The 72,089-nt window shown below is 42.0% G+C and overlaps 4 protein-coding genes across 6 annotated transcripts; 2 read left to right on the plus strand and 2 right to left on the minus strand.

Annotated features, from left to right (window-relative positions):
- Nucleotides 1–16,594: 16,594 nt before the first annotated feature.
- Nucleotides 16,595–17,563, minus strand: OR52B2 (olfactory receptor family 52 subfamily B member 2; the record flags this gene model as incomplete). The annotated part of the gene is made up of 1 exon (XM_080702015.1): nt 16,595–17,563. The coding sequence occupies one exon, from the start codon at nt 17,561–17,563 to the stop codon at nt 16,595–16,597; it is 969 nt and encodes a 322-aa protein (XP_080558141.1).
- Nucleotides 17,564–34,562: 16,999 nt separating this feature from the next.
- OR52W1 (olfactory receptor family 52 subfamily W member 1) lies at nt 34,563–35,528 on the plus strand (the record flags this gene model as incomplete). Its single annotated transcript, XM_080689899.1, has 1 exon — nt 34,563–35,528. Exon 1 carries the CDS (start codon nt 34,566–34,568, stop codon nt 35,526–35,528), a length of 963 nt encoding a protein of 320 aa, XP_080546025.1. The 5' UTR covers nt 34,563–34,565.
- A 5,941-nt stretch (nt 35,529–41,469) lies between these two features.
- Nucleotides 41,470–46,210, plus strand: LOC308267412 (uncharacterized protein C11orf42; the record flags this gene model as incomplete). The annotated part of the gene is made up of 3 exons (XM_080702096.1): nt 41,470–41,541; nt 45,052–45,847; nt 46,080–46,210. The coding sequence occupies 3 exons, from the start codon at nt 41,470–41,472 to the stop codon at nt 46,208–46,210; spliced, it is 999 nt and encodes a 332-aa protein (XP_080558222.1).
- A 492-nt stretch (nt 46,211–46,702) lies between these two features.
- On the minus strand, nt 46,703–59,896 carry FHIP1B (FHF complex subunit HOOK interacting protein 1B; the record flags this gene model as incomplete). 3 transcript variants are annotated; one of them, XM_080701813.1, is made up of 11 exons in its annotated part: nt 46,703–47,046; nt 49,476–49,638; nt 49,797–49,975; nt 52,386–53,177; nt 53,622–53,785; nt 53,982–54,061; nt 57,832–57,999; nt 58,204–58,290; nt 58,483–58,641; nt 58,988–59,626; nt 59,759–59,896. In XM_080701813.1, the coding sequence occupies 11 exons, from the start codon at nt 59,894–59,896 to the stop codon at nt 46,703–46,705; spliced, it is 2,913 nt and encodes a 970-aa protein (XP_080557939.1). The 3 variants fall into 3 exon arrangements, with proteins under 3 accessions (XP_080557939.1, XP_080557940.1, XP_080557938.1); XM_080701814.1 differs by having other exon boundaries at nt 52,980–53,177; nt 53,577–53,785; XM_080701812.1 differs by having other exon boundaries at nt 53,577–53,785.
- Nucleotides 59,897–72,089: the final 12,193 nt, after the last annotated feature.

The raw sequence follows: 72,089 nt of genomic DNA on the forward strand, positions 1-72,089 counted from the left end.
ACAAAAAAGAAGATTCCAAGACATTAGAAAAACAAGCCTAAGAACCCTGAAAATATGAAAACTAGGAACAGTGAGGAAATAAGGGAAATCACGAATACTGACCTTCAAGAAATGCATGAAGGAGAATTCTGAATCCTGATCTTCAATATGATTAAAGGCCTTACAACAAGTGTACAGGAAATGAAAGAGGAAAAGAAAACATTAAGAAAGAAGTCTGAAATGAAATAAAATTCTGGAAGATTAGATAAAATGGAAAATAGAATGTCACTGTTAGAAGACAGTTCATTCAAAACTGAAAGCACATGCAACAGCATACAGAAGTCATTACAGCAACAAAACCTAAACATACAACAACTATCGGACAACATGAAACGTCCTAACTTATGGATAAAAGGCATTGAAGAAGGGATAGAGGTACAGACCAATGGTATGCGTAATCTCTTCAGAGAAGTGATTTCAGAGAATTTTCCAAACATGGATAAAGACTTGGACATACACACACAGGAGACATACAGAACACCATTAAGACAAGATCAAACAAGGACTTCCCCACACCATGTAATAATCATAATGACCAACATAGAGGCTAAGGAAAGAATCTTAAAAGCAGTGAGAACAAAAGAATGAGTGATATACAGGGACAAAACAATAAAAATCAACCCAGACTATAGAACCCAAGTCATGAATGCCAGGAGAGACATATGATGTAATTCAGACCCTGAAAGAAAACAACTTCCAACCAAAACTGCTATATCCAGCGAGGTTATTATTCAAAATTGGTGGAAAAACAAAAGTGTTTCAAGCAGAATCTCAAAAAAAAAATCATGAATACAAAGCCAACACTAGAGAAAATACTTAGAAATAAACCATAGAGCTGGGCATGGTGGTGCACACTTGTAATCCCTGTGCTTGGGAGGCTGAGACAAGAGGATAACATAGGTTCGAAGTCAGCCTCAGCTACTTAGTGAGACTCTCAGAAACTTAGTGAGACCCTGTTTCCAAGTAAAATATAAAATAGGTCTAGGAGTATAGCCTAAAGGTAGAAAGTCCCTGGGTTCCACCCCCAGTACCACCAAAATAAATAAATAAATCATAAAGAATAAAAAAGAAGCAAATTTCAAAACCTGATAAGAGATCAAGTTGATCAGTGGGGCTACTAAGCAAAGAAGAAATAACAATATAACAAACAGAAGATAGAATGCAAAATGGCAGGAACAAAAATTGTATTTCAATAATAACCCTGAATATCAAAGGACTTAACTCATCAATTAAAAGACATAGACTGGAAATATGAATGAAAAAAAAAATCCAAATATATGCTGCTTGCAAGAAACTCACCTTACAGCCAAAACATTAATAAGCTGAAAGTGAAAGGATGGAAAAATATATATCATGCAAATGGAGACCAAATACGGGCAGGGGTAGCAATGCTGATATCCAACAAAACAGACTTTAAGCTAAAACACATCTAAAGATACAAAGTAGGGAACTTCATCTTATTAAAATGAATAATTCATCAAAAAGATATAATGATAGTAAACGTTTATGCCCCAAATGTGGGTGCACCCACATTTGTAAAACAAACTCCCCAGGACATCAGATTCCAAATAAACCCAAAAACAATAATATTGAGAGACTTCAACACACTATCCCTGCCACTAGATCAATCTTCAAGGCAAAATATGAGTAAAGACTCTTCAGAACTAAAGAAAACTATAAAGCAATGGACTTAATAGACATATACAGAATATTTCAACCAGGAACAGAATACACATTCCTCTCAGCAGCCCATGGAACTTTCTCCAAAATAGATCACATCCTGGGCCACAAAGAAAGCACCAGCAAATTCAAAAGATGTAATATAATTCCCTGCATCTTTTCAGATAATCATATAATGAAAGTAGAAATAAACTAAAGGAAGACCAAAAGAAACTATTTAAATACATGGAGATTGAATGATACACTATTGAATGATGAGTGGGTAAGATCGGAAATAAGGGGAAAAAATAAAGAAATTCCTGAAATTAAATAAAAATAGACACACAACATACCAAAATTTATGGGACACCTTGAAGGCAGTGTTAAGAGGAAAGTTTATCTTTTTTATTTTTTATTTATTTATTTATTTATTTATTTATTTATTTATTTATTGGTGGTACTGGGGTTCCTGAAAGCCCTTCTACCTCCAGGCTACACTCCCAGACCTATTTTTACATTTTTATCTGGAAACAGGGTCTCCTAAGCCAGCGCTCATGGCTGGCTTTGAACCTGCGCAATCCTCCTGTCTCTGCCTCCCTAGTGCGGGGATTACAAGCATGTGCCACCACGCCCAGCCTAAGAGGAAAGTTTATAGCATTGAGTGCCCACATAAGAAAAACAGAGAGTTGCCAAGTAAACAACGTAATGACACTTCACAAGGACCTAGAAAGACTGCCACAGTCTAATCCCAAGGCCAGCAGAAGACAGGGAATTATTAAAATCAGAGCAGAAATAGAGAATAAAAAAATTCAAAGAATCAACAAAACAAAAAGCTGGTTCTTTGAAAAGATTGACAAACCCCTGGTCAACCTAAACAAAAGAAAGAAAGAATCATCTCAAATCATTAAAATCAGAAATGAAAAATGAGACATCACCACGGACAGTGGGGAAATTCAAAGGATTATCAGAAACTATTTTGAAAATTTATACTCCAATAGACTGGAAAATGTGGAAGAAATCGATAGATTTCGAAGAACATATAACCTACCTAAATTGAACCAAGAGGACATAGCAAGGCTAAACCAACCAATAGCAAGCAAAGAAGTAGAAACAGCAATAAAAATTCTGCCATCAAAGAAAATCCCAGGCCCTGATGGGTTTCCAGCTGAATTCTACAAAATCTTCAGTGAGAAATGAATCCCAATACTTCACAACTTGTTCTGGGAAATCAAAAGAGATGGAATTTCTCCCAAACTCCTTCTACAAGGCCAGCATCATATTAATCCCAAAACCAAATAAAGATATCTCCAAAAAAGAAAATTACAGACTAATATCCTTGATGAACATAGATGCAAAAATTCTAAACAAAATACTAGTTATATGCATTCAAAACCATATCAACAGAATTGTACACCACAACCAAGTTGGTTTCATTCCAGAAAATCAAGACTGGTTCACATATGCAAATTAATACATGTTGTTCACCACATAAATAGAACTGAGAACAAAAACCACATGATCATATCAATAGATGCTGAAAAAGCATTTGATAAAATCCAACACCCATGCCAGGCGTGGTGGCTCATGCTTGTAATCCCTGTGCTTGGGAGGCTGAGACAGGAGGATTGTGCAGGTTCGAATCCAGCCTCAGCTACTTAGGCTCTCAGCAACTTAGTGAGACCCTGTTTCCAAATAAAATATAAAATAGGTCTGGGAGTGTAGCCTGGAGGTAGAAGGCCCCTGGGTTCCATCCCCAGTACCACACATACAAAAAAAAAAAAAAAATCCAACACCCATTCATTTTAAAAACACTGCAGAAACCGGGCGTGGTGGCACACACTTGTAATCCCCGCGCTTCAGAGGCTGAGACAGGAGGATCGTGCAGGTTTGAAGCTAGCCTTGGCTGGTTTAAGAGACCCTATTTCCAAATAAAATATAAAATAGGTCTGGGAGTGTAGCCCAGAGGTAGAAGGCCCCTGGGTTCCATCCCCAGTACCACCAAAAAAAAAAAAAAACACTGCAGAAAATTGAAATAGAAGAAACATATTTCAACATCATTAGGGCAATATACAATAAATCCAAAGCCAATTACAAGAATTTCCTCTAAAATCAGGAACAAGATAAGGATGACCACTGTCACCACTTATTTTCAGTATAGTCAAGACTCTTGCCACAGCAATAAGAAAAGAGAAGGATATCAAAGGAATTCAAATAGAAAAAGAGGAATTAAAATTATCCTTGTTTTCAGATTACATGATCCTTTATCTAGAAGACCCAAAGAACTCAACAAAAAGACAACTGGAGCTTATTAACCAATTCAGCAAAGTTGCAGGATACAAAATCAACCTAAAGAAATCAGTTACTTTTCTATATGCCAACAATGAATCCTCAATGAAAGAAATGAAGAAAACAAATCCATTCTCAATAACCTCAAAACCAATAAAACACCTAGAAATAACCTAACCAAAGATGCAAAAGACGTCTACAATGAAAACTATAAAACATTAAAGAAAGAAATTGAAAAAGACCTTGAAAGACAGAAAGATCTCCCTTGCTCATGGATACGCAGAATAAATATCATCAAAACAGCCATTCTGCCAAAAGTGATCTACAGATTCAAAGCAATTCCTATCAAGCTACCAAGGACATTATTCATAGACCTAGAAAAATCAGTCATGAATTGTATATGGAGAAAGAAAAGACCCAGAATATCCAAAGCAATTCTCAGCAATAAGAACCATGCAGGAGGCATCACAATTCCTGACTTCAAACTATACTACAGAGCAATATTAGTAAAAATAGCATGGTATTGGCACACAGACATACATACCAAACAGGCATACAGACCAATGGAACAGAATAGAAAATACAGAAACAAACCCACACACCTATAGTCAATTGATCTTTGACAAAGGGTCATATTCATATGCTGGAGAAAAGACAGCTTTTCTAACAAATGGTGCTTGGAGAACTGGCTATCCATTTGTAGAGAGATGAAACTAAATACTTACCTGTCACCATGCATAAGAATCAACTCAAGATGGATTAAAGACTTGGAAATTGGACCAGAGATGGTGAAGCTATTAGAGGAGTGTACAAGCTCAACACTCCAACATATAGACACAGGCAGCAACTTTCTCAACAAGACCTCCAAAGCACAAGAAATTAAAACAAGAATAAACAAGTGGGATGGCATCAAACTAAAAAGTTTCTCCTTATCAAAGGAAACCATCAAGAACCTAAAGAGAAAGCTTACAGAATGGAAGAATATCTTTACCAGCCACCACTCTGATAGAGGGCTAATATTCAGATATACAAAGAGCTCAAAAGACTCTACACTAGCAGAACAAACAACCCAATTAAGAAATGGGCAACTGAACTGAATAGACACTTCACAAAAGAAAAGATACAAATAGCCAATAGATACAGGAAAAGATGTTCAACATCATTAGCCATTAGGGAGATGCAAATCAAAACTACACTGAGATTCCATCTAACCCCAATCAGAGTGGCAAGCATAAAGAAGTCAAATAACAACAAATGCTGGTGAGGATGTGGGGAAAGAGGAACTCTTTTACACTATTGGTGGGAATGCAAACTAGTTCAGCCACTATGGAGATCAGTGTGGAGATTCCTTAGAAAACTGGGAATGAATCCACTATGTGATCCGGCTATACCACTCCTGAAATCAGAGAACTACAGTAACATATGCATACCCATGTTCATAGCAGCACAATTCATAATAGCTAATATATGGAACCAACCTAGATCTCCATCAATAGATGAATGAATTGCAAAATTATGTAAAATATACACAATGGAATTCTACTCAGCTATAAAAAAGAACAAAATCGTGTCATTTGCAAGAAGATGGAAAAACCTGGATAATATCATGTTAAATGAGGTCAGCCAAGCACAGAAAGAGAAGGGACATATGTTTTCTCTAATATGCCCAAACTAGGGAGTATTAGGGATACCAAAGAAACTCCAGATAATGGAGTTAATGGAGTTAGAAAGGAGAGGTAGGAGAGGAAGAAGGCCGAGTTTGATAATGGAGGAGCTACGTCCGAATATGTGTAAAGGTATAAATAAAGCATGATTAACCTGGACACTCATTGTCAGGAGGGGGAGGAGAGGGGAAACGGTGGAGGAGGGCACCAAGCACTGTGTGAATGTATGCCATTTTCAATATGATCCACATAAAAATAAAATAAAAAATAAATAAAATAAAATTTTCTTTAGCCTTCATAAATTCATAGTTGAAGCAGAGATCCATAACAAAAGATAGAGAAACAAGAGAAAAATCAACAAATTTATTAGCTCATGCCGTGCTTATCATGTCAGAAAAAGGCATCCCTCTCAAGAAAGTAACTCTTTCAAACAGTGGCTTGGAACTCTTTAATAGTATTCTAACAAACAATAAATCTTAGAGAAATGACAAGACAAAGGAAAGAGAAGTTCTAATTGATCAAAGATGGGAAAACTGAGGAAAGGTAAATTTGTGGGAGAAAGTCTGCTAGCAGATCCTTCTCTGGCACACTATCTCTGAGTTGATAAAAAAAAGTATTATAAAGATGGATTTCCATTCTCTATTTAGAAGGGGAAGGAGGAAAGAAAGATGTTTTGTCTGTCCTGCTATTTAGGCAAGCAGAGGAGAAAGGCAGAATGCCTCCTGTGTTTTAACTATCTTTATAACTGTCTGTAACACAACAACTCCCAATATTTTAGGGAGAAGTATTTTGGTTTCGTTCACACTTCACAATAACCCACAAGCTGCAATTCTTCCACCCACTTCCACAAGCAAATTTTATGTCTTTTTCAAGATTAACTGCCATATTTATTGTAGTGTGTGTTTTTTGTAACCACTGAACATGCATAAAACTGTTACTGTTTTTATTCCATTTCTATCATGTTTTATATGTCACAGAAGAAGTTTTAAGTGCTCCATTTCTCATAAGCCTTGTAGTTTTCCCTATGCAATTTTGCAAGCATGATGATTTTTAGGAATGTATGTATTGTATTACAATAGAATTGACTACATTTGCTAGAGTGAGTGAAGAGGAAGCCCACCTTATACATAAGGGAGAATGCACCTTCTTCCAAAAATTATACCAGGCAGAGCTGTTCATCCACTTGGCCTGCACTCTGGGATTTAGTCTAAGTGGGACTGCTCTAGAAATGACCAAGATAAACTTCCAAATTTGCAATAAGATCTTTCCTCCTGAAGTAAAACAAGTGACCTGACCTGGAAGATGATACTGAGGGATGTCACAGGAGGATCAGACCTGAATCAAGCCATGTTAGTGGTATAATTCATAACCAAATCTCCAAAACTGGTAAGGAGAGAGAGAGAGAGATACTCTGGAAAACAAGACTAAGCACAGGCAGCAATGGCCAGGAGAGGAGAAGGAAACACCAACCTCAGAGGATCTTCATAGCCTCATCTGCAGCAGTAAGTAAATGAGCTGATGACTTGGTTACTGGGAAGAAAATCGGAAGAAACAGTCCACTTAAGGCAGGAGGGTCTCAAGTTCAAGGCCAGCCTGGGCAATTTGGAAATACCTTGTCTCAAAATAATGTTTGCTTTTTTTTTTTTTTAATTTAGCCAAGCATGGTGGTTCATCTGTAATCCCAGTACTTGTGAGGCTGAAACAGGAGGACTACAGGTTCAAGGCCAGCCCTAACAATTTAATGAGGCTCTCAACAACTTATGGAGACCCTATTTATTTTTCTATTATTTATTGGTTCATTGTAGTCATACATCTTAATGTAGTACAGGATGGTGGAGACATACATACACACATCACCCAATTAGCCCCTATCCAATTCCCGCCTTATTACTGCCCCCTCCCTCCTTCTCATGTTTGGCTTAGTGATTGACTTTGATATGTTTATAGACCCTGTTTCATAATATAATGAATAAATAAAATTGGTCTGGGGGTGTAGCTCAGACATAGAATGCCCTTGAATTCAATATTCAGTACCATAATGTTCTGGACCATGAACTGAAGGAAGCCTTCAGGAAACATGGATAAATCCACATTTGTTCAGTTGTCTGGGAGAGAGAACCCGGATGTGGAGCAGTGATAAGGTCCACAATGCCATCAGAATTAAGTGGTTTAATGCAGAGCAGGACATGGAGATCAGAAACCCACAGCAGAGCTACAAGTAACCATCTCTGAAACTAGGGTGGATAAACTTGAGAACTGTGTTCAGAGAGCTGTGAGGAAAGAAGCTATATTCTTTTTCCAACAAGTCATCCTGCTATGCCCACCAATTTCAGACTCCAAAGAATAAGATGGTGAGGGGGGCATTAAAGATGTTTTCATTAACCCAAGAACTTCTATGTTTCCACCTGGAAGAGGCACAAAAGTAACAGTAATATCCTATGCAGAGTACTTGGCAATTTAAAATTAACCCCATACATGTTTTCATTGAGTCTTTATAAAATCCTGTTAGTTAAATATGTTTCCTGTAGCTCAAGAATCATTTCAAGACCAAGTCAATTTGCAATCACTGTGCCTCTCCCTTCTCTGTCCCTCACTTGGTGACTCTGAAAAGAAAAACACCATATATATGATAATCTCATAAAATAAAGGAATCCAAAATTCCTGACCCACTAGATGAAGAATGGGTCCTATTGACACACACTACTTTTAAATGAAAAAGGAATGAATTCTGTTTTGCCATTTCACTAAAATTTTATGGTTTATTTCTGTAGCATAGCCTACACTATTCTTTGTAATAAAGATGTCTATGAGATATACAACTAGGGATTTTAAGAAATAATAGAATATGTTAATGTTAATCTCAAAGGAATAGACTAACCTAGAGATATTAATTTGAAAGTTATTCTAATTTACAAAACTTAAAGCCATACAACTGACTGATTAGGGGAAAATATTATACATAGAGAAGAAGACTTAAAATCATGGAATATTAGTTTGTTTCATGTTTTTGACATCTGAATATTTTTTTCTTTCTTTCTTTCTTTTTTTTTTTTTTTTTTTTTTTTTGCAGTACTGGGAGTTGAACCAGGGACATTCTACCTTCGAGCTACACCCCCAGCCCTGTTTTTTATTCTTTATTTTAAAACAGGGTAGGGTCTCACCAAGTTGCAGAGAGCCTCACTAAGTAGCCAAGGCTGGCCATGAACCTGTCTCAGCCTCCCAAGTAATGGGATTACAAGTATGTGCCACCATGCCTGGTTCATTTTTCTATTATTAGTGTGACCCAATAACTTGTTCTTGTTCATGTGGTCAGTCCCAGTTTTCTGTGGATAGTGTCTGTGTCTGTGTCATTTAGCCCATTGACTAGATGGGCAAGGTTTGATTGCTTGTTTGTTGTTTGTTTGTTTTAACATGTAAAAATTGTTAAAGTTTCTTACATATAAAAGGCAATCAATATCTTAATCTTTTTCAACAGCTTAGTGCTTTGTTTTGTTTTGTTTTTAAGTGCTCTTTTAAACTGGGCATGGTGGTACATGCCTGTAATCCCAGTACTTGAGAACCTGAGACAGGAAGATCACATGTTCAAGTAAGCAATTTAGGGAGACCCAGTTTCAAAGTAAAAAAGTTAAAAGGGTAGGAAGTATAGCCCAGAAGTAGGATATCTCTGGGTTCAACCTTCAGTGTCAAAGAAAAAGCATTCTTTTATATTTATTGCCTTTGACTTGTACAATAGACTTGCTGCAATTACAACAATGATGTTGGAGATGATGGTGCTCATGATAGTCTTGAAAGGTTAAACAAGAGAAGGCAGACAAGCCTCTGGAAATATTGGAAACCTCATGAACATCCACTCTAAGACATCTTCAGGCAACAAACTTCTTAGAATTATAACTAGAGATTGCATGTAATGCTGGACAATGTGTCAATTAGTTTACATATTTAATTTAATCCTCACAAAGAAAATCTTAGAATATAGGCATGAGAGGTTCTATTTTCCAGGTTAGGACTCAATTTCTAAAAATGGGACTCTCCTCATGGTCAAAAATCAGAAAATAAGTGAGCAAAGCTTTGAATCCAGATATACTTTATTCCAAAGCCCATGTACTTTCTGCTACAATGTACCACAGTATAGAAACTAGGGAATTTATTGACAAGTCCTCTTTGTTCTTGCTGATAAGAGAAAAAGACTGAAGGGACAATAAGATGTCTCAAGGTTTTGGCACAATAGATAACATATGAGACATATTGCCCCAGATTTACTTGGTCTTAACTCCATAGATAACAATGCCAAGCATGGGAGGAATTAACACGTAGAGATTGGCCAGAAGTATATAGACGTAGTGGAAGATGTTCTTGCCAAAATAGTGGGTAAGGAACATTGAAAAATGATAGGATGAAGAAGAGAAAAACTCCAATGTGAAAACCACAGGTATAAGGTATCTTTTGCTAGACATTCTAGGAAGAAAATCTAAGCACAGCTGGAGGATTAAAGTATAGGAAACACCAATCAGCTCAAAAGCTACCCAAACTGATGCCATTGGCCATACCAGATATTGACAGGTATGTCAGCACAGGCCACTGGGCCATCCCATGTGCTCACAGAATGAGGGGGGATGATATTGGTCCAATGGTATGACATACTCTTCACCAAAAATATGATAGGGAAAATAGTTACCAATGTTCCATCCCCAAAGAATTAATGTCTTTTTCCAGTTTTCATGGGAGTTAAGATGGCTGTGTATCTCTAAGGAATACAATGGCTACATAGTGGTCAACTACTATAACCAGCAGAATTCTTGACTTTACCACAAAGGCAACATGGATGAAAAATAGCTGAGTAATGCAGTCATCAAAGGCTATCTCCCCAGCATGAAATCAGGAGATAGCAACCTGGGCACAGCGGTGGTGGACAGAAGTATGTCAGTGCCAGCCAGTGTGAATGGGCAGATATGGCTGGGTTCATAGAAGGTGGATTCATAGGACAACAAGAATGAGGGCTCCATTCCCCAAGAATGCAGTGATGAACAGGAGTTAGAAGGGAGAAAACCAATGTGATACTGCTCCAGTCCAAGGATGCCCAACAGGATGATCATCGAGTGGGTTGGAAGATGATGAGGTGCCTGATTTTGAAGTCTGTCTATGAAGACTGAGGATGTGAGTCAGCAGACAGAGCCAGCTGTCAGCTCCACTAGAAGTTAAACATCGGATCATGGACTCAGTCACTAATGTCTTAACTTAGAGTAGATGCTGTTATGCTTTCATTCCCCACATGATCACCACAAACATAAACAAAAGTTCATGATCTCCCCTTAGCAATGTCTAGAATCCACACACACCTCCATGTTCTCACCTAGTTTCCTAAACAATAATCAGATTGGTTTCTTAAGACCTTTAAATAATGATTTGTTGGCCTAAAGATAAAAACTAAACTTCTCAAGAATGCTTGGAGGTAGAATGCCCCTGAGTTTAATCTGCAATACCAGGAGGAGAGAAGGAGAAGGAGGAGGAAAAGGAAGAGGAGGAGGAGGAGGAGGAGGAGGAGGAGGAGGAGGAGGAGGAGGAGGAGGAGGAGGAGGAGAAGGAAGAAGAGGAGGAGGAGAAGTCATCCTACAGGTGTGGTACTGCATGCTTGTAATTCCAGTACTTGGGAGGCTGAGATAGGAGGATTACAAGTTCAAGGCCAGTTTCAGCAATTTAGAAGATCCTCAGCAATTTAGAGAAAATTTTTTTCAAAATAAAAAGTAAAATTGGGCTGGGGGTGTGGCTCAGAAGTAGAATGTGTCTGGATTCAATGATTCAATTTCATGTACAAAAAAAAAAAAAGAAAGAAAGGAAAAGAAAAGAAAAAAAAGCCTTCCTCAGATGAATGTTTTTGTTTCTGTAACTGGAAAAACCAGGTTTATCTAAGATTCAAAACATCATCAGGGCTTCATTTCTTTGTGACTTAAACCTCCAGGTCCTGTTCTCCTAGAGCCAACATTAAACTGAGATAAGTGAAGCACTTACATCAGGTACAAAATATAAGTGGGTGCCAGAAAGTTTAACAAACAAGAAAAATAACACTTAACATGTTTTTAATAAAAATGAATGCAAAAATCCATGATGAATAAAATATCAAAATTTTCATAATCATATGATACTGAGCTTGAGATGAAAATGGGAACCTCTATAAATATGTCTTATAAATGTTAATGGCTAAATTTTCTATAACTTTATTTTTAAATAGTATTAGTTTTTTTCCATTAAAGACAATAAAATCATATTAAATTCTAATTTTTGATCAGGGTGTATGCCTGTAATCTCAGTATTTAGAAGGCTGGGACAGGAGTATCATAGATTTGAAGAAAGCTTCAGCAATGTATCAAGACTCTCAGCAACAAAGCAAGACTCTATTTCAAAGTAAAATAATAATAACAACAATAAAATTATTTTTATTATATTATTTAGGGCATAGGTCAGAGGTAGAATGCCCCTGGGTTCAATCCCCAGTATCACAAAAACAATAATAAAATAGGGCTTGGGGTTGAGTTCAGAGGTAGACTGTTTCTGGGTTTGATTTCTAGTACAACAAAAATAAAAATAAATAGGGCTAAGAATGTAGCTCAGAGGTAGAGCTAATTTTTCTGTAAATAAAATATTTAAACTAATGTTATAAGTTTGAGTATACCTACTTTTCAATATTTCAGTATTTTTATGCTTTTACTGGTACATTATAGTCTTACAGTTTCATACCATAATATAGTAAGTAGTAATAGTGACATGCATACACACAGCAGTTGGTGAGATTTTTCCCCTTAACCTGAGTTCTAGACCTCTAAAACAGAAATGTCTACAGCAGTTCAAGATGTCTAAATGTGTGCTTATGTGACAATAAACTATCCAGAGAACATGACAATATTTTGCCTATATCAACAGTTTATTGAGTTTCTGTGAAAACCTAAAAATCCTAGGAAACAAACAGTTCTTCCCTTCCCTGGTATCTGTCCTTTGTGAAAAGAAAGTTCTTTCCCAACATGTAAACCTCCAAAGTGAAAGGGGACAATATTTGAACCTCATCCTAAGAATCCCTTGGGTCCAGAGAGGATTTCTTCCACATTTTCTTTAGGAAGTTTCTAGTTAAATTATACAAAATAGAGCCCAGCAGGACCAGTCTTGAGAAATCACTGATTCAGGAACCAGAGAGCAGGGCGTCTTTATCCTCTTGTGTATTCTGTACATACTACATCTGCAAACACCTCCATAGCTCTGAGTAGCATTGGACACAGTGGATTTAAGTTGCTCCTTGTCAATATAGATATTATTAAACCTATGCCTACGAGACCACAATGCAAATAGAAACCTGTGAAGAACTGGCAGAAATATAGATCAGAAGGTGCTAAAATGTGTGGGTGGAGTACAAATTATTTCCAGTCATAAAGTTAGATAATATTTAACAATTAAAGGTTCAGAGGTCAAAAATTTCACCAACATCTCAATCCATAAGTACACATATTTAACTCTGCTAAATACTGAAAAGATAACGATTAGTAAGATATTCTCCACCTTCATAAACTTCAAGTTCTATTGGCTTTATAAATAGTAATTAATACTCAATTAAGGCCATCAGTATTATTGTTAGGGAGACACAAAGGATAAAATGACTGTCTTGGCTTGGGGGAATTTGTTCAGAGAGGAATGGACAGCAGTAATCTATGTCAATGAGAAATGGACAGCAGTAATCTACCACTTACCGGATGTGCAGTCTCAATTACTTATCCTCTCTGAGCTTCAGGCACCCTGTATCTTAACAGAGGTAATAGCAGCACTCTCTATTGAGGTTGTATGAGGATTAAATGAGATGATGCAGCATAGTACTTAATATAGATCCCAGCATAGAGTGATCTCTTAATAAACATTAATTGCTATTGTAATTACTAGTGTCATTAATCTTAGCCCATCATTAATCTTAACTAGTGTATTGTTACATGATGGTATGTTTTGAAATAGAGGTAAAAGAATAAATCAAGATCAAATTATTTAACTAATGCTTCTTTTATAACTTACTCTGTAGTCCCATAATCTCCAAGCTCTGACCTCACTATATTGTATAGTTACAATGCACTGATATATTTTTTAAAATATATAAATTTGGATACTATCAACAAAAATTATATAAATGTGGAAACATCTATGGTGACAAGTGTGAGAAACACCGCAAACTTTTATCTTAGTCACGTGTGCATGACTTAGATATCATCAGCATTTTCTCTACTTATTTGACTATAGAACTATTTTTATAAAACATACATTGATATATCTACCTCCATAGAATATTCTGTGGAAAACACTGTTAGTGATGAAAAATCCTTCAAAATATTGGATTTAATCTGTTCTGCCTTCTACAATGTTTAACTTAGGGTCACTTTATAGTTTAGATTAAAATGTAAAAGATCGAGCTGGGTGTGGTGGCTCACACTTGTAATCCCCGAGCTTGGGAGGCTGAGACAGGAGGATCGCGCAGGTTCGAAGCCAGCCTCAGCTACTTAGTGAGGCTCTCAGCAACTTAGTGAGACCCTGTTTCCAAATAAAATATAAAATGAGTCTGGGAGTATAGCCCGGAGGTAGAAAGCCTCTAGGTTCCACCCCCAGTACCACCAAAAGACTTTTTAAAAATGTAAAAGATCAAAAATATTGATATCAGTAAGATACTAACGCAATATTTGAGATGAACTATGACTAAGATCATAAGTAATTGGTAGAGACAGTGCTAAAAGTAACAATACCAATGATTTAGTACTAATATTTCTTGCATACTATAAGCTAAGGATTATGTTAAGTGAGACTTATGTGTGATTCATTTCATTTAACCTTCTCAAAACCATAGTAAGGTACCTTTAAATGTACCTTATGAGAACTAAAATGTTAAGTGAATTTCACAAGTTTGCATGGGGGACAAGACTTGAATCTTCATATCATTCCAAATATTCCACATAACTATTTATTGGTGCCATCAATAGCCATACCAACCAATAACTTGTTAAGAAACAGGCCTGAAATAAAGAGGCTGAGAAAAACTTCAGGGTTCCTAGCTCAGAGAAATTAATGAGATCATAATCTGGCTCCCAAGAAAAGAAACAAATGTAGGAAGAAAAGTTGGCTTGTGTGGGAGTTCTATATCCTGGAGGATTCTAAAACCCAGAAGAGAGTTCTAGACTACAGAGCTAGATCTGGGACTCCTTAGTATAGGCGGTAGCTAAAGAAATGAGTGTGCAAGACTTTTCCTTTTCCTAGAAAACCATAAAATAATGAGAGCCAAGATAGCACCAAGAAAGTACTCCGCTTTTGCCTTCCTGGGCAGAAATATTGTGCCATAATCCCTAATACTGAAGCTAGTCAAAGGCAAGGTAAAAGAGAGAGTCAGGAGTACCGTTTCCTCCTGCTTTGTCTATTTCCTGGTCTCTGAATTAGAGCCGTGATATGAGAAGTAAACACTGCAGGTCAACAGCTGTCTTGCCTGTGATAGACTGCCCTCATGAGAACCTGCTTTATTAATCACTGGTTTTGTGGACTAACCTAGCTGATCATTTCAGTGCATGATAGAGATGCGTGTTCTGAGTTCAGACATTGGAGTTTAGGGCGGTAATTTTCAATCACTTTTCAGACATTTGTTATGTGCCAAGCATTTCCAGTGTTTTATTTTATTTATTTTATTATTTATTTATTTATTTATTTATTTATTTATTTATTTATTTATTTATTTGTGGTACTGGGGTTCCTGGAAACCCTTCTACCTCCAGGCAACACTCCCAGACCCATTTTATATTTTTTTATTTGGAAACAGGGTCTCTTTTTTTTTTTTTGAAAGTCAATAAATACAGTTTATTCATAATTTTTTTTTTTTCGGTACTGGGTATTGAACCCAGGGACATTCTACCTCAAAACAGGGTCTCTTAAGCCAGTGAGGCTGGCTTGGAACCAGCGCGATCCTCCTGTCTCCGCCTCCCAAGGGTGGGGATTACAAGCCTGCGCCACCACACCCGGCAGCATTTCCAGTGTTTTAAAAGGATAAAAACATGAATGATACACAGCCTTCCAATTTCAAGGAGTTTATAGTCACTTATGGGTACAAATAAATGAATAATTATTATAATTTACCATACACATTTAGAGACTTGTACAAGATGCACTAAATATGCAAAGCTAGAAACCTTAGCTTTCCCAGACAAATTAGGAAAGACTTCACAGGTAAAGCAATTCTTGAACTGAAATTTGAAGAATTAGATGAAGTTTTCCATATGGCTGAAGGATATGCTGTTTTTAAAAGCACCTGACTTTATAGAAGTGGGTATAGGGCTACTTCATTCTGTATAAAGAAAACAGTGCAACTAGGCATGATGGAGCACTTTTGTAATCGCAGTACTTGCAAGGCTGAGACAGGAGGATAGCAGATTCAAGGCCTGTCTCAGAAACTCAGAAAGACTCTGTTTCAAATTTTAATAAAATAAAAAGGTCTGGTGGTTTAGCTTGGAAGTAGAATATCATACCCCTGGGTTCAATTTCTAGTTCTAAAAAGAAGAAGAATCAGTGCACAGTTTGGAGTTAAAAGTATTAGAACCCTTTCAGATAGTAAATACAAAATTATGTTTATTCATTTGTTTGTAACTTAACTTTGTATGATGTTCAGTTGACTGTGTTTCTGAAGAGTGTCTAGTGTACTGAAAATATAAAGTGCTAGTACTAGAAGCATGTCCACTTATTATTTCTGCATTGTAGGGGAAAATATATAAAGCAGGATAAAAAAACAGAAATAGGAGAAAGAAGTAAAGAAGAGAAGAGAATAAAAAAAATAGTAATAGAGAAGAAGGATGAAATAGAAGGAGAAAGAACAGAGTCCTCTTGGTCCAAGAAATCTCTATTTCACATCTAGCTTTCTTGAGATTGTTGGGCATAAGATTGATGGGAATCCATCATCCCAGAGGGGAGGTACAGCACCAAGCTTTGATGTTGAAAAACCAGTGTGCTACACCCTCCCGGATCTGCTTAGTCTTCACACCATAAACAATGGGGTTGAGCATTGGGGGCACCACCACATAAAGATTAGCCAGCAGGATATGGACATGTCTGGGAATGTTACGCCCAAAGCGGTGGGTCAGTAAGGTAAAGAAGGATGGGACATAAAACATGAGGATAACACAGAGGTGAGACCCACAAGTGCTGAGGGCCTTGTGCCGAGCATCCTGGGAAGGCAAACGAAACACAGCTTGGAGGATCAGCGAGTAAGATACAGCGATGAGAATCACATCCAAGATGACCATGACAATGGGCACTGAGAAGCCATACCAGATGTTGACAGTGATGTCAGCACAGGCTAAGCGGGCCACTCCAATGTGCTCACAGTACGAATGGGGGATGATGTTGGTTTGACAAAAAGGCAGCCTCTTCAGCAAGAAGATCACTGGGAAGATGATGCAGAAGCTTCGGGTAACAATGGCCAGGGCGATCCTTCCCACGACAGGCCATGTTAGCACTGTTGTATATCTCAGGGGGGCACAGATGGCCACAAAGCGGTCAAAGGCCATAGCTAACAGGATGGCCGACTCCCCCACAAACATTGTATGGACAAAGAAGACCTGGGTGACACAGGCATCAAAGGCAATGTCATGAGCATGCAGCCAAAAGATGGCAAGAGCTTTGGGCACAGTAGTGGTAGACAGCAGGATGTCTGTGACAGCCAGCATGGAGAGGAAGAAATACATGGGCTCATGTAGGTTATGTTCAGTGATGATGACCACTATCAGAATGCTGTTCCCCAGGATGGCCGTGATATACATGAGGCAAAGGGGTATTGACAACCAAATGTGATAAGCCTCCAGCCCGGGGATGCCGAGTAGGACAAACACTACTGGATGGAAGATGGTATGGTTGGTGTGAGGCATGCTGCACAGTTAAAGTTCTTCTATAATGGCTTGGAAGCTGATGCATCAGCTGAAAGGGATAGAAAGAGAAAATATCCATGAGAATGTGCAGAGATCACAAAAGACAGAATGGTTTCCTAGCTTGCTGGACTCTTCAAGGGAAAGTTCTGCTAAGGAAGGTTCATTGGGTACAGGAATGGCTTCTGGCCCCTGGTGCTCTGTTTGCATATGGAGCTTCTGTAGCAAATGTTTTAAGAATCAGTAGAGGCAACACCTGCCTCCAATCACCCTGCCCCCAGAATTTGACCCCACCCTACCTTTCTACTATTTCTATGTAAGTTTCATTTGCCCCCTACCCATGTAGTACTTGTTCCTTCCCCCAAGGTTTTACTCTGTTTACCTGAATTCCTCTCCCTTCCCAGTTATTTGCCCACATTTTAAAGTTAAAATACCTTAAGATATACAGTACTTTGTAATGTGTTCATAACAATTTCTCTTCTTCCTGAAGCCATATTAACTAAACTATATTTTAACTTAATTATATTTAGTCATATTAAGTTTATCTAGCTATTATCTTAGACTTCTGGCTCCCTGTGCATAGAAATAGAAATCCAGAAGGAGCTGGGGATGTATTTATCTGTCCTGACCCAGATTTACATTTTCCCTAAGGGCAGCAAGCAGTGCTTTAGCCAATAAAATCAAGAGGGGCAATTTCCATAACCCTCCTCAGAAACTTCTCAGGCTCTCTCCCAGACAATACAGGTAGACCTTGGTCATATCTAGACCTCCTTATCCATAGAATACCTAAACACTTCACACCTGGAAAACTATTCTGAGTAAAGGGGATACACTTTACATTCTGCGCCCGTCCTCAACTGGCTCCACTAATACAGTCCTCTTCCCATTCTACCTCTTCCCTAGCCCTCAAAACAATCAGGTTTCCCTCCTGCTGAAAAGCGTTATAGAGCCTTCTTGTCTTAGCTTTAAAATCATGTAATATATAATATATATATATATAATCTTCTAAAGGTAACTATCAGCTATTATGGATAAAGATAACTTATTAAAAATCTAGAAGGAGCTAGGCATGGTAGAGCATGCCTATACTCCCAGTCCTTGGGGGGTTGAGACAGGAGCATTTTACATTCGAGGCCAGCCTACACAACTTAGCAAGACCCTAAGCAACTTAGAGAGACCCTGTCCCAAAATAAAAAAGGAATGAGAGTGTAATTGAGAGGTAGGTAGCACCTGGGTTCAATCTCCAGTAACACACACACACACACACACACACACACACACACACACACACCTAGAAAAGAACATGAAGAAAAGAGAACGTGGAGGATTAAGAAGAGAATCAGGAATATAAAGGTATCCGATAAATACCAGCTAGATCTTCTGACAGAGAGGAGTGTTATTCTCTGTTTGTGAGTCCATCCCCCTGGTTCTGTACAAATGCACAGAGGGAGCCACTGCACTCCAGATGGGTCAAAGAAGGAAACAGGAACCGATTCCAACATCAAAGGCCCCACTCCAGCTAATAATTTGATATCCTCCAAGCCAGTGTATTTTAAATATGTGTTCAACTCCTATTCAGGGAGTAGGCTGAGCTTCACTAGGATAAACACAGAGGAGAAGGGCCACTGGTGCCTCTCTTTTAAAATGTTGGCCTCAAATTTATATAAACAAAACCACCACCCGAAAATGACTGTCCTTTACATAGTAGGGATTTTATTAAACATTTGTTTTCTCGTTATTTCTCTCAATCCCACTTGTTTTTAACATATCCCTTCTTAATAAAACAGATACTTTATATGAGTTCACAAAAATAATTCCTGCTCTCTGCTTACAATGCTACTGATGTCCTATCACCCCAATAGTGAGATACCAACGGTAGGCAGCAGGAAGGACAGCGGGGTCAGGAGAGCTGCTAGTGAAATTCTGGAAAGGAGATTATCGCCTATGGAAGGGAAGACCTGCATTTCATAGAGCGGCTCCTGAGGGCTCCAGCTCAGCCCTGCAGCCTCTCCACCAACGCCCTTTGGAAGGGGTGTGGCTCACGTAGGAGGAAGTCAGGGAGCGCAAGGGCACACAGGAGTACCTCCAGAGTCTTCAGGAAGCCCCCCTCCGAGCTTCGACAGGGAGAGAAATGAGAAAACACTGTGGGTGAGAACATTCACTCCTGGAGTCAGACTTCTCTCCCAGTTCATGCCTGATTAGCTAGATGGTTTGGGGCAAGTTGCTCTGTTTCTACATGCCTCCATTTTTTCCAAGTATACAATGTGGATAATTACAAATATCACAAGGTGTATTTTTTTTTTTTTTTTTTTTTTTTTTTTTTTTGGTGGCACTGGGGTTCCTGGAAGCCCTTCTACCTCCGGGCTACACTCCCAGACATATTTTTACATTATTTTTACATTTTTATTTGGAAACAGGGTCTTCTAAGCCAGCACACGTGGCTGGCTTCCAACCTGCGCGATCCTCTTGTCTCTGCCTCCCAAGCGCAGGGATTACAAGCGTGTGCCACCACGCCCGGCTCACAAGGTGTATTAAATGAATCAATCCATATAAGGTGCTCAGAAAATAAGCTATTATTGTTTATTGCTATTGTTATTACTACTACTCCTACTAAACTGTTTGGCCACCATGCTATTGTGGGTTTTCTAGTAGGTAAAATGTCTTTTCTTTTTGTCTGTTTTTGGTACTAGATATTGAACCCAGGGACTTTCTACCTTCAAGCTACACATGAGTCCTTTTTTTAATTTTTTATTTTGAAACAGGGTCTTGCTAGTTTGTTAAAAGTCTCCCTAAGTTAATGAGGCTGGCCTCAGACCTGCTATCTTCCTGTCTCAGTCTCCCAAGTACTGGCATTACAGGCATGTGCCACCACACCCAGCTAAAACTAATGTTTTTTAATAAATAAACACTCAAAAAATGTACACCTACCTAATTTTTTACTCTTTATAAACACTTTGAGGATTTTGTCCAACTTTGAGTTAGCATGTAGTAGTGTATCATGTGTAAATATCATCTGCTATATTTCATGCACAAATTTCTTCCTCTCCCTATGCTTGTATCTGTTGTATAAAATGCAGGACAGAAATAGAATGAGGAGGTTCTTTGAGGACTAGTCACATCTGACGCCCAGATTACTAAGAAAAGTTGCCTCCAGAGTCCTAAGCAAAGATCATGGTAAATTATAGATATTTAAGAAATATTTGAACAAATGAGTTATGAAATTAGTGAAATAATCTTTCTCTAGTATCTTGTTTCACCAAAAATAAGGTGGTGATCAAAGTCTGAGTGATTTTTATGAATAGTCCTCACTGATATTCCCTTCCCTGGTACAGCCTGATTCTGAGAGCTATATAAACTGTCCTCAAACTTTACTCAGGAAGTCTCCCCTCCCTTTGCCCTCCTGGGGCTCCTCTGTTCTCCCATTTCTATTCTACTTGTGTCCACCTGTTTCACTGGTGCCTTTCCCAAAGCCCACACTCCCACCGCGGGCTCTATCATGCTGCAATCCCACTCATCCTTTGGCCATGGCTTTTCTGGCTTTCTCCCACAGATCCATCTCCTCTATCCAGCCTCTCAGCCCTTGCACTTTACAGATACTACTAAACACACACACACACACACACACACACACACACACACACACACACACTGCTGCCAATCCCTCTTTCTGCCACCACCAATGCTCTTAAACTCACCTACATCACAGTATCAGCTGCAGGATTGAAAAAGTGGTAAAGGAGCACTAAAAAACCCTCTTTGCCTATTCGGAGACAAGAAATGGTAGAAAAAGAGAAGCCTAGAGGCTAATCACGTTGGCATGAGAGGCTGCCACTATTCCTGCGCTATGCAGGACCCTTATATGCAGAGACAGAGAAGCCAGCAGCTCTCACCCCTGGGACCATTGAGCATGCGGTCAACAAAACACAGGAGAAATGAAAACCCTTCCACTAGTGCCAAGAGGGAGCAGTACTAATTCCAGGGATAATTAGTAGCACCAAACAAACAAAAAACCTCATACACCACATACACACATAAGCACATTTAAAGATACAACAAAAAGCAATGACAGATATAAAGTAATAACAGCTAACATTTGTTAAGCCCTTAACTGTGTGTGACTGAGCTGTTTTCAACATAAATTATCTCATCTAATTCTCAAAACAACCCAACAAGAAAAAGCACTATTGTTATTTATTCTGAAGATGAGAATATAGAGGCTTATCAAAACTAAACAGCTGGTTAGGACTAAAGACAAAGGCCTTTAAGAGAACACGTGCAAGTGTCCAGACACAGTCCTGAAATACTGACTTTGAAGCAACCCAGAAAGGTCAATGACTCAAGGTAATTCCAAGGGGGGAAAAACCCACAAGATAATTTTTTTTTTTTTGGTGGTACTAGAGTTTCTGGAAACCCTTCTACCTCCGGGGCTACACTCCCATAATATATATATATATATATATATATATATATAGTGTGTGTGTGTGTGGTACTGGGGGTGGAACCCAGAGGCTTTCTACCTCTGGGTTATACTCCCAGACCTATTTTCTATTTTATTTGGAAACAGGGTCTCACTAAGTTGCTGAGAGCCTCACTAAGTAGCTGAGGCTGGCTTCGAACCTGTGCGATCCTCCTGTCTCAGCCTCCCAAGTGCAGGGATTACAAGTGTGTGCCACCACGCCCACCTATATATTTTTTTAATTTTAAACCAGCAAGACTGGCTTCAAACCAGTGCGATTCTCCTGTCTCCACCTCCCAAGCGCAGGATTTACAAGCATGCGCCACCATGCCCGGCCATAAGATAAATTTTTAAAATTATTAAAAATTTTGCACCATTAAAAGCAAAATTTATAAGCACATAATCATCATCAGAAACATGCAAATCAAAACCACAATGAGATACCACATCAGGCCCAGTAGAACAACTACACTTAACATTTTAACTAAAATTTAAAAAAATAACAAGTTTTGGCCAAGATGTGGAGAAAGTATACATTGATAGTGGGAATAAAAAACAGAACACATATTGCTGCAGAAAACAATACAGTGGTACACACACACACACACACACACACACACACACACCAAAAAAAGATATATTCTATGATCTAGGAACTACATTTTTGGGAATATACCTAAAGAATAAAAAGTTGGGTTTGAAGAAATATCGCCAAATTCAGAGCAGCATTATTCACAATTGTTAAAATGTGAAAGCAACCCATATGCCCACTAACAGATGAATGGATAAGCAAAATGTGGTCAATACATACTAGGGAATATTGTTTAGCTTTTTAAAAAGTTGGGAATTCTGAGCTGGGCGTGGTGGTGCATGCTTGTAATTCCAGCATTTGGGAGGCTGAGACCGGAGGATTGCGGTTTGAGGACAGCCTCAGCTACTTAGTGAGGCACTGTGCAACTCAGACCTGTTTCAAAATAAAGAATAAAAAATAGGGCTTGGCATATAGCTCGAAGGTAGAATGTCCCTGGGTTCCATCCCCATTACCACACACACACACAAAAAAAAAACCAAGTTGGAAATTCTGACACATCACAACATTGGTCAACCTTGCAGACACTGTGCTATGAAGTTAAATAAGCTAGTTACAAAAATAATGTATGGTCCCACTTGTAAGAACTACTTATTGTTGAGACAGAAAGTGGAATAGTGGTTTCAGGAGACCTATGAGGCAAGGGAGTGAGGAGCTAGGTTTAGATTTGAAAGATAGAGTCCAGAGATGGAGAGTAATGATGGTTCCACAACAATCCAAATGTCCAATGAATAAGTTGATTAGGTATTACAGTGTTGTCCGTCCAAAGTATAGTTTTGGAGGGTGTGTGAATTCCAACTCTATTTTCTGTATGTGTTACTTTAGAGAATGTGGTTAATCTTTTCAAGTCTTTGTCAACTGAAGACTAGAATAATAAAAATACTGTAGGATTATGGTGATGGAATATATAGTTTCCTTTCCCATGCCTTACCTTGCCAAGACTGAGTAATAAAAAATAAAACTGAAGTGGTAAAACATGTATAAAGCAACTTGTGTCATACCTGAGTTATAATTTATCAAATAAATGATACCTTTATCAATATGAAAAAAACAATCCAAATGTCACTGAAGTGTGCAATGAAAAATGATCACAAGGGTAAATTTACTTATATACTTTTATTAGTGCAATGTAATTGTACATCACAGTGATATAAACATAAATGCATACATAAACTTTATATGTACATCTTATGACAATAAATGGAAAAAAGACAAAATTTATTCTTAGTGAGTACTTAATTAAAGTACCCTAACAATGTTGGAAGAAGAAAAATTTTTCCTAACTCATCTTGTAATTTAGGAACAATGAAATTTATAGGAAGCAAATATAAGTAAAAAGGGGTAAGGGGAGAAAGAGAGAGTAGTATCAACCCAAAAATTGAACTTCTAGGACTAGAATTATTATTTCAAAAAAAAATATGACATAAGTCCACAAAAGCCTTCAACACCAATGTTTTATTAGCTTTATTCATAGTAGCTGCAAAACAGAAATAAAACAAATATCTTTCAATAGAAGAATGGATATTTAAAGGTATGTACAGTGGAATATTATTCAGCAATTAAAATGAACAAAGTACTAGAATATGCAGCAACACAAACTAAAGGTTTCAATGTCAAGTGAAAGAATCCAGTCACAAAAGGCTACATACTGTGTGACTGCATTAGTATGAGGTTCTACATGACCAGTGCATGGCAGTAGGAATCAGAAGAGTGATTGTCTGTGGAATGGGATGAAGCAGAGGGAGTTTTGTTGATGAAAATAGTCTATATATTGAGAGGAGTATGAGTTACAAGAATGTCTACATTTGTCCAAAGGAGGAATTTTTGAGGATCAGAAAGTAATAAACAACAAAGAAATATGGGTAAATTCTTCTTGTGGATTTTTATTTTATGTGTAATAATTAAAATAAAAACTATAATACCATTTGATATTCTACATGCTAATACTTAAAAGTGGAAAGAGTAAAGAAACCTTAATGGTAAGGTTTCCATTAAAAGTGGTAAAATGTTGATACAGACTCTGCATGGCATGTGTACATTACACAAAACAATCTCTAAAAGAACTACACAAATAAACACACTTAAAACACTATAAATCAAGACGAAATCCTAAAAGTATTCAATTGACCCACAGAAAAGTAAGAAAGCAGAAGGAGGAACAAGATAGAAAAAGATAAAGAGAAAACAATAAAATGGTAGGCAAACCCTTACACAATAATTTCCATTCCTGAAAATTATCTAAATACACCAATAAAAAAAATAGAGACTGGCAGCCGGGCATGGTAACACACACTTGTAATTCCATCATTTGGGAGACAGGAGGATCGTGGTTCGCGGACAGCCTCAGTACTTAATGAGGCCCTTTGCAACTCAGTGAGACCCTGTTTCAAAATAAAGAATAAAAAATAGGGCTGGAGGTGTAGCTCGGAGGTAGAATACCCTGGGTTCCATTCCCAGTACTGCAAAATAAATAAATAAATAAATAAATAAATAAATAAATATTGGCAAAGTTAATTTTAAAAGTGCTCCAACTATATGCTATTTATAAGAAGCTAATTTCAAATTCAATGACATAGATGACATAAAGGGGTTAAAAATAAAAGTATGGAAAATGTATATCATACAAACATTTATCCTGCCAAAAGTGAGAAAGACCATTAATTTCAGATAAAGCAACTTCAGAGCAAAGAAAATAACTAGTTATAAACTGATCCATTAAGTAATAATAAAATAATAAATTCACCAGAAAGACATAATGGTTCAAAATCAATATACACCAAATTTGGAGTTTCAAAACATATGTCACAAAAACTGAAAGAACTGAAAAAGGAAACAGGCAAATTAAATTAAAATTTGGAACTTCAACACAATTGTTGATGCTGAAGTTCTTCCTTAGTAACTAATAGAAATACTCAACAGAATATCAACAAGGATATGAAAGAACACAAAGAACAGGATCTAGTTGATATACAACAAATATTCTCTATTCCCCCAAATAAGGAGAAAACACTTTGTTTTCCAAGCACTCGTGGACATCCACCCAAATTGATCTTATTCTGAGTCATAAAGCAAACTACATCTAACTTAAAAAAACTGAAACCGCCAGGTTTGATGGAACACTTAAAATCCCAGTATTTGGGAAGCTGAGATAGAAGGACATGGCCTTAAAACCAGCCCCAGCAACAGTGAGACCTTCAGCAACCTAGCAAAAATCTGTTTCAAAATTTAAAAATAAATAAAATAGAAGGTCTGGGGGTATACTTCAGAGGTAGCAGGGCCCTGGGATCAAACACACACACACACACACACACACACACACACACACACACACACACCTGAAACCACCACACAATTCTTTGACCATACTGGAATAAAAAATGGTAATCAATAACAGAGAGACCAAGATAATGTCTAAAAACCTAAAAATTAAATAACATATTTCTAAATAAACTATGGGTCAAAGAAGAAATTATTTTAAAAATATTCAAGAATACAGCACTGGTTGGGCATGGAGGCACTTTCCTGTAATCCCAGAAATTGGGAGGCTAAAACAAGAGGATCTCAGGTTTGAGGCTAGACTAATAAACTTGGTGAGACCTTGTTTCAAAATAAAAGGAAAGTAAAAAATGGCTAAGGATGTAGTTTGGAGATAGAATGCTTCTTAGTTCAATCCCCAGCCTCCCATCCACCAAATAGCACTGAATGAATAGAAAAGACAACATGAAAACGTGTAGGATGTAGCTTAAGCAGTGTTGAGAGAACTTTTCCAGCACCACACACCTACATTAGAAACAATAAAGGTCTCAAATCGGTAATCTAAGTTCTCACCTCAAGAAAAGAAAAAAGAAAAAGAAACTCAAAGCAAATAGAAGCATAATAAAGTTAAGAGCAGAAGTTAAGGAAGTGGAAAAATAGAAAAAAAATCATCAATAGAATAAAAAGCTGGCCCTCAACACATAAATAAAATCAATAAAGCTTGAGCAAGACTGACAAAGGTAAAGATATAAATAATCAGTAAGAGGGATACAGGTGAACAATTAAGAAAGAAGCAACGGTATATCCACTCAGAAAATAGTCTGCCAGGATAAGTCTTGGTTAGCCTGGGCTTCTATAATAAAAACATAGATTGTGAGGCTTTAACAGCAGATCTTTATTTCTCACAGTCTGGAGGCTGGGAAGACCAAGACCAAGGCACCATCACACGTAGCGTCCAGCAAGGGTCTGCCGTCTGGTTCAGTAGAGTTGTCTTCTTGTGGAAGAGTCAAGGAAGCTCTGTGTGGCCTCTTTATTCATGAGGGTCCTACTCTCCTGAACTCATCACCACCCAGAGCCCCATTTCCAAATACCATCACATTGGGGATTAGGTTTCAACATAGAAACTGAGGCGGAGAGGGGCATAAACATTCAGCCTACGGCAGAAATGTTCACAGTCTAGTTTATAGTCAGTTGACAAAACTAAACATTTAACATGGTCCAGCAATTGTACTCTAGGACATTTATCTCAGAGAAGTGAAAACTTATGTTCCCACAAACACTCATGCATGATTATTCACAGAAGCTTTATTTGCAATAGCCAAAAACTGGAAACACCTCTGACATCCTTGAGTAGATGAATAAACAGATGGCACATCCATATCATAAAATGCCACTCAGTAATTAAAAATAAATGAACTGTTCATACACACAACTTGATGAATCTCAAGAGAATTATGCTGAGTCAAAAAAATCCTTAAGGGTTATATATCACTATGGTTCAATTTATATAACATTTTTGAGAGAACAAAATTGTAGAAACATAGATTAGTGGATTTTGGTAGTTTTCAATTGAAGTGTAAGTGGAAAGATAAAGGTTAGCTATGCCCATAAAGGAGCAAAAAGAAGGATCCTTGTGGTGATAAAACCATTATGTATTGTGACCTTATCAGTGTCAACATGTGGATTGTGATACTATGCTACAGCTTTGCAAAGTAAATATTACACATGATCTCACTATATTATTTCTTAACTGCATGTAAATATATAATTATCTCATAACCAAGTATTTATGAGTGTGTATATAGCTATTTTAAAAATACATTAGAAGCCAGGCATGGTGGGGCACACTTGTAATCCCAGTACTTGGGAGGCTGAAACAGGTATGATAGGTTCGCAGCCAGCCTCAGCTACTTAGTGAAGCCCTTCACAACTTAGTGAACCCCAGTTTCAAAATTAAAAATAAAACCGGGCGTGGTGGCGCACACTTGTAATCCCAGCACTTGGGAGGCTGAGACAGGAGGATTGCCAGGTTCGAAGCCAGCCTCAGCTACTTAGTGAGGATCTTGGCAACTTAGTGAGACCCTGCTTCCAAATAAAGTATAAAATAGGTCTGGGAGTATAGCCCAAATAAAGTATACAATAGGTCTGGGAGTATAGCTAGGAGGTAGACAAGGCCCCTGGGTTCCACCCGCCAGTACCACACAAAAAAAATTAAAAATAAAATAGGGTTGGGGGTGTAGCTTAGAGGTAGAATGCCCTGGTTTCAATCACCAGCACCACACACACACACACACACACACACACACACACACACACACACATATTAGAGATACTATCTGTTGACCTGTAGTACTTTGCATAAAGTGAGTCATCACTAATATTTGTCCAGTGAGTAAAAGGAAACTGCAGAAACTAAATATTATTTTATGCCAAGATTATTTAAAAACAAACACTAATATTTATGTTCATATAGTGTATATGAGCATGTGGAAATATATGAAAGGAGCCAGGTGCAGTGGTGCACACCTGTAATACCAGTACTTGGAAGGCTGAGACAAGAAGATCACAGGTTCAAGGATAGCCTCAGCAACTTAGCAAGGCCCTCAGCAACTTGGCAACACCCAGTTTCAAGAGAGGAAGAAAGTAAGGGAGTGAAAGAGAAAAAAATATGTGAATAGATGTACAGTAATGCTAATAAAAAATTACCTTATACATCTCTTTATTGTAGTAAACACTTGTGAAATTCTAGTTTGAGAAGAGGCAATTAATGAACAACATTTAAAAACTTATGTAGGTGATTTAAGAAAGAAAACAACATAAAAAGATGAAAAGCAAAAATTATGAATGAGATTAATATGACTATAGGATGCTTTTAATACAGTGATGGTCAAATGGTATAAAATTTGCAAAATGCAAAATGAAGTAAATGCAGTTGTTCTCTCAAGGAATTTGCAGTGAGTGGCCAAGGAGAGAAGAAAGCTGAGAGGTTCGATGACAGCAAAGTACAGAAAGCAAACATCAGAATGAGGAAGAACACTCTGTGATCAACTTAAAACACCATCATGCTCAAGCTCCCTGGGCTACCAAACAGCCCTGCAGCATTGCCCGCTCCACACAAAAACAGAGGAGGATGGGCTGGGAACACAGGTGCACACGCGGTTGGCCAGGGCGGAAGTGAAGGTGGCAGCCTGCAGAAGAAGCATGTTTGAATAATGTGACGACTGAGACAAAACTGAAATTTGCAATGTATCCTCAGTACCAGCCAATGACGCGCTACAGAACTTACCCAAGTTCTGTGGGGTATCTGACCCTGCAGTCAGTACCCAAGGGAAGAAGGAGAAAAGGGGTGTGGCCAAAGAATTAGGGAACACTAGACTGGGCAGAGGGTGCATGCCTACAATCCCAGGACTTAGGAGGCTGAAACAGGAGGAGCACAGATATGAAGCCAGCAAGAAACTGTTTCATAATAAAAGAGCTGGGGGTATAGCTCAATAGTAAAGCACTCCTGGGTTCAGTCCCCTGTCTTTCTGTCTGTCTGTCTGTCTGTCTGTCTGTCTGTCTGTCTGTCTGTCTCTCTCTCTCTCTCTCTCTCTCTCTCTCTCTCTCTCTCTCACACACACACACACACACACACACACACACAGAACATTGAATGTCTCTTTAGAGAAGTGGGAAGATATGATTGCAGACCTATGGCAAAGAGAATTATGTGGCATAGAATTCACAATAGCAAATACAGAGGGGAGGCAGAAAAGTCCTGGATATATCACAGCCAGAAGCTATAATACTAAAGATAAAATGGGTGCAAGAATTTTGAAGTAAATTTGGATGCCATTTTATTTGCCTACAGATTTAAGGCAAAGCAATGAGTCTTCTCCTTCAGCCTCAAATGGTGCTTTGTTCCAGGGGAAGGAAGGGAAATACAGACTGAGGATAAATGAAATTATTCATGAGAATAAAATGAAAACCAAGCTGATTTTTTCAAGTCAGTAAAACCCTTATACTATATAGCCATTAGGAGAAGCTGTTTTGGATTCATACAGACCTGGATTAAAATAGAGACTTTTTAGAATTTGTGATTAGAAGTAAGCTACTAAAGGCTGGAGCTGTGTCTCAATGATAGAGTATTTACCCAACAAGGTATCTTGTTGGGTAAATGACAAAGTATTTACCCAACATATGCAAGGCCATAGGTTCCATCTTCAGCACAGAAGAAAAAAGAGGAAGAGGAAGAGGATGAGGAGGAAGAGGAGGAGGAGGAGAAGGAAAAGAAGGAAGAGAAGAAGGAGAAGGAAGAAGAGGAAGAGGTGGCAAGGCATGGTGGCATACACCTATAAATCCTAGCTACTCAAGAGGCCGAGGCGGGATGATCACAAATTCAAAGCCAGCCTGGCCAACTTAGTAAAGAGCTGTCTCGAAATAAAATTTTAAAAAGAACAAGGGAGCCAGGCGTGGTGGCGCATGCTTGTAATCCCCGCGCTTGGGAGGCTGAGACAGGAGGATTGCACGGGTTCGAAGCCAGCGTCAGCTACTTAGTGAGGCTTTCAGCAACTTAGTGAGACCCTGTTTCCAAATAAAATATAAAAAAGGTCTGGGAGTAGAGCCCGGAGGTAGAGCCTCTGGGGTTCCACCCCTAGTACCACCAAAAAAAAAAAAAAAAGAGCAAGGGATGTAGTCAGTGGTAGAGTGTTTGCTATCATGGCCCTTCAATCTCCAGTAATGCAAAAAAAAAAAAAAAAAACCCAGAAATATTAATAGTGTTGCATGAGATAATACAATAATGCATGAAGAGTGACTGGTTTATAGTATTCATTAAATAATAACTTGGGAGTGATATCAACTGTTAAGGTCTATATGCTATAAAAAGAAATGAAGCCAGGTATGGTGGCACACACCTGTAATTCCAATACTTTGAAGGTTCAAAGACAGCCTGGGAGATTAACAAGGCTCTGGGCAACCTAGCAAGACCCTGTTTCAAAATAAAAAAAAAAAAAAAAAAAAAGAAGAAGAAGCCAGGTGCAAACTTGTAATTCCAGCATTTGGGAGGCTGAGACAGAAGGATTGCAGTTAGAGGACAGCCTCAGCTACTTAGTGAGGTTCTTCGCAACTCAGTGAGACTGTTTCAAAAAATAAAGAAAAAAAAATAGGGCTGGGGTGTAGCTCGGAGGTAGAATGCCCTGGATTCCATCCTCAGTAGTGCAAAAGAATAAAAAATAAAAATAAAGGGCTGGGGTGTAGCTCGGAGTTTAAATGCCCCTGTGTTTAATCTCAGTATCCAAAGAAAAGAAAAGAAAATGAGTAATAATGCCTTCACAACTTCAGGGTAGAAAGGTACTTAATAAATAACTTACAAAAAGTAATTATTTTACAAGTGCCAAATAGCAAAAGTACTAAAATCTAAATTAGAGCTGGGTGTAGTGGCATATGCCGCAGGTTTGAGACCAGCCTCAGCAATTTAGTGAAACTTTGTTTCAAAATAAAATATAAAATAGGGCTATGGGTATGGCTAAGAGATAGAACATTCCTGGATTCAGTTCCAGGACCAAAATAAAAAACAAAGCAAAACTGAATTAGAGGGCACACTCTAAATTCATGATAATTATTATCTTTAAGATGAAATAATAAAACACTAGAGGGAACAAAAGAATCATTAATTCTATCTGTAATTTTATTACCTTTAAAAATACCTAAAAGTAAGTGGAATAAAATATCAATAATTGACAATTCTGGATATGTTGATACTTGTGTGTGTGTTTATCCTTTGCACTTTTAAATCTATTAACTATTTCTCAAATAAAAGTCTGACAAAAATACAAAGAACATATTGAAAGCAAGGGGATTAATTATGAGGCTGTTGCAATATTTCAGACTAATATTGTGAGGTATAAAATAAAATATACTACAATGGAGACAAAAAGGAGTCAGATACACAAGCTTCTAATGTGGTGGGTGGGTCTTAGTAAATATTTGAATGTTGTCTCAATCCATTCATGCTGCTATAACAAAAGGCCCTGGGACGGGTAGCTTAAACAGTCAACACTTTTCTCTAACCATTCTGGAAGCTGAGAATTCCAAAGTCAAAGTGCCTGCCAGTCAAGTTCCTGGTCAGCTTGTAGTCAGCTCCCTCCTCACTGTCTTCACAAGCCAAGGGAGAGAGAACTTGCTCTTCCCCTGTTTATAAGGACATTAATTTCATTCAAGAGGGCTCCATCTCAGTAGCCTCATTTGACCCTAATTACTACCCCAAAGCCCTATCTTCAAATATGTTCACATATTAGGTCATTGATAAGCAGCAGGGGGGGCAGTATATCCTTTTACATCTATCTATATGCTCATATACAAACATACAGATATTTAGTGTCCAGTCTTTTTATGATTTTGGAATTAAATATGTTTTCTGCAATATCCACTTGCATATACTTAATGAGCATGTGTTTACCCTTAGGTACATAATAGTAATATATTGCAGACATACTTCAACCAATAAAAATAGCTCTGATGTATTCTTTTTAAATAACTGTATACACTCAAATATTATTTATGAGATGTAAATTTACATGCAGTTAAATAATATAGAGAGATCATGTGTAACATTCTATCTACTTTTCCCCAGCAGTAACACCTTGCAAAAGGTAGCACAGTATCAGAATTAGGATATTTAAACACTTTTTAACCATTTGCCATGTGTGAAACAGTTCTACTATTTGTATAGTTCCCTATCTTTAATGTGTTATTAATGAAGTTTTTGAATGTTATGCTCATAACTGTTTTTCCAGTAAACCCTGTGATTTTTACTGCATGATTTTACATAGTATGGCAATTTTAATTTTTTTTTTTGGGGGGGAGGTAGTAATGGGGGTGGAACCCAGGGCCTTTTTCTATCAACGGGTTATACTCCCAGACCTATTTTATCCTTTATTTGGAAACAGGGTCTCACCGAGTTGCTGAGAGCCTCACTAAGTAGCTGAAGCTGGCTTTGAACTTGTGGGATCCTCCTGTCTCAGCCTCCTAAGTGCAGGAATTACAAGCGTGAACCACCATGCCCGGCTATAGTTGGCAATTTTAAAGATATGTCTCCTTATAGTAGAAAGAACTGTAGTCAGTAATCAATCTTGTGGTTCATGGTAAATAACAATTTCTCTTTCCCTGGAGACCTGAGGCTCCTGAAACTTTAGGAACCCCTTTTATTCTTCACAGGCTACTTGGGTTAGCAGTTCTGTCCCACAATTAAAAGCAATAGCTATTCATAGTTAACTGCATGCTCAACATAGTGATATGCAGTAAAGATTCTGTCATTTATAAAAAGCAGTGCACAGAACTCTTCCAGTCTGGTAGGGAGAGACAGAACAGTAATTATAATAGAGTAAGGCAGATGTTATTCAAGAATAATGCAAGCTTTTCTCTCCCACTCTTGAGGGAGTTCACAAAGACTTCCCAAAGGAAGATTCTTCTTTCCCAGATCTTTCCGCTCTGTGGCCTCTTTCCTTGCTTTGCCGCCTCTGCCTCCTTGCTGTCCTTGGTGAGTGACTAAGCCCATCGGCATTGAGCAGAGGCAGAACAGGTAAGAGTTAATAGGGCACAGGTGGGAGGGCTGAGGGCCCTGAGGGAAGCAGGCTGAACAGCCACATAAAGGGCCCTGCAGACACCAGGCCAGGTGAAGAGACACTGCCAACACACCGTGTTCAGAATCTCTCTAGGCAGGCCATTTATCTGCTGGTGACTTCCTCATGCAACATTTCTTAAGCTTCTTCTGGGGACAGGATTCTGGGAGGAGCCGGTCTACTCATCCTGCCTCCTTCAACATCAGAGGTGATTCTTCCCCATATAACTGCTACTCTGGGTTGAGCGCCATTTGCTCCCTTTGTCATCTCCCTTCTGTGGCACCCCTGGAATGAGACACTAATGGGACCCTCTTCCAGATTGTGAAGAATGCAATGAGACAAAGAAGAAAAGCTTCTTTTCTTGCTGCCGTCTTTCTCTGTTGCTCCTCAGCCCAATCTTCAACTCTAAACCCGGTGTTCATACTATCTACTTCAACATCAAATTAAGGATAATGTAAGCACCCCGCATCCCAAAAACCCACGGGGTCTTCTGTCACTCCAGGACCCCAGCATCACTCCAGTTCCCACTTGTCTCCCTTTACAGTTTCTCCCTTTTGTTTTTGGGAGGAAGGTTGGTGTCAAGAAACGTTGGTGCTAGGAAACACTTAGGATCATGGTGTCTATCCCCATTAAAGAGCTGAGAAAACAGGCCCAGAGGTCTCTCCACAAATCAAGATCAGGAAAAGCCATTCCCCACCCACCACTGGTTTTCTTCCTCTAATTGAACCCTGAAGGAAAGCATTCATCTCAGCTCCGCCCTCAGCTGACCTCCCTTTAGAGGGCTCTGGCTGTACAGCCACCACAGCCACCACCCCTTTCCTCACCACTACTGTCCCCCTACTTGTCCCTCTTCATCTCTTATGGGTTTTTAGAAGGAAATATTTTTCTTTCACACTAACTAGGGTTGTAACCCTAGTTATTCATCAAATCCCCAGTACCTTGAGCAAAAGTTATAGTCCTGTGATCTTCCTGGACCTTCACTACTCCTAAACATACACCATGGGCGGGTTTGGGCCACTGTGACAACCCTGAAATCCCTCCTTTTGTCCTTCCTTTATCAGGAATCATGCCCCCATGAGCCCTGTAGCTTCATCCCCCTACAGAATGGTAGAAGCTCCAAGGTCCAACACCACCTTCCTACACCCAACCTTCTTCATTCTGACAGGCATTCCGGGGCTAGGGGGAGCCCGGGCCTGGCTAACACTGCTGTTTGGACCCATGTACCTGCTGGCCCTGATGGGTAACGGAGCACTGCTGGCAGTGGTGAGGATAGACTCCACACTGCACCAGCCCATGTTTTTACTCCTGGCCACACTGGCAGCCACAGACCTGGGGTTGGCCTCATCTATAGCCCCAGGGCTGCTGGCTGTGCTGTGGCTTGGGCCCCGCCCTGTGCCATATGCTGCCTGCTTGGCCCAGATGTTCTTCGTACACGCGCTGACTGCAATGGAATCCGGTGTGCTTTTGGCCATGGCCTGTGATCGTGCTGTGGCTGTAGGGCGCCCGCTGCATTACCCCATCATAGTTACCAAAGCCCGCGTAGGCTATGTGGCCTTGGCACTTGTACTGAAAGCTGTGGCTATCGTTGTGCCTTTCCCTCTGCTGGTGGCACGATTTGAGCGCTTCCGTGCCAAGGCCATACACCATACCTACTGTGAGCACATGGCAGTGGTGGAGCTGGTCGTGGGCAACACAAGGGCCAACAACTTGTACGGGCTGGCACTTTCGCTAGCTGTGTCAGGTGTGGATATCCTTGGCATCGCTGGCTCCTATGGGCTCATCACCCATGCTGTGCTGCGGCTGCCTACCCGCGAGGCTCGCTCCAAAGCCTTTGGGACGTGTAGTTCTCACATCTGTGTCATTCTGGCTTTCTATGTGCCCGGTCTCTTCTCCTACCTCACGCACCGCTTTGGGCATCGCACTGTCCCAAAGCCTGTGCACATCCTTTTCTCCAACATCTACTTGTTGTTGCCACCTGCTCTCAACCCCCTCATCTATGGGGCCCGCACCAAGCAGATCAGGGATCGACTCCTTGAAGTATTCACAGTCAGAAAAAGCCAGCCGTAGTGGACAGTGATAACAATGGAGTCTGTGGTGGGAGGGGGATACTCGGAGGAATTTCTGGAGTCTGGGAGTGGTTATGTTGTCTTTATTGCATTGTCTACAAATGACTGTGATCATTACTCAAAAGATATCTGCTACCCAGGTGTGGTGGCACATACCTATAATTCTAATATGTGGGAGGCAGAGACAGGAGGTCTCAGAAACTTATAGCAAGACCCTCAGCAACTTAATGAGACTCTTTCAAAAATACACAATAAAAAAGGCTGAGGATGAGGGTAGAGGTAGATTGCCCCTGGGTTCAATCCCCAACACTATGGGGGAAGGGAAAGGAATTTACTGTGAAGCCCTTACTGTATAAACCAGTGATATGTACATGTTAACCAGTCTTGTGTCCTGCTTGGGAAGAGGAAGGAGGCAAGGGGGCTATACATTACCATGCAGGGAAAATAAGATGAGAGAACAAGTTGGGATCATACTAAATAAGACATAGCTGGGAAAAAAAAAAAACTCCCTTTCCTACCCTACCCACTCATTTTGACCTAATTTGAAACAAGCCTAAGCTCCTGCACAGATCCCAAACATGGACACTTGACATTGCCACAGAGGGTGATACTGCCTCTGGATGCAGTACTGGGTACTTGGATCCAGTACTTGCAGTATTGGATGCTTGGGTACTTGTCTGGGATCACACACTCTATTCTTAAAGCCAGATTCGATTTTTAACCTGTCCTCAAGGAATATACAGGCTTATCCCCCACCTCCTGAGAATGTGGATAGCTACTGTACCCTGTGGTGCCAATTTGGCCAGAACAATGGTTATTTTAGACATTTCAAATTCAGAGAATCCTCTTGGTCTAATGTTGTTAATCTCCCTTCCCTTATTCCCACCAAATGTCCAACTAGAACTTCTTTCCCTGGGCCTGAAGCTGTCTAAAGGTCCAAATGAAGTGTGTGTGTGTGTGTGTGTGTGTGTGTGTGTGTGTGTGTGTGTGTGTGTGTGTGGTGTGTGTTGCTGGGGATTGAAGCCAAAGGCGTTCTACATTCAAGATACATTCCCAGCCCTATTTCATTTTTTAAGTTTTGGAAACAAGGTCTTGCTGAGTTGCTGAGGCTGGTTTTAAACCAGCGATCCTCCTATCTCAACCTCCCAAATATTGAATGATAGGCATGTACCACATCTGGCTGAAAAAACTTTGATGTCCCAAAAAACCATTGTAAATATGTCATCTGCTTTTCTGAGGTTAAGGAGGTTAAGTTGCTATGATGCCTTGCCAACTATACTTTTATGCATCCTCAACCAAGAATTTACAATCCTCCCCCCAAAATCCCCATTACACATGATGCCAGGGCAATATGATGAAATAGCAATATTTCAAACTGCTACATCTGCCAGAGCACAGAAATATTAATGAGGAAGTGTAATGGTGTTCACCAACAGGGGATTCATTTTCAGATAAGACTATACACTGGATGGACACTGTATATAAAAAAAGGTCTTTCGTACCCACATGGAGTTCAAAATGAGTATATTCTCATATAGAAGTCAGAGAGTCACTGTTACAGGTCAAAGAAAGCTGCCAGCTGTGCAGGCAGACCCAAACTCTCCCAGAAAACTATCTAAAAGCAGATATTGACATTAGCCATGAAGACCTACAGCCAAAAGCAACCCAACCCACAGGTGGACTAAGCACCATGGGACATCCACAGATGTAGCTGCACCCCAAAAAGCAGCTCCCACCTCTAGGGTCGCATGGGTTTTCCCCAGGTCCTTATAAATAAGAAACAGGAGAGAGGTCAGATTGGCCTGATTTCCAGGTGTCATCACAGTGAATCAAAGTAGATGAAGAGGGTATCTACAGTCAAGCCAAGTGCAGGTTCATCATTCTCAAGACTAATTTTGTTCATTTAATTATGAGTTTAAAAGCCCTACAAGCAATGATTTTTTGTTGGAAGCTGTGACAAAATACTAATACTAATGGGTAATGAGTCTTTAAGATATACATGTTCTTCTCTTAGTGATTCCTTTAATAAATCTGAGAAAATAATTGAGATATAAACAAACATGTATACAGTAAGATATTTATTACATTATAAAGAAATATAAATTCTTGTGTGTCATCTTGTGTCACACATACGGTACACCCACATTGTTTTTGTCTTTCCCCTCTGATACATGAAAAGGGAAATTATATGCAGCCAGTGTTCATAAGCAATGAATTCTGTCACCCTCCCACCACAGGAAGACACTTCTAAGGCACCTTCAATCCCTGGCTGTGTATGGTTCCCAAAGACAGTTGGTTCCAAAACTGTACGCTGTCCACTGTAAGAAATTTCTTTCTTCAAGCCAAAAATCTACCCCCATGAACACTGTATTTTGTTCTGAGTTGATACTGCATACATATCTGTCTGTGATGTATTTAGAAAGCCTTACCGGTACTCTTCCATTCCTCATAATAACCTGAGAAAATTTCATTTTAAGCCTATAACCCACATTTACAATTCCAAAATAAAACATCTCTGAAGAAACAGTTGCTTTTCATAACTTTGGCCTAAAACCTAACCTCAACCAGTATGATCCTATTTATAGTCACTTTCTCAGTTAGTGTATTCATGTATTTAATTAAAGAACTGTAGATGTGTTTGATTACAGGGCCTTCCCCCATCCCACTGTGGTATCCCTTCATATATGATAAATGTACTACATTCCCTTCTCATAATTTGAAAAAACCTCAATTCCAAATATTTGTCCCTAAAAGTTTTAAATAAGGTATTGAGGACTTGTTTGAGTATCCCTCTAGCCTGAGAGAAGTGAAGAGACTTGTTAGGGCTCTTTTTCACTCAACGGTCTTTCTGTAAACACTATTCCATTCTGCCTAAGAGGTCCACACAGAGAGCCACCTGTACTGTTCTCTGGATGTTTGTTCTCACACTCTCCATTCAGATGGCCCTCCCTGCAGATGACCTGTGCCTCTTCTCCAAGGAGAACCCAGAATGTGCTATACTGGAAGCAAGCCCAGCAGCGGGATAGGGCCCACATGCCCCAACCTGTGCTCACCACTTCATCAGGGACTCAATTATTAACTGTTCTCCTTCAGTAACTTTCTTTCTCAGGCTCTATGAGCCAAAAGGAGACAACTTACTTACTGTCAGGGTAGATCAATATGAAATTTAGGAAGCCCAGGAACTCATGGGAATCAGAAAGAAAGCAACAGAAGAAATGACCTCCTTGCTAGGGGGTCTGTCAGTACTCAATTTCCCCCTGAGCCCATCTCCATGAACAGACGCCCTAAGAAGACGTTCCTCACCCTTTCACCAACAGTCCACGTCCCTGCACCTAGCTCCTCCAGCCCCTCAACATCTGCACTGCATCATGCTGCTATCACTCACTCACTGTCTCTGTACTTCTGCAATCCTGCGTCCTCTTTTATCTCATGTTCCTTGTCCTGTGTGAGTCTCTCTCACTCTACCTTTGCCTGTATTCCTCATTCAGAATACCTTCCTGAGAGAACAGAGGCACTAGGTAATCTCTCCTTGTCAACCAAAGTAAGAGACGTGCTAAGGGGACATGAGAAGGAAGTAACTTGGTTTCCCTTGTCTTAACGAGAAATCTGAGGTTTGTGATGTGGTGTTGTGGCTTCGCTCTCATCCTGCCCATTTCCTCTTCACTAGGCCTCTTTGTACTTTCCATTTAGCATGCACCTCTTCCATCATGGTAAAACAAACAGAAGGAACTTGCTGATACCCGCCCCCCTTACCAAAAGGAACCATCATTTAGTGGTTAAAGTGGAAGCAAGCAGACTTAGATTTGAACCCCAGACTACTATTAACTCAATATATGCCTTGAGCTAATTAACTTCTCTGAGCCTTTTCTTCACTTCTAAAATGGCATAATAGCCAGGTATGGGGGTGCTCGCTTGTAATCCCAGTACTTGGGAGGTTGAGACAGGAAAATCATGGATTCAAGGAGAGAAGAGAATCTCAGCAACTAATGAGATTTTCATCAATCTAACAAAACCAAGTTTGCAAATAAAAATAAAATAGGACTGGGGGTACAGATCAGGGGTACAATGTCCCTAGGTTTACTCCCCAGTGCCAAAATAAAATAAAATAAAATAAAATAAAATGGGATAATAACAACATCCACTTCCTAAAAGGACTAACTAAAGTGATGCATTCAGTACCTGGCATCAATCCTAGCACAGAAGCACTCAACAAACATTTAATATTAATTCCTCTACTTAAAAGCAGAACCAGGGCTTAGTGGTACACACTTATAATTCCAATATTTGGGAGGCTGAGACAGGAGGATCCAAGGCCCTCTGCAACTTAGTGAGACCATGCCTCAAAATAAAGAATAAAAAAGTTGAGCCAGACATGTAGCTCAGAGATAGAATGCCCGTGGGTTCAATCCCCAACACCACAAAAAAAAAAAAAAAAAAGAAAAGAAAAAAAAGCAGAACCAAGCCCATTGTCATGCTTGCTGAAAGACCCAGAACCCATGAATTGAGCCTTTGGAGCACTGTATAAACTAAGGCCTGTCTCCCTCAAGCCAGTTACATCCCCCTCCTTTTTTTTTTTTTTTTTTTTTTTTTTTTTTTGATGTTGAGGATTGAACCCTGGGGCATTCTACCTTCAAACTATAACCCCAGCCCTATTTTATTTTTTACTTGAAAACAAGACCTTCTACAATGCTGAGAGCCTCGACAAGTAGCTGAGGCTGGTTGTAAACCTGCAAACCTCCTGTCTCATCTTTCCAAGCACCAGGATTACAGTCATGAACCACCATGCACAGCAAGTTACGTCTCCTTTAAGGAATTTTTGACAAAATTCTTTCCCACCACTGTATACAACCCTTCTCTGTGCCCCCCAACAGTCTTATCACTCAGCCAGATCAGATAATAGCCAACTTTGTGGCACAGCTCAACACTTTGGATCAAGCTAGGAGAGGATACTCCCTAACACAAGAGGTCTTCCTGGTCACAAAGGAACTTGACAGAGAGACTCAGAGAAAACACACCTGGGACAGATAAGGTGCAGTATGGAAAAGAGGTATGAGAAAAGTTTACTTTCCTGCAGCACAGCACTAGGTTGAGCTCTATGGGCAAAGACACAGGTAAGATAATAGATTAGAATGGAGTGGGAGAGAAGCTACTAAATACAAATCAGCCTAAAATGGGGAGAAGAACATGGAAAAAATTCCTCAATTTTACCTGGGTAATTCTTATGTCCAGAAAATTCTCTCCAGTTACTAAGGCAACGTTGTCCCAATTAGTCTTACCCTCTACATTGTCACTGCTCAGCATGACACCCTCCTACACACATGCCTGCTTTCCATTGCACTTACAACGCACCCATTAATAATGGGTTTCAATCTAGGTTGTACGCTCAAATTGCCTGAGAAGCTTTTAGAAGTCATGATGCCCAAGCACACTACAGACCAATTAAATCAGAATCTCTAGAAGTAGAAGGCAGGCATCGGTAAAATTTAAAGTCCCCCAGTAATTCTATAGTGTACCAAGGTTGAGAACCACTGTTTGGTTCTCAGGATTAAATCCTGATCTATACTTCCAGATCTGTTAGAGCCCAATCCACCCTCAAAAATAAGTCATCTTCAACTAACTAGACAGTTTCTAAAAGGAACATAGGCCTGATCCTGTCTCCTTAAAAAACTCAGATCAAGAACTAAACACACCCTAACATATACCTGCATTTTCCTCCCCTGAAGCAGGAGGATGGATAGATGACTCAAGAGTATAAACCACAGGCTGTAGTGAGGCTAGGGAAATAACTGTCCTCTCCTTACCCAAGACTCCATCACCTAGGAGTGCCTCTATGACCTCATGCTGCACCAGGTCAGAGCCCAAGGCCAGGAGCCCCGCCTCCATGGGCAGACTGGGGTTCCTGCAGCAGCCACTGCCCTGCCCAATCCTTCCCATATCCCACCATGTTGGTTAGTACCCCCCAACTGTTAACACTGGATGAAGCTGATGCCACCTGGACCCTCATCAAGGATAAGGTGGGTAAACTCTAAGTAGGCTAAAAAGGAAGTGATAAAGTATGGCCTGGATGGGTCGAGGCACTTGTGAGCAGGAAAGGGTGAGAAGTCTAAGAGAGCAGTAATTAACACTTACTCAGAGCTTGTTTATGTGTCAGGCTCTGTGGTAAAGTGCTTTGCACAAACTGTCCCATTTATCTTAACTGCAAGAATAGAAAGGTTCCTTAAAAAAATGTATAGGAAGCTTTGAGAGCCGAGAAAAAAAGCAGTAAGTAATAAACAGGGTTATTTTAGCTAAGAAAGAAAGAGTTTTTCACAAGAGGAAATGCTGGCACATAAAATATACATAATAAACACCTGAATGAGTTAAAAAGCAGGTGCATGGGTAAGTGAACAGCATATTCATTAAAAGCAGAGTATATGTAAAAATCAGGAGAGGAAAAAATAGTCTTCTAGAGCAAAGGAGTAATGGTGAAAATCAGGCCAAAGAGGCACAGGGGCTGATCATAAAAGACCCCTTAAACTTCCTACAGGATCTGGACTTTACCTTCAGACCCCCCCACCCCCGGATAGTCTTTCCACCTTAATTCCCACAGAATGACAAGTTTAGGTTTGAGCCAAATAGAAATTTCTAGGAGCATAGAGATCTTAGCTACATCTGTGGTACAAGTGTCCAACAAGTCCACCAAACTACTTATCAGCTGCTTAAAGACCACAAATCTCTCATATTAGAGAATTTAGGGAGCAGGTTCTAGCTTTGTGATTTGAGGGAACATGTATTTAAAAGCTTCATAGAAGGTAGGCCACCAAACTAAAATAACCATCTTAAAGCAGTATCTATCAGACTCAAAAAAGCCTAAGTGGCATGTAGCTCCCATTCCCTGGACAACTGCTCATAAGGGCCAGAGAAGATGAAACAGGAGAGCCAAGGTCTTCCCTAGTAGTAGAGTAACTGGCTTCAGCAGGGCAGAAGATTGGATCTGGACTAGACTAATTAGCATCAAGGTGAAAGCAAATGGTGTCTTCCACTGTTAGAAAGCAATAGCATCTCTGAGCATTAAAACAAACAAATTTTAAAACATACACCTCGCTATATTATTTAAATGGAAAATCCAGGTAGAAATATGCAGGATAAATCACTAATGGAATGTGGCAAATTCAAGAAGTAGGGTCCTTTAGAGTGACCTGGTTTCCTGTTCACAAAACTACTGACAATTTACTGGGTATTTTATAAAAACATTTGGCTAAACAGAATGTGCTCAAGAGCTCCCCATTCCGAATTCCAAACAACCCAGGTATATCTAGAACAATCTTCCACCATCACTCTCCTGGGCCGCCCCTGGGAAAACTAAATTTACAGTCCCCCAAGGTCTGTAGAACTTCTACACAGAAGTAGAATTTTGGTAGAGCAAATGGCGATGCTGCCAAGAACATGGTCACCCTACCAAAGGACTGACCAACTGACCTCTTTAGTTTTCATATCTTAGGATAGCCAGTGGAGCCCTCAAGCATAAGGAGGGCCTAATAAGCCTCCATAGCAAATTAATGCCTACATGCTGGGAAAGAGTCTCCCACTACACCAGAAACTAACACTTTTAGCAAAAACTTGGACAATAAGCACCAGGCATTTTAAATAACACCCATCTATTAAGGGGACCATTCCTGGAGATACTCCCATTATTAGTCTTATTTGTTCAGGATCCTAGACACCAAAGGAGCAGCTAGGGTGGGATCTTGAGGTTATGCTTGGTGGCTACATTAACATTGTCACAGGGCAAAGTATTCACCCCAGAATGCCATCACCCCAGTGCTCTGCTCTCACCCCTGGAAACCAAACTGGCCTTTCTCAGAGCCCTGGTTCTTTTGCCTGATGTCTCCACCCAAAAAAAAAAAAAAAAAAAGACACTACAGGTTTCCCTGAAGCAAAGGAGAAGGAAAGATGGGAAATTCTTCTCTGTAAAACAAAAAAGAGCACCAGTTATATCCTTAGCCAAATGACAAGACATAGTCTTCACTCTACTTCACTTGTCCAAAGTGTAGACTCAACTCCATCACTTAGATACCCTCCTTTTAATTCTAGGGGCAGTACTTCCAAAACAGCTTTATTCTGTAAAAATACAGAACCAGCTTTAGGAACCAGAATGAATTCTACCACAATGCCAGGAAAGTGGGTAATATCATGAGTAAGGAACACAGAGATTGAGATTTAGGGGCTCAGGGTAGAAGTAGAGTATAGCAATAAAACTTTAAGCATTGGGATCAAATATGAAAGAGGCTCAAAAGAGGGACTTTTGTACGCCCTTGCTCACTAGCAGAACAGAGTGCCAGAAGTCTCAGCCAATGAAACTTTGAATGAATAGAGACCATAATGCCTAAGTAAAATTACAGGAGAGCATCTTACAAGGTTCCAGTTGGTCATGAAATACTTTCCAACACTGGGTTGCCAAGCCCAAAAGAAAACCAAGAAAGAAAAAAACCCAGAGGAACTGGGACACCTAAAAGCATATGAAACTAACATTACAAAGATGAGGCCATGAATTCCCTAAAAAAACTATCCCTTAAGCTAGGATGGAAAGTATATAGTAAGACGTAACTGACATCATTTACAAAGAATGGACATTACAAACCTATTTTTGTGTACCCATTCTTAACTAATGACATTACCTATGGAACCACCTGGGAATGATTCTTAAGAATTATTCTTCCCACATCCCTTAAGTGACAAAGTTATACTAATTCTATAGCTCAAATATCTCTGATATCTCCTCCCTATTATTTTCATTCAGGGATTCATCACATATTGCCTGGAGTACAATATTCTTAAATGCCATCTGCCTGCCCCCCCCCACACACACACACGTTATGCCTTCCTATTGAAAACCAGCTTTCTAAAACACCTTTTTGGTCCCGTCCCTCCTATCCAGAGCCCTTCAGGTGGCTTCCCTTTACTCTCGGGATAAAATTCCAATTATTTACGAAAGGGATACATACAAGGCCTTTCATAATCTAGCTCCTATGTGTCTTCCCCTCTTCATACCTTACATGTAAATAATATGTTATTGTGTGCTCCTAAATGTACCCCTCCTGGTTTGAAAGTTCAGGGGCTTTTTTCACTGGCTGCTCCCTTTGCCTGGATTTTTCCTACTTGGTTAATTCCTTCAACACACAAGTATTACCACCCAGAAATCTTTGATCTTCATTTTTATCAAAGACAAAGGTAGTTAGATCACTTATCTTCTGCACACTTTGCCAATATACCGTGCTTAGCTGATTACATTTTGATTCTTCCACTAAACTGAGCTCTATTAGGCCAAGCATAAAGTTTTCATTCATTCAAGTATCCTAGAATCTAGCACAGCCTGGCAAACATTTAAGGTTTTGCTATAGGAAGGAACTGCAGAAAGTATAAGTCTAGGCATGTTGTAGAGATGTAATTAAACAGGGAATGGTAGAAGGTCAATCTACAAAAGGCTACCAATTTTAACTTCTGACCCTAACTCAGTCCCTGACTTATAAACTGGCCACCTCCAGGTCATCGAGGAGCGCTTTGGGTCCAATGTAGTGGCAGTACCTTTTCTGTCGGATGCAGCCTGCTATGACCTACTGGGAGTGCTAGTGAAACAGTCCCGCCCAGCCCACACTCGCCTGGCTTTGCCAGGTCGGCAGAGCCGAAGGACCCTAAAACCAGTGGGGCCACTACCAAACCTCCTAGAACAGGCAGAGTCTGAGGGTGCATTTTCCCACTGCACTCGGGAATACTCACCAAATGGCCAAGCAGAGATAGCCTATGAAGAGATGCGACTGTTGGACGGGCAGCCCTGCCGGATCCGCCTACATATGGGTGGCCTGCGTAAGAAGGTTGCCTTCCTGTTGCTGCCACCAGGACAGGTGAGCCTACAGCAGACTCTTCCCTGGCTCCGAAGCACCCGCAGCATCTATGTCATCTACCAGGTCTTCTCCTGCTCCTGGCTACAGCTGGGGCTGTTGCCTACAGCCCGGGAGCCCCAGCTGCTCCGGTTACAGCGGTCACTGCCTGTTGCCTTCTCCTGCCTCAAGTTTTCACTGCAGCCCAAGGGTGTCCTCGGACCACAGAAGCCTCTGACCAAAGACCCACTGCCTCATGGCGCCAACTGGATCAGACCTAACCTCAGCATGGTGCCAACTCTGACCCCCACATCAGCACCTGATATCCCTGAAGCTGCTGATGTCCCCCTACCTGGCCCAGCCCCACCTACACCACCTCCCCAGGAAGGGCCAGAGGGAAGACCCACCAGATTCTCCTACAAAGGCCGAAATCCCTTCCGAAGGGGTCCCCAGATGCTGTCAGGTACTGCTAGGGGTGTGAAGATGGGAGAGTGGGAGGGACAGAGTGGAGGAGGGAGAGGGCATGGGAAGTGTGTGCACAGGACCCTGGTGAAGGGGACAGAGAGAGAGCCAGGGAGGATGCTGGAAGCATGGCCCTGGTGCGGGGTGGGGGTAGCACAGAGCACTGAGGGAGGGAACAGGGAGGCAGTAAGACCAGGGCATGAGTCAAGCTGTGACTATCCCAACCCTGGCAGAGAACTGGCTCTTCAGCCCCCGGAGCCCCCCACCAGGAGCCCAGGGTGGGGGCCCCGGGGACCCCGACCGGCACTCCATGTCCCTGCCCCTGCTGCAGGGTCTGTCCTCGGAGTTCGACAGCGACGATTGAAGCTGAGGAGAGAGATCGAGGGGGCAAGGCCCCCAAGATCTGGGCAAGGGATATTGGTCCCTAATAAACATCAGCTGCTGCTCCCCCAAACCATCCTGGGCCCATGCTGCTTCTTCATTCTTCTACGGGTACAGATAAGGGAGAGGGTCCCCACTTTTTCCCCTAGGCTTCGAGTCCTATCATCATCTAAGGGCATATAAGAAATATCTTGAAACCTGGCACCAGTGTCCTCACCGGAGAAAATATCCCTGATGACCTCCCCATATTTGTGCAACCGTTTTGGGGCTCCAGCCCCATTGATAAAGGGTGGGGAAAAGAATGAGCACAGAATAGAGATTTCCCTTTTATACATATTGCAACAAGTTCTCCATAAAACATTCATTTGAAATAAATTAAAAAGTCCTTTTGCCACTGCCTCCAAAACATAAAAAGGAGCCTGTGCCCTGGCCTCAACCCAGGCCACCAATGGCTCTGATTGTCCGTGGAAGAAAATTAAGGATTGAGGGGCCCAAAGCCTGAGATGAGAGGGCCAGATCCCTCCTCTGAAGTATCCAACAAGAAAGGCGAGGTGACAGCATGGGCCTGGGAGATGGCAGCCAACTCCTTGAGAAATTCAGGGAAAATGACTGCACAGTAGACAGCATTCTTGACTCGCAGAGCCTCACCTTGGCGCTCGGGGAGTAGAACTGGAGTTGAAGCCCCAGGAGAAGCCCCACCTAGGCCAAGTCCTGCTCCTTCTCGCCCAGGCTGAAGGACCTGCGCCGTCTGCCGTGACCTGGTTGGACTGTGTGCATGCCGCAGAAGTAACTCCCCCAAGGATGGCCTCCGGCTCTTCACTGGGAATAAACAGGGGTATCAAAAGGGTGCCAGGATCAGGAAGCCTGGGAGAGAGGAATTCCCCACCTCCCCAGGACTTCTCCAGTAGGGTTCTATAACCATGGAAGGACAAGATGGAGCAGAAATAAAGCTCAGCTTCCATTTCCTGTCCCATCCCTGAAGATGACTCAGTACTTGAGAAATGCCGCCTGCCATACCTTTCCCCCTCTATCCTGCCTCCCATCCAGCCAGCCATCATCCTCAGTCTTAACCAACCACTGAGCCACTTCATTCCCCGCCACAAGTCCTTCCTTCTCCGTGCCACCTCACTTCCTCTCTTTCCAGTAACTACTCTACAACCACCAAGATAGTTCATCTCAGACCATAACATGCCCATAACATGTCCTTGCTTCATGCTTCTCCTCACCCTGCAGAACTAGAGTCAACTGTTTCCACCTTCCCTGGCCGAGCTATAGCACCTGACCCACATCCTCCACTCCTTACAAACTCACAGAGGCTGTATGTGCAGTCAAAGTTCAGAAACTATTTTATTTGTCACACTTCACTATCCCACTAAGCTGTTTTCCTATGCCATCCTCCAGCATTCACCAATCCCTTTCCTATATACACCAAAACCTCTTTCTCACTGGTTGTAGCCAAACAACCTCATGCCAGCCATGAGTCATTTGAAACATTGTCTTCTCTAATTTTATGGCAGATTTCTGGGTCTGGACCCGTGACCACTTATCTAGACTTAGCCTCTAAATCATAAGTTTCCATTCCCTAATGTCATCTACAGAGATACCATACAGATCTATTCAACTTGGCAACTAGGCTCATATTCCAAATTCCTCTCAAACCCTCCCCACCCCACCTTCCTTTTGCATCCACACTATCTTTCTTGGAACTTAACAAGCACTTGACAAGCATCTATAGCTCCCTCTCCTTTAACTTTCTCCACCTTTGAGAAATCTTCTCTGATTTGCTCTCCACTGACTTTCTATTTTACTGCCCTTATCTGAATTACTTTAATAATTTATTTTGATGTCTTTCTACCTCATGAACTAATCTATAAACTTAAAGAGCTTAGACTGTGCCTTATGTACCTTTGTATCCCTGGCCCCTCCAGTGACCTCAGTGCTATAACTATAGAAGCAAAAACAGTCACAGTACTAGACCATTAGGAAATCATGCTAAAGAACTTCAACAGAGTTTACAGAGCTGAGCAAGAACACTCTTCAGTAATAAGCAATAACCCCTGTGCTACACTCACCCTAGCCCATACACCTTTCTCAAGCCTCCACTTCATCTCTGCTCTCATCTTAGCTCTCAACACATCAATTTGCCTTCTCTGGCAAAAAAAGGATGACATGAAATCCCTGACATCTCCCTCCACACTGCACAATTCCATTGGTACATATCATTTCTCCTCATATGCCTCAAAGGTGGAAAAACAAAAACCTTTTCAAGTTCAAAGTTAATCCTTTTCTAGATTACTAGAACTCTAGTACTCTAGATTACATTTTATAGTGTATCACCTTCGGGCCCTTGCTCCCTCTGTTATTATATTCCTCTAGTCATTCTCCAGAGTGTATGCTCTGGGATGGCAAAAATCACACCTTGTATTGCCCTGAATTTCCTGTACCATAAACAGTGACCAACACACACAGCAAGTGCTCAGATACTTGTAAAATGAAAAAAATCTAGATTTAAAATTTCATGGTCTTATTTATTCCTTTGTTCTTATTCCCATAACCACCTTCCAAATTCTGCCAATACATCCTTCCCATTTCTACCATTTCTATTCTAATTCAAGCCCCACAAGTCACATATGCCTTGACAGAAATCACTTGACTCTTCTTCCTAACTCCCCTTGCCCTAGCTTCAAGATGCTTCGACTAACTCACTCATCTCTCCACTTCCATACTTAAGAATCTTCAGTGATTTTTCTCTGCCTAAAAGAACACAACTTCTAACTAACCCAACTTCCACTCTGAGAACTTTTTGTTCTGGCCAAATCTTTTCCTTCTTACCACCAACTATTCAACTACCTTTTAAATCTCCTGCTCTAACTAAATAGTTCAGGATGTCTTCTGGAAAAAAGAAGACCTTCTACTCTTTTGACTAAGTCCTACCCATTCCCAAGGCCTATGTCAAATGTCCTTTACTAAGTTCTTATAATATCTCAACATAGAGACTGCTCTGTCCTCTTGCTCAAAAGAGTGCAGACCATCTCTTTATCCCCAAATGCTAAAGCATTTTTGCTGGTAGTGATGACTGTGCTCTTAATTGATAGATCCACATTCTAGCCTCTGACCCAAAGCCTGGGGGCAAAAATTAACAACTCAATTTTCTACAACTCTTCAGTTGCTAGTACAAGTTCTCACCTTTAATGGGCTAATGGGCTTTCTAGGAAGGGTAGAAAGAGGGGTAGCAGGATAGGCCTCACCTAGGGGATCGGAACGGCGAGGGGCAGGTCCTGCTGTAGGACCTTCAGCCCAGTCCAACTTGCCACGGGCAATGAGGTACTTCTTGGCTTTGGATAGCAGTGCTGGGAAGTCCTCCTGGGAGGCCGCAAAGCTCTCAATCTTATTCTTCACAGAGCCCAGCACCTATGAAGCACAACTTTAAGACATTTCTGAAGGCTCTAGACTGACACAGTCCTTTCTAGTCCCATTGGGCCTGTTCCCAGCCCACCCAGGGTCACTCCAGCTGCAGACCTGGCCCACCATGGAGCCTAGACGCACCCATGCATGCATGCATCGCACACCTGCAGCAAGGACTTGACACTGGGCTGGAAGACCATGTTGGTGTTGAGCAGGAAAGAGCGGAGCAGGGGCTGGGGGTGACAGGCCAGCTGGGCCACCAGCCCCGTCAGCAGGAAGTTGACATAGACGGAGTTCTGCAGCATGTTCTCGAGTTTGGCAAAGAGCACAGCCATGAAGGGGCCTGGGGAAGGGGGTGGGCACAAGGATACAAGGCCTGAACACAATGCATAATGCACACATTCCTTCCCCAAAAAAGAGACCCCCACCAGAGGAAAACTATTTGTACACCCATTTCTGGGTAGGTTTACATATCCTGTGACCACCTATTCTGAAGAAAAGGAGATGGACTCCACATGGACCACAGGAGTCCAGATGCCAGCTTTATACACACTAAAGCGGAAGCACCAGATCTTAAGCTCTGGAATCACAAAGATTTCATTTCAGACTTCAGCTCTACCCTTTACTAATTATGTTACTGGATAAATAAAACTCTCCACACTTTAGTTTTCTAAATGATAAAATAAGATATACCTAATGAGATGACTAAGAGAAACAAAGAGATATCAGTGTAAAAGTGTTAAGTCTAAGCTTTGGTAAATTTTATGTGTTAAGTATAACCATAAGTCACATAGTATTTTTCAATTTTTAAAAAGCTTTACCTAAGAGGAACAACAGAAGAATGGACAGACACAGAAAGTGATCAGGACCAAAATGTAGAATCGGGCTCCACATAAGACAGAATAAGACTAAACCGGATAAGAAAGTATGAAGAAAGTATAGCAAAAACAAAAAAGGAACTATATTTTAAAGTCAGCAGAAAAATCTTTGGGGGACCAGGGAAGAAATCAGCTCTTTCAGAAGCTAGGAACCAAGAAGGTAGAATAGACTCTATAGTAAAGAAATAAAAAATAAATATCTTAGTTCAAGGGCAAAGTAAACAGATTAAGGACAGACTGGTGGGAGAGAAGACAAAATATAGAATTAGCATCATCTATGAGAGAAACGGCCTCAACTAAAACATATCACCAACACCAGGACTCTAGAATCATCAGTCTTTCTGATCAAGGATTTTTGGAGAAAAGGGTGTACATCTAAAAACTGTGCTAGAACTTGAGATAGAAGAATGATAAAGGGCAAGAGGAGGTGAGTTCTGAAAAAGATCTTAGAACATCATCTGCTCCAGGTGCCCACAACTAGCCTAAGCTCAAAAACAACTCTAACTTAAACAGGGTCCTATACACAATCTATAACTTTATCCTTCTATTCCTCTCATTTCCTGGGAATTTCTTGTAAAAGAAAATCTAAAATCCTCAGATGAGTATACAAAGAAAAAGTACAGAAGCTTTTGTTAACACTTAAAGGCTATGGTAAAACCTACACACCAGCTCCTAGTCATACTGAGCATGAAGGAGCAGAGTAGAAGCTAAATACATGGAAAAATATTTTCTGTAGTACCTAAGAATAGGGAGTTGATTGCACCGCAGAAGCCCAGTGCTATATAAGCAGGATAGTCAGCATACCACAGGCCCAGTTTGGACAAAAACTGATGAGGGCATAACAACTTGACTAAAACTGTAAGACGTATGGTTGCCTTGGTCAACTAAATCTGCTATGCTCCCAGAGAAGATAATCCTAGTGAAAAGCTACTACTTGCTGAGGTCTCATAATGTGCTGGTATTATAGTGACTTACACACATCAATGGAATAGTTAAGATGTATGTTTGTGGTCTTAGTTTTAACCACTAAACTACTTCTGAACAGAGATGTTTATTTTTCCTGGCATGGGTATGGAGTAAGGATTAGAGCCAGATGAGGGCTAGGCTAGCTCTTAAAAAGGAGTCAGCCTAACTATGCAGGTCAGGTCTAACTCCAGGGTCATCCAAAAGGACTCATTTGGGAGGTTGGGCCATGCTTTATCATTTGCCATCAAAGAAGTATTTTACACTTTCTGCTTCTGTCCTTACTATTAATCACAACTCTCTAAGGCAATTTTATTAGGAAATCGGGGCAACCAAAAAGGTACAAGAGCAGTTTGCAGAAGAAACTTGAATTGAGCCCTTCTTTGAAAAGGCAGAAAGGAAATCTGAGTAAGAGAAAACAGCCGAAGAACTAACCCTGGGCCATAGAATTGCTGACAGAAGACTCAACACCCAGACAGATACACTGGCAGAAATGACACGGAATAGAGGTTTACAGGTGCCTCTCACACAGGACAGAAAATACAGCTTCATGTGGTTCAGATTACAGTTTGTGTTATCACTCACCAGAAAACACCAAACATAAAACACCCTAATTACAAATCCCAGAAAATGGCCAGAATAGGGGAAGAGGAGGGACATGCACCTAGGACAGACATACAGGCTCAAACATATGTCAGTACTCAAACCAGCACAAGCATGGAAGACATACAGACAAGTATGAGGACACAAGTATGACATGATATGTATCTGGAAGGGACCCAAGCCAAATGGATAAGGGGTAGGTAGGCAAATATACAGAAATGGCATAGCCAAGAAGTCTCAGAAACCAGCACAAACACGTTGAGAGCATGCAGAGTACACAAAGGAGAAGGCCTAGGTTAAGTAGCTTACCAGTGAAGGGCTGGCTTGGCAGCTGGTTGAGAGTCCGCAAAGGGCTGCTGAGGAAGGGGCCAGGGGGTTCAGGGGGACTGGAGAAGCTCTCGTAGGCCTCCTCCTCCTCAAGAGGTAATGGAGGCTCTAGGGGTGGCTCTGGGCCAGCTCCACCATTGCTCAATGCCACCTCCAGCTCCCGAAGCTCTTGGCCAAAGCTCTCTAGTCCTGCCATGCCCTCAGAGGTGCCCTCTAACAGTTCCCCAGCTCCCTCCTGTGGCACCAGATGTGGCACCAGACGAACCTTCTTGGCACCCTCAGGCCATAGTCCTGGTACCCCATTGAACTGGGGAGGTGGCAGGTGGCCAGAGCCATCCCCTACACCCCCAGTCAGCCCCCGGCCCCCCAGCTCTTCCTCTTCCCCTTCTCCCACATTGTCCCTGTCCTCCTCAGGCAGTAGGCTGCGTTTCTTAGTCCGGGACACAAGAGGATTAGGCTCAGGAGGGGGCCGCTCGCCATCATAGGGGGCAGACCAGGTACGGCAGGCTCGGACACAACGGTCCACACCACGGCGTGCCTCACGCAGATACTCCAGGTAATTGTCTTCCAGCTCACCAGGATCCTCTGCTGGGCTGGGCCGTCGGCCTGGGCTGGAGGCTGGGGATGCAGGAAGCCCTGGTGAGCGAGGGGTCGGGCCTGGGGACTCAGAGCCACCCAGGCTCTGCTGTCGAAGGAAGAAAGCCAGACGAGATGGTGTAGAGGGCCGAGGCACTGTCACCACAGATGAGGAATCAACACTTGGGCTTCCAGGGCCTTCAGAGGGGGAAAAACATAAGAGGAATCAAGGAAGCAGAGGTTCAAAGAGAAAGATAGATACCTAGGGGGACTAATAAAGAAGGCAGTGAGGAACAGAAACAGAGAATCCATTTAGACAGCTGATTCTCCAACCTCCAGATCAACCTTCTCCTCACTTACCACCCGTCTCGCACCGCTACCACCATCAAAAAATGAAACAGGAAGAGCACAAGACTGGAGTGAAGAAACTGCCGCGCAGCACAAAAGTCAACCCTAAATGTCCCTGGTGAGGTCAAGGATTCTCTTTCTGCAAGACTCCTCATCAACTCCCCAAAGAAGGAAAGACACTCGAAGAACCTCCCTCCCCTCTCCTTAATCCCACCTCCTAGCTAGCCTCCCCCAGAACCCAGGCCATACCCGTGATGTCCTCCTCCCTTCGCCCTGCCTCTCTGCTAGGCCCACCTCGTGCCCACGAGGCATGCTCTGGACGAGGTGGGCTGGGGGCATGGTGCCGACAGCATCGTGGGATTAGGGAGAGGAACTTGTCAGCAGCTCGCCCATAAAGATCCACATCACGTACAGCTGGCTTCTGGCTCAGCATCACATGGTTACACGGGACAAGATACCTATGAAAAATAGAGAAAGAAAACACAGGGTAAATCAAGAAGGGAAAACAGCACCTGAGAGAACAGGCCAATGGAACTAAACAGCTAAGCCAGTCTCCAAGAGGATACTCATGAGCAACCCCAATATATCCCATCACCTCAGCAATGCCCAATGCCCTAAGGTTCAGCCATCCCTCAACCCTGCCCCCACAGGTACCTGAGGACCAGTTGCAGCAGGACATCCTCACAGCTGAGGTTCAGGAGGGTCCTGAAGAGACTCAGAGAGACCATGCAGAGCTGGGAGGAAAGAAAAGAGAGTTACCCTAAGAGCTCTCTACCTTCCAGACTGTTAACCAAGTGAGAAGCCCCTCACTTCACCCCCAGGCCCAACCACCTATACAGGGCCTGACACACTATAATTATTCATGTATTAACTAGATGATCACATGATCTCTATTGGCAAGACTTCACTCATCACAGATAGAAATGAACCATGTATTTGACTCAATGAATTTTCTACAAACTTTGGCCATGTATACCTGTCAACAATGACTTCAGCAATACCTAAATGAAAATCCCAGAAAAGAGACACTAAGAAATACTGCCAGTGAATGAATGACTAATAGGAAATATCAGCAACATGACAATTAAGTGAATGTCTGCCAGAAGGAACTATAGCAACAGTTATTGAATGTCTACCAATAAGGAACCAGAGGGAACCTGGAAGAATACCAACTGAAAAGTGGGTGGAGCTGTAAACATGGAGTCTGAGTCACTTGTCCAACCCTAGTATATCTCAAGATAGGATTTTAAAAAAAAGCTCTAGGCCAGCTGACAGGAAAGAGGAAAAGTAGGTGGGTCCAGAGCAAGGAAAATACTTCTGTTCTAGAAAAGGAAGGAAGCTTGTTCATTTCTGGCTAGGCAAAAAGAACAGACATATGTAAGCTCTCCCTCACTCCTCTGAATCCTCACATTTTATTTATACTTCTCTTACGACAAGTAGACCAGACACCTTGAACTCCCTCAAGACAATTACATAAGTCTTGGAGTACTACCTCTATAGTCTAATTGGCAGAAAAATTAAAAATCACCACACAGTAGTTAAAAAAAAAAGACCTCAGTTCACATTTTGGGTAGAATAGACATTCAAGAGGCTTATCCTAAATTACCACTTTCACTAGCAATAGAAAATTCAGACTCACTGAAAAGCAGTATTACAGGTAGAAAAGTAGTCCCTCAAAGACGTTCATATCCCGATATCCAGGACCTGCACATATTTTACCTTACACAGCAGAAGGGATTTTGCAGATGTGATTAAGATTGTAGAATTTGAGATGGGGAGATTATCTCACATTATTTATGTGAGTCCAATCAGACCATGAGTCCTTAAAAGCAGAAAATCTTTTCCAGCTGGGTCTACAAAGACAGAAATTTGAAATGTGACAGGGATTTGGTCCATCACTGTTGGCTTTGAAAATGAAAAAAAGGTAGTCACGAGCCAAGAAATTTGGACTTCAGTGGGCAGCCAGCAAAAAAACAGAGATCTATCTAATGACTACAAGAAAATTAATTCTACCATCAACCCAAATATGTCCTCCAGAACCATCAGATAATTTTATTTTGTTTTAAGGTACTATGTTTGTGATAATTTATTATGACAGCAACAGGAAACTAATACAGAAAATCAGGCACATTGATTGACTTCAAAGTACAAAAGACAGGCTACATATGTTACAAAGCAGGCTAACAACATCAAGCTCAAAGGACCAGACACTGGAAAGTATCTACATGTTTAATTTACATGTTTACATGGGCATCTTTGTAACCAGAAAAGAACTGGTTTCTCTAAGAACTAGGAATCAAGAAGAACCACCCTAAGAACACAAAAAGCTCCTAAGACCAGGGATCAAATGGGAAACTAATAAAAATAAGTGTTAAGGACAAAAGAAAATTAGGGATAATCAATGAAGTTAAGATAAGATTAAGATGAAAGGAACTGTGGACAGAGCCCAACACAGGGGGAGAAAATGAGCCTGAAGAAATAAATCAATTGTTTGTAAACATAAATAGGACATTCTATTAGGCCAAATAGAGTAAGACCATGGCTTAATTTCAACATAATAAGAAAACTACCTTTTTTTTTTTTTTTTTTTTTGGTGGTGCTGGGGATTGAACCCAGGGGCATTCTACCTCCAAGCTATACCCCCAGCCCTATTTTTTTTATTTATTTTGAAACAGGGTCTCACTAAGTTGAAGAGGGTTTAAGTAGCTGAGGCTAGCTATGAACCTGCAATCCTCTCTGTCTCAGCCTCCCAAGTACTGAGATTACAAGTGTGCACCATCACACCCACTAGAAAACTTTTTTATATTATTATAAAATTCAACCTTTACCATCCATTCCCTATTGACTTATATCAACAAATCTTAGCCCAAAGCATGTATTATGATCTTAAAAATATTTTGGAATATTTTTAAGATATACATGCCCTAGGCCCACTCCTGAAGATATAATTCAAGAAATCTGAGCTATAGAATCTGTTGTCACTGTTGTCTTTCTCAAAGCTCCAGAGACACCAGGTGTGTTGGCATACATTGAATCTGAGTCAGGAGAACCATAAGTTCAAGGCCAGCCTCTTCCAGCCTCAAGGCCAGTCTATTGGCAAGACCCTCAGCAATTTAGCAATACCCTGTTTTGAAATAAAACTGAAAAGGGCTGGGGGTGTAGATCAGAGGTAGAATGCCACTGGGTTCCATCCCCAGTAACAAAATAAAAAAACGCTCCACAGATTCTGAAACACAGGTCTAATCAGTCAGTATGGAATATTTATTATATATGCTAATTAGCTCTTCAGAAAGTGCACCTATAAAAAACATAGCTATCAAGGAATCTCATTGACCTGAAACCATACCATAGGTTATCTTAATTCTAAAAGTTTTCCAGAACTCTTAATGATCAAAGAACTTTTAAACACAAGAATCCAGGAAACTTCAACTATTTTTAATAAAGGAAGGAAGCAAAAATAGTCAGAGTCAAAATAAATGCCATAAAGTTCATGGCTAAACTAATGCTTTCTTCCTCTAGAAGGACTTCAAGTCATTATTGCTTGAAAATCATTTACTTGCATTTTATATGTATTTCTACTGGTTAAAATCCAGATTTATTACCTCTACAAGGCCAAGCATTATGGGGCTACCTCTAAGCTTTTATCTCATTCCCTTCATTCCCTTGCTCACTACATCTCTAGACACACTGATCTTTCATTTCTTAAAATACATTAAGCTCTTACACGATTTGCTATTTTCAAAATACTGCTCCTTCTACCTAGCCTGTTCCTTCACTTGCTATTCAATAGACTTATTCACACAACCTTGATGTCTCAGCTCAATGTCACCTCCTCAGAGAGGTTTTCCTTGACCACCCTATTTTCTAATCCTCTTTCCTTTTTTTCCATAACACTGACCACTATTTTTAATTATTTTACTAATGTATTTTGTCTATATTTTCCATAAAGCTAGCTCCAGGAAGCCAGCAATGTCTATCATTATATCCCCAGCATCATCAAACAGTATGGCACACAGTGAACATTGAATAAAAATGTAAGTAGGCAAATGGAAAAATATGTGTCCCAAGTTATAGTTCAAATATATAAAATCCAAAGGAGAGAGAGGGTACATTCCATTAACAGCTAGATTCTATCAATGAAGATATAAAACCCAAAGTGATCTCAAGTCACTTATAGTAGACTACAAAGTGATAAATAACTGAAGAGAACCTTAGGACAATGCTACATTACAAGCATTGAAGAGTGTCAAAACCTACAGCCATGATGAGCAAACACAAAATCATCCACTAAAGTAACTGTTCTAGATTCATTTGTTATAAAACCAAGAGAGCAGATTAATTTCTTTACTCAAAATGACTAAAAGTTTAATACTAGAATGTACCACCTAATTTTGAAGTGACTGTTAAATACAAAAACCAAAGAAGCTAAGGAACACACTCCAAGAATAAAGGTCAGAGAGAGATGGCTCACCCAGGTAAGCCAGGACAGAGGTAAGAGCCATACCCGTGAGTTGCTGCCAATACGGGCAACGAGGGTGTCGAGGATGGTGTGTGTGTCATGCCGGTGTAACAACAGGAATCGCAGGAAGGTACGGAGCAAGGCAGGCTCTGAGATACTCCGTAGGAAAAGTTCCAGATAGGCAGTACTGGCGATCATCTCCTCCACAGAGGTCTGGGCAAAGGGTGGGAAAGTTTGAAAACTTAGGAAGCTTCCCTATATATACACTGAATCATTTTCCCAGGGTCCTAAGGAAAAACTAAGGGCAGAGAGGGAAAAGGGGAGGAGTACCCTTCCAACTCCTTCCACACTGGTCCTTGCTGAGGTTACAACTCTGCAGTCAAGCCCATGATATGGCCTGCCACCTATGACTCTCACCTTGTGCAAGGCAGGGCCCATAACAGGCACCAGGAATCCATTATGGATATAATCGACAAGCTGCTTCTGCACCAGAGGGTGAGCCACCTGTAGCAGTGTGAGAGAGATGAAAATGGAGAATGAAGAAACCACTGTCTGAAAAAGAGGAGAATGATATAATGCAGGTAGGCATCCTACCCTCATGATGCCTGCAAAGCAGAACTATAGGGAACATAACCCCTCTCACCCCATCTTACCAGAATGACCAAAGGCCACAACTCCTAGGAACCCCAGTCCTACCTGAATGACTGCATTGCAGAACTCTAGGGAACTCATGAATAGTGCAAGGGCTGGCACTCCTAACCAGTCTTCCCGTCGCAGGCAGTGCCAATCATCCCCTGGAACCTCAATCTTTCGGGGCAGTGAGGAGTACAGGGCGCTCAGTCCTGTGGCCAGCACCTAGGGAAGGTTACCAAAGGCTCAGACAATATAAAGATCAGAAAGGGCACTGTAGTCCAGAGTTTTCCTAAGAGGAGACATAAGAGCTATTACCAATGTAGGTATTTAGCTACCCAATTTGTCAGGACCTCATCTGGAATACTGGCTCACAAAGAACCTTAAAATTTGCCCTATCCATCTAGGCCCATGCCTCATCCCATTTCAACTCCAGAGAACTGCTTTCAAACACAGGGAGCTACCTCCTGGAGGATAGGACCCTAGCACCTAGCCTTTCCACATCTCCTGGAGAGAAAGGTGCTACCTAATGCTCACATGCCATCCCCACCCCCATCCTAGGGGTGCTAACCGGGCAGAAGTAAGAGTGATCCGCGATGTAGCGGCCCACAGTTGGGCTCCCAGCTGACAGAGCCATGAGCAGAAGTAGGGCATCACGGGCCTGCTGGCCCAGGGTGCCCTCTCGATGGACGAAAGGGACAAGGCGAGAGAAGAGGAGAAGACGCGGGGCAGCTCCAGGCTCAGGCGGTGGCTGCATGAAGAACTCAAGCAATGAAGGTTCCCGGGCCACACACACACAAAGCTGGCTGAGAAGCAGCACCAGGCCTTCATCCAGTGCTGGGCTACTAGGCACAGGGCGGCCACAGGCATCCAGCAGGGTGAGCAGAGCTTCACGAACTGGACCATGCCTCAACATAGGCTGGCGAGCTTCGCTCACCAGCATCTCAAATAGTTTCAATTGCTCGGCCCGCCGTTCCTCAACCCCATCCCCCAGTTCATCCCATTGCAGCTGCCAGGTCAACACACGGGTCAGCAGATCCTCTTGCAGAGCAAACTCCAGCAGGGGCCCGGGGCCTGTGGGGGCTGAAGAGACTGCTCGATCTTCTGCCAGCAGTGTTAACATTTGGTAAGTGTGGTTGCGCACAGCACTGAGATCATCTGCACCTCCAGGAGCTACCCGCTGGCCTTGCCTCTCCAGGATTCGCACCACCTGGAAAACAGGGACAGGAGGCAGAAAGAATCTAAGATGATACGTTACTAAATGGAATGGCAAGAACAGAGAACACAGTTAGGATGGCTCAGATGGGCAGTGGACTAGGTACTCTTACATATAGTCTCCTACCTGGGACCAGTGGTTCTTGAAGACCATGAGACAGGTCTCAGGGTCAGCCATGACTGGGGTCTGTAGACTGGCCCCTTGAGGTACACGGTGCCCAGGGGCCCTGGAGGCCAGTCTGCTTAGCCAGTTCATCCTCTCCATGAGGAAGGCTGGACACAGCCAGCAGCCAGGGGGCTATACTCTGAGGATCTCCTAGCTGGAGGCTTTCTCCACTTCTGTCTCCAGTGTGCTTCATCCGGTCTGTAGGTGCCAGTAGCTGGCCATGGAGCCAGAGGTTATACCAGATTGGAGTAGCAAACCCAGAGACCACTGTCCAGTCCAGACTTGGAAATCTAATTCAAAGAGAAAGAAATAAAAGGATAAACAGTATACCTCTCCCCACTCCCCAACAGGAAAAATTCATAACCACCACTCCACTGAAAATAAATACACATACACACCGCCAGCAACTGACTTAGTAGCATGAACTAAGTTCTAGAAGAGAATGTATGATTTCTACCACCAAACCTGTTACTCCCCAGCCTTTTTCTTCTCAAAATGATACCAACATTTACCCATATATTTAGGCCAAAAGCCTAAATATAGGGACTCCTTTTCCTTCCAATTTTCAGTTCATTAGTAAACGTTATCATCTCCACCCTCGAAATATGTCTCACTAATGCAATGGTTTCCAATCTGGTCTCCATGCTCTGGTCTGGCCATCCTAAAAGTTTATTCCCACACAGCAACCAGAGTAGTAGCTTCTAACCCTAAGTTGTGTTATGTCTCCTCTCTGTTGAATATCCTCCAATGATTTCCTATCATACTAGTAATAATCCAAATTCCTTACCTTGGCCTATAGAACCTCATAATCTAATCCGCATAACCCCTATCATTCTCCTCACTCACACCTTCAGTCACAGGCCTTCCTGAGCACCTTCTGTTCCCTCTGCCTAGAATGCTTTCCTGATCTTCACACTGCTTTCATTGCTCTGTTCTCCTCATATACTACCCCTCAGCCAGGCGTGGTGGCACACATCTATAATCCCAGCATTTGGGAGGCTGAGACTGGAGGATTGCAGTTCGCGGACAGCCTCAGCTACTTAGTGAGGCCCTATGCAACTCAGTGAGACCCTGTTTGAAAATAAAGAATAAAAAATAGGGCTGGGGGTGTAGCTCGGAGGTAGAATGCCCCTGGGTTCCATCCCCAGTACCACAAAAAATAAAAAAAGAAAAAAGAAAAGAAAAGAAAAGAAAAGATCCGGTAGCACGCCAGACCCCTACAGAAACCAGGCCCAGTACCCTGGGTCCCAGGCGGGGGTCGCACGGGGCACGCCAGCCGGGACCCGGGTCGCGGGACTCTGGGCCCCGGGCCGGACCGCGTGTAGCACGTCAGACCCCTGGAGAAACCGGGCCCAGTGCACTGGGTCCCGGGCAGGGGTTGCACAGGGCACGCCAGCAGGGACCCAGGTCACGGGACTCTGGGCCCCACGCAGAGTAGTATGGAGCACGCTGGACCCATGGGGAAACCAGGCCAGGTCACAGTGCTACTAAATGCCTGATCCCACTACTTCCCCAAACCACACATACTGTCTTCTCTTATTGAGAAAAAAAAGGAAAAGAAAAAGAAAAAAGAAAAATATCAGAGAGGGGTTAAGAAGGCCATTGCGGATGCCAGGATACTGGAGATGCAGACAAAACTTATCCAAATGCACTGGAACTTATGGAAATATTCCCCGTGAAGGAGGACTGCTGTTTCTCTATATTGTTAAGAATCTTGGACATCACCTGTAAGGAGAGAGTTTAGCGGAGACCAAGGAGAAAGGTGGTATTGAAAGTGATCTCCGCGATAGCGGTGGAGACTTGTATTCAGGAGAAGCAGAAATCAGATCCTACCAACCTTATTTTTTTTTGGAGAAATTACACCAAATGTTGAATGCTACCATCGCGCATGCTTAGGAACACTGGACAATATTCAGAGTGGAAAAAGAGCTTGGGAAAGATTTGAAATGGTGGAAGCAGTGGCAATGGCAGTGGCCAGTACTCAGGGGAGGCAGAGATCTGATGCATTACACCTGGTACCTTTGAAGTAATGACACCAGAGGCAGAATGCTACCACCACACACCCTCAAGAACGTGGGACAATTTGTTGGGCAAAGAGGGTGCTCAGATCGGAGCCTGCCGAGGGGTGAGGCCGGTGAAGGACACAGCAAAGCTGGGATTGGAGCCTGCCGTGAGGCAAGGCCGGTGATGGAGCCTCCAAGGCCGGGATCGGAGCCTGCCGAGGGGGTAGGCCGGTGCCGGGGCCAGCAAGGCCGGGATCGGAGCCTGCTGTGAGGCAAAGCAGGTGCTGGGGCCTCCAAGGCCGGGATCGGAGCCTGCCGAGGGGTTAGGCTAGTGCCAGGGCGAATGGCTGACATCAGAGCCTACCATGAGGCAGGGCCACTACTGGGACCTCTGAGGCCGAGATCGGAGCCTGCCGAAGGGTTAGGCAGATGCTGGGGCCAGTGAAGCCGGGATCGGAGCCTGCCGTGAGGCAAGGCCAGTGCTGGGGCCTTCAAGGCCGGGATCAGAGCCTGCCGAGGGGTTAGGCTGGTGCCAGGGCCAGCGTGGCCGGGATTGGAGCTCACCGTGAGGAAAGGATGGTTCTGGGGCCTCCAGGGCCTGGATTGGAGCCTGCCGAGGGGTTATGCCGGTGCCGGGGCCAGCGGCCGGCATCGGAACCTTCCGTGAGGCAAGGCTGCTACTGAGGCCTCCAACGCCGGGATCGGAGCCTGCTGAGGGGTTAGGCTGGTGCTGGGGTCAGCGAGGCCAGCATCGGAGTCTGCCATGAGGCAAGGCCAGTGCTGGGGCCTCCGAGGCCAGGATAAGAGCCTGACGACTGGTTAGGCTGATGCCGGGGCCAATGGCCGGCATCGGAGCCTGCTGTGAGTCAAGGCCGCTACCGGGGCCTCCGAGGCTGGGATCGGAGCCTGCCAAGGGGTTAGGCCGATGCCGGGGGCCAGCGGCCAGCATCGGAGCCTACCATGAGGCAAGGCCGGTGCTGGGGCCTCCGAGGCTGGGATAAGAGCCTGCCGAGGGGTTAGACTGGTGCTGGGGCCAGCGAGGCCAGCATCGGAGCCTGCCGTGAGGCAAGGCGGGTGCTGGGGCCTCCAAGGCCAGGATCGGAGCCTGCCAAGGGGTTAGGCCTGTGCTGGGGCCAGTGAGGCCGGCATCGAAGCCTGCCATGAGGCAAGGCCGGTGCTGGGGCCTCTGAGGCCAGGATAAGAGCCTGCTGAGGGGTTAGGCCGGTGCTGGGGCCAATGGCCGGCATCGGAGCCTTCTGTGAGGCAAGGCCGCTACTGGGGCCTCCGAAGCTGGGATCAGAGCCTGCCAAGGGGTTAGGCCAAAGCCAGGGCCAACGGCAAGCATCGGAGCCTGCAGTGAGGCAAGGCCGGAGCTGGGGCCTCTGAAGCCAGGATAAGAGCCTGCCGAGGGGTTAGGCCGGTGCCGGGGCCAATGGCTGGCATCGGAGCCTTCCGTGAGGCAAGGCCGCTACTGAGGCCTCCGAGGCCAGGATCAGAACCTGCCAAGGGGTTAGACCAGTGCCTGGGCCAGCAAGGCTGGCATCGGAGCCTGCCGTGAGGCAAGGCTAGTGCTGGGGCCTCCGACTCCGGGATCGGAGCCTGCTGAGGGGTTAGGCCAGTGCCAGGGCCAGCGTGGCCGGGATCGGAGCTCACCGTGAGGCAAGATTGGTGCTGGGGCCTCCAAGGCCAGGATCGGAGCCTGCCGAGGGGTTAGGCCAGTGTGGGGGCCAGCAGCTGGCATCAGAGCCTTCCGTGAAGCAAGACCGCTACTGAGGCCTCCAACGCTGGGATCAGAGCCTGCCGAGGGGTTAGGCTGGTGCTGGGGCCAGCGAGGCCGGCATCGGAGCCTGCCATGAGGCAAGGCCAGTGCTGGGGCCTCCAAGGCCAGGATCAGAGCCTGCCAAGGGGTTAGGCCGGTGTGGGGGCCAGCGGCTGGCATCAGAGCCTTCAGTGAGGCAAGACCGCTACTGAGGCCTCCAACGCTGGGATCAGAGCCTGCCGAGGGGTTAGGCCGGTGCTGGGGCCAGCGAGGCTGGCATCAGAGCCTGCCATGAGGCAAGGCCAGTGCTGGGGCCTCCGAGGCCAGGATAAGAGCCTGCCCAAGGGGTTAGGCCGGTGCCGGGGCCAATGGCCGGCATCGAAGCCTGCCGTGAGGCAAGGCAGCTACTGGGGCCTCTGAGGCTAGGATCGGAGCCTGCCAAGGGGTTAGGCTGATGCCGGGGCCAGCGGCCAGCATCGGAGCCTGCCGTGAGGCAAGGCCAGTGCTGGGGCCTCCGAGGCCAGGATAAGAGCCTGCTGAGGGGTTAGGCCGGTGCCGGGGCCAATGGCCGGCCGGCATCGAGCCTGCCATGAGACAAGGCCAGTGCTGGGGCCTCCGAGGCCGGGATCAGAGCCTGCCGAGGGGTTTGGCCAGTGCTGGGACCAGCAGCCGGTATTGGAGCCTTCCATGAGGCAAGGCCGCTACTGAGGCGTCCGAAGTCGGATCAGAGCCTGCCGAGGGGTTAGACCGGTGCTGGGGCCAGCGAGGCCGGCATCGGAGCCTGTTGTGAGGCAAGGCTGGTGCTGGGGCCTCCGAGGCAAGGATCAGAGCCTTCCGTGGGGTTAGGCTGGTGCCGGGGCCAGCAAGGCCGGGATTGGAGCCTGCCGTGAGGCAAGGCAGGTGCTGGGGCCTCCGAGGCCAAGATCGGAGCCAGCTGAGGGATTAGGCTGGTGTTGGGGCCAGCGAGACCAGAATCGGGGCCGCTGCTTGAGCCAGCGAGGTCTGGATCAGTCCACCGGGTAGCCAGGCCACAACTGGGGCCGTCAAGAATGGGATCAGTACTTGCAACGTGGCATACACAGAGAAATATTGCAGAAAATAAAAATCAGATGCTTCCCCTAATCAGCAAAAACTAGGAGGAAAGGGGCAACAGGAAAAGGTCGAGCTATAGAAAGGGCCCTACAGTGAAGCAACTAAGGTGACCAATCAGAGGGTATGGAATAGGGGAGGATGGAGCCTCTTTAAAATGCAGGAGGTACATAAACAATTGTATCAAAGTTAATCACCAAACAAGCATGGAATCGAGGGAGGGGGAGGGAATGGGATGGGGGCTGGATGAGGGCTAATTGGATGATGTGTGCTTGTATATCCTCTCAAGTCTTGTATTCCAATGTGATATATGATTACAATGCACCAATAAAAATAAACTAAAAATTAAAAAAAAAGAAAATATCCCTCAGAGGCTCGCTTAACAGTTCTATCTAAATAGCTCATCTTGCCACCTTCACTAGCTTCCTAATCCTACTTGCTGCTTAGCAGTTTCCACTATTCTGGAAGGACCAGTCCTAAAGAGCAGGCAAGACTTACTCATTAACTCAGTGTACATTTATACTGACACAGTACTAGGCACTGTGCTAAGTAAGAACTGAAAATACAGAGATAAATTTTTTAAAACGAGGGGCATAAACATAAATCCAACAAATATTATAAATAGAAATATTCACACAAGTGCCATAGGGGCATGAAGGGAATCAACTAACTCCCTGGAAGGCTGTAAAAAGGCTCTGCAGAAATAATATCTGACTTCGAACTTTAATAATGAGATACTGGTTACATAGAGAGCAAAGAAAAAACTTCATATTTAAATCCAGGCTTAGTGGCTCAGGCCTGTAATCCCAGTACACAAGAGACTGAGACAGGACTGAAACAGGAGGATCACAGTAACTTAGGGAGATTGTTTAAAAAAATAGTAATAATAATAATAATGATAATAAAATGGCTGGGGATGAACCTCAGAAGTAGAATGCCACTGGCTTTAAGCCCTAGTAACACACACACACACACACACACACACACACACACACACACACTATAAACAAAAATATGTGAAAGAACATAACAGATTTGGGGAACATTTGCAAGTTCAGCTTGACTTATTCACAGACTATTCAGAGAAGCATAATTTTGAGATATTGAGTTGAAGGGTAAATATAGGTGAAAATATAAACATCATTGGATAACATGGTATGAAATTTGGACTTTATTTTTAACCTGAAGACAAATGAGGGTTTTAAACAAGAAAATGACAAGATTAGATTTACCTTTAAATATACGTGAGATAGCCAGGTGTGTGGCACACACTTGTAATCCCGGTACTTAGGAGGCTAAATCAGGAGGATTGCAGGTTCTGAGGACAACCTCAGTAACCTCTCAAGGCCGGTTTAAAACAAACAGAAATAAGCCCAGTGTGGTGGGGCACGCTTGTAATCCCCGCATTTGGGAGGCGGAAACAGGAGGATCCGCACAGGTTCAAAGCCAGCCACCCATGCTGGCTTAAGAGACCCTGTTTCCAAATAAAAAAAGTATAAAAAATAAGTCTAGGAGTGTAGCCCGGAGGTAGAAGGGTTTCCAGGAACCCCAGTAACACCAAAATAAATAAGTAAATAAAAATAAATAAAAAATAAAACAAATAGAAATAAAGGGCTAAGGTATAAGTTCTGGAAGGTAGAATACTCCTGGGCTCAATTCCCAGTTTAAAAAAATAAAAAAGTGAGATCTCCAGGTGTGGTGGTACACATCTGTAAACCCAGTATTTGGCAAGTTAAGACAGGAGGACTGCTGAGGACAGCCAGCCTCAGCAAGTAAGGTCCTCTGCAACTTAGTGAGATCCTGTTACAGAATAAAAACTAAAATAGGACTGGGGGTATAGCTCACAGGAAGAATGCCTCCAGTTTCAATCCCCAGTACTCACTCCAAATAAATAAATAAACACACACATACATACATACATACATACATGCATACATACATACTAGCCTTAGCAATTTAGCAAGACTCTCAGCAACCTACAGAACCCTGTTTCAAAAAAATAAAAATAAAGCTGGGCATGATGGTACATGCTTGTAATTCCAGCATTTGGGAGGCTGAAATAGGAAGATCGTAGTTTGAAAATAGCCACAACTACTTAGGCCATCTGCAACCCAGTGAGACCCTGTTTCAAAATAAAAAGAATAAAAAATAGGGCTGGAGTATAGTTCAGAGGCAGAATGTCCCTGGGTTCCATCTCCAGTACAATAAATAAATAAATAAATAAGGCTGTAGGTGTAGCTCAGTGGTAGAATGCCCTTGGGTTCAAACCCTAGGACTCCCCCCCCAAAAAAAATTATATATGAGTGAGATAGCCTGGTGTGGTGGCCCATATGCCTATAATCCTAGCTACTGGGAAGGCTGAGGCAAAAGGATACAAGTTCAAGGCCAGTCTTGGCAACTTGGTGAAATACTGTCTCAAAATAAAAAAATAAGAAGGGCTGGGGATATAACTCAGTGGTAGAGAGCCCCTGGATTCAATCCCCAGTGTGTGGGGCAGGGGTGGGGGGAATAGTAGTATAAAATGAAGCAGAAGAGAGACAGATGGCAGTAGATAATTTACAAAAGATGTTTTAATAGTCTTTCAAAGACAAAAAAAAAAAGGCATGAACTAAGGTGATTAAAGCAATAACCAAAAAAACGAAATCTGAGTTCATCCCTATCTTAACATGTTTCACGCAATACTGAAATTATTCATCTCTGTAATGTGTCTACCAATAAATTATTTATACTATAATGTCTCTACTCTTTTGACAAGGAGCCATATCATTGAGCTTTCTTTGAAATCCCTGCCAAATAGTGCCTGGCATTCATAAATGCTCGCAAAACTGAATGACAATTTAATCATAATCATAATAGCTAACATATATTGAGCACTGTGTGCCAGGCTCCATTCTAAGCACTACACAAAGTAGCTCATTTAAACTTCATAAAAATCCTGTATGTAAAATCCTGTATGTACCATCATACATGTAAGGAAATCAAAGCCTAGAGAGGATAAACAAATTGCCCACTGCTGGCCAGCTAGTAAGTGACAGGACTGAGGTACAAATGCAGACAATCCACCTCCGGATCTAAATTAATCACAAAGCAAAAGCAACAAAGCCTGGTAAATAAATAGAGGATGAGATTATTGGTAAGAGATAATGTCATTAATAGACTAGGAACACATATTAATGGAACTGTGTTTTAGAAAAGAGAATAAGTACAGTTTGTGACATAACTGTGAGATATCTATAGAATATTAATAATATCCAGAAAACAAGTAGAAATATCATACATGAGCTTGAGTAAAATTAAAACTAGGGATCTAAATTCAAGAGTTCACAGTGTACTGGTAACAGATGCAGCTATGAGATCAGAGCTGGAATCATTCAAAGAGATCAGTAAATAATGAAAGGAGTTAAGGTTGAAATCCTAAGAATGGGCCAGGCGTGGTGGTGAAGGCTTATAATCCTGTGCTATGCAGCACTCCAGGCACAAAGCAGGTGCTCTGTAAATTATATATTCCCTTCTTCCTTCTCTCTTCTGATCCTGTTTGACCAAGGAGCCCACATCTGTGAATGAGGAGAGAGATCTAACCTGCTCTGAGTGTCACCACACTCATACCCCAGTTAGGATGAAGAGCCAAGCATCTACTCAGCAAAATAAGAACTTAACATGTCCAAAACTAAACTGCGTCCAGGGTTTCTGGAAATCAATCCCAAAGATTAACAAATTGCTCCTACCTTGCAATATGCTAGGGTTGCCCATTACTACTACAATGCTTATCTATCAAAGGGCACTACCCACAGACCCAAGGGAGACTGGCCTCCAGGACCTTTCCTCCCCATATCCCCTCGTCCCTTTTCAGCAATCTCAAAGAAAAGAGCTACATTTGAACAATTATCTCAGGATCTAAACTCCAAAACCTCATCTAGTCTTATTCACATACTGGAAAAATATAAAAAGCCATAGCTTAGTATTCTTGTCACCAACTTATACACTTATACTACTTACAGAACAAGACAAAAGTAGAATCAACACCTTTCAATGCCCTTTTTTCCAACAGCAAAGTCCAGAAAAAGGGTGGACTCTACTCTCCTCAAATTTACCTTCAGAAAGCCAGGCATGGTGACACATGCTTGTAATCCCAGCATTCAGAAGGCTGAGACCAGAGGATCGCTTCAAGGACAGCCTCAGCTACTTAGGGAGGCCCTCGGCAACTTAGTGAGACCCTGTTTCAAAATAAACAATAAAAATGGGGGGTGGGGGGTTTCGGAGGTCAAATGCCCCTGGGTTCCATCCCCAGACCTGGAAAAAAAAAAAAAAAAATTACCTTCCGGATCACCCACTGGGCAAAAAGGGTAAGAAGGAGCTGTTATCTCAGACCCACAAATGACCAAGGTCAGGCACTCACCTTAGGATCCAAAATACAATATGGCTTTACAAGCACAAACAACAAGGCTGTCAACCAACCTTAGAACAGCAGACACCAGGCAGGAAGTAGCTCAACCTTTCTTATTACTTATGAACCTTTGCCCTGGGAGAGACAGAGGGAGGAGCTGGGGAAAGGATATACCTGCAATATCTCTACTGGCTTTGAGAGACCAAAAGGACCTTCCAAGAATGAAGCAGTAACAACCTGAGGTTTATCTCTCCCTATGTTTCTTCCTAGGGAAGAAAACTGATTACTGACATAAGAAGCATAAATTGATTGTTACATGTTTATCTCTACCTGTTGTTTAAAGATGACAGAGGAGATGAAACCCATCCTAAAGAATAAGGAAAGTTTGCTGGGAAGAAAAGAAAATGCATTCCTACTAGAATACAAAAGGAAAAAAAAAAACAAAGTAACCACATAATAGGAACCTTATCAATCTAGAGCTCTGCTCTCACATACCCTTCCTACTTTTCCATCCCTCAGATAAATATCAGAACATGAGCCAAGCTCATACCACCCCTTTCCCAATATCACCCTCTGCTTTCTACTGGGATCTCTCCATCAGACTTCAGCAGAGCCTTACAACTTACAAAGTGCAACTCTATTATTGCCTTCCCTTTTCAACAGTAAGTCCTCATGTCAAATATGGTTATCTGTACCTGTTGTTTAAAGCTAACTGAAGAGGTGAGGCCCATCCTAAAGAATAAGGAAAGTTCACTGGGAAGAAAAGAAAACCCATTCCTAGTAGAGGGACCACCCACTACAAAGTTTTCAAGGCTCAAAGAAGTGACTTTCTTTTTTTTAGAAAACTGTGAACAATGTATTCAAGCTAGAACACAGAGTAGGAAGTGGCAGGGGATGAGGTTAGAGAGGTGAGTTGAGGCCAAAGGAGGCCATATTAAGGAATTGGATGTTGTCCTATAGGACACAAAGAGCCAAAGTTTTTTAGGCAGAGGAGTTCTGTAATACGATTGCATTAAGGAGCCTTCTAGGAATGAACTAGAAAAGAGCAAATTTTACAGAAGAGTACTAAAATCAGAAGAAAAATGAGAAATAGCTAAACTAAAGCTTTAACAGAGAAGATGTGGCAAAGAAGATAAAGAAAAGAGAAGTTAACAGAGAAGGAAGTATATTAAGCTTTTAGTGGCTGACTGAATTCAGGAGGAAAAGGAGTAGAAAGAATGAAAGATGACAATGAAGTCCTTGTCTGGCCAGAGATAGGGTATATGGGTAAAAAAGCAGGCTGAAAGGGCAGACAGTTCTGTTTTAGATATGTTAATTTTGAGATACCTGTGGAGATAAATAGATCACTGGATATGTATGCTTCAAACTTAGTGAGAAACTGAGACAAGATACAGAGAAGTAATCACCTCATAATGATATACTTTTATATTCCATATTCACTATGTTAAAATTATCTTTTCAAAGTCTGAGAAATATAGACTTAGTTCAAGATTCAGGATGGGACATGAGGCAAGATTTTCAGTAGGGGGAGTTTGATGATGTGACATGGGTTTCTTAGAGACATAAGAGAACCAAGGAAGGAACCTTAGGGGCAAGGAATCTGAAGATTAGAACAATTTAGGTTTCCCAGACAGGCTGAATTTGGGGCTCCATATATTTAAGGCTGGAATCTCAACCATTTAAAGAAACCAGAGTACTACAGAAGTCTGACCCACTGGTGGGGAGTGGGTGCTCATGGGAAAAGTTCAACATTCATCCTGGACCCAGATCCGGAATCTGGAAGTAAAGTCTACTAGCGTTTGAAAGCATATAAGAGAGGAGAGTTAGGGAGATCCCAGTATTGAGATACCATCTCCCCACAGGCATTTGTAGTCTTTGATGGATGTGTTGGGGCCTGGTCTCTTAGGGAAGAATCCCAGACCTGCTGGGGTTTTATAGGGACTGGAGGAAAGTTGTTTTAAAGCTGGATTCCAGTGGAGGAGGAGTTTCTCAGGTATGGAACTCTGACCTGCTTGTTTAGGAGGCAAATAACTAATTAATTAAAACTATCTTTTCAGCCAGGTGCGGTGGCACATGCTTGTAATCCCAGCATTTGGGAAGCTGAGACAGGAGGACCATAGTTCACAGCAAGCCTCAGCTACTTAGTGAGGTCCTCTGCAACTCAGTGAGACCCTGTTTCAAAATGAATAAAAAATAGGACTGGGAGTATAACTTGGAAGTAGAATGTCCCTGGGTTCCATCCCCAGCCTCGCAAAAACAAAAAAAAAAAAAAAAAAACTATCTTTTCATGTGTCAATCTCTTCCCAACCAGACTGAGAACTCCTTGAGATTTCATAGGCCCATGACTTATTTACCTTGTTCTTGTTATCCTATAAATTATGAAAATTAGAAGAATATTCAATATAGTCAAGAAGTATTTGCTAAATACATAAATTAATGAGTTTGTCTCCCAAAAATTAGCAGAGTGCCTGGCACATGCACAGCACGCCAAACACATTTGTATTGCTACATCTTCTCATCTATGTTTCTTCTCAGACATACCACTCAACACTCAGACATACCACTCAACAATAAATCAGAATCCTTTATAATGAATACACTACTATTTCAGCAAAGAGTATGGTATAGCAAACAATAAGCTTACCAAATTTAGTGTCTTCTCCAATACAACCAAGAATTTGGATAGTCCCTAAGAATCCTCTAACATGTGACTTAGCTTATGATGTGATCCATGTGCTATGCATACCTGTTACCATGTCATTAACATAGTACTAAGCATAACCATTATCCCTAGGATACCCTCAAAGTCCCTTTAATCTTTTTTGAAAAGAAAATTACAAATCTTAAAACCTTTTTGCCAGTATAAGGTTCTCTACTTAATCACAAACCTTCTTATACATCACACATCCTCTGCCCCATATCACTTTTACTCTCTGTTACAAATATTCTACAAGTCTCTTATATTCCAAGGAGACAAAATTTTGAATCCAGTTTTACTGACTTATCCCTATCTGGTTTATAGCTTCTGCATTTGATTTCTTATCTACAAAATAGGAA

The sequence above is a fragment of the Muscardinus avellanarius genome (assembly GCF_963383645.1).
Source record: "Muscardinus avellanarius genome assembly, chromosome: 1".
Taxonomy (NCBI): Eukaryota; Metazoa; Chordata; class Mammalia; order Rodentia; family Gliridae; genus Muscardinus; species Muscardinus avellanarius.